The sequence below is a fragment of the Littorina saxatilis genome, linkage group LG15, assembly GCF_037325665.1.
Source record: "Littorina saxatilis isolate snail1 linkage group LG15, US_GU_Lsax_2.0, whole genome shotgun sequence".
Lineage (NCBI taxonomy): Eukaryota > Metazoa > Mollusca > Gastropoda > Littorinimorpha > Littorinidae > Littorina > Littorina saxatilis.
In genome coordinates, this window is record NC_090259.1 from 46957589 (window position 1) to 47025088 (window position 67500).

At 45.1% G+C, this 67500-nt stretch overlaps 2 protein-coding genes across 2 annotated transcripts in view; one reads left to right on the forward strand and one right to left on the reverse strand.

Moving 5' to 3' along the window:
* The window catches only part of LOC138949482 (E3 ubiquitin-protein ligase RBBP6-like), a 19441-nt gene extending 13081 nt beyond the window's left edge, over positions 1-6360 (reverse strand). Inside the window, exon 1 of the mRNA XM_070321313.1 lies at positions 6036-6360. The gene's annotated coding sequence lies outside the window, so the exon portion shown is untranslated. The remainder of the gene's footprint in view (positions 1-6035) is intronic.
* Positions 6361-49719: 43359 nt separating this feature from the next.
* Positions 49720-59725, forward strand: LOC138949487 (cell death abnormality protein 8-like). The gene is made up of 4 exons (XM_070321321.1): positions 49720-49792; positions 52372-52840; positions 53620-53837; positions 58161-59725. Exons 2-4 carry the CDS (start codon positions 52401-52403, stop codon positions 58763-58765), a joined length of 1263 nt encoding a protein of 420 aa, XP_070177422.1. The 5' UTR covers positions 49720-49792; positions 52372-52400; the 3' UTR covers positions 58766-59725.
* The last annotated feature ends 7775 nt before the right edge of the window (positions 59726-67500 follow it).

Sequence of the window (67500 nt, forward strand, 5' to 3'; positions counted from 1 at the left end):
AATCAAAGGGGAAAACAAGTCGCGCAAGGCGAAATTACTACATTTAGTCAAGCTGTCTTTCTTTCTTTTCTTTTCTTTATTTGGTGTTTAACGTCGTTTTCAACCACGAAGGAGTCAAGCTGTCGAACTCACGGAATGACTGTACTGAACGCACTGTATTTTTTTCACCAAGACAGTACAGCTTCGTCAATCCCCGCGAGAAGGAAATCGCTCACCTCCCACGTGCAAAACGCAGTGATATGCACACGCCAGAATAGCGCGGTAGCGTATTGTGCTAAGCAGGAAAGCGCGCTTTTCTGTATTCGTGTTAACTTTCTTAGCTTGTTTTGAATAAAACCTATCATATCTATATGTTTTTGGAATCAGGAAACGATAAAGAATAAGATGAAATCATTTTTGGATCGATATCTTAAATTTTAATCGTAAGACTAATTAATCTATTTTCGTTAATTGTGATCACATTTTAAGAGTAAACATGACATATATATATATTTTTAGATTCAGAATGTCATGAATAATACGATGCAATCAATTTTAAATTTGTTAACGAAAAATCGATTTTAATGACAACTTTAATGAGCAAACTCATTAATTAATTTGTAAGCCTCCAAGCTGAAATGCAATACCAAAGTCCGGGCGTCGTCGAAGATTACTTGACCAAAATTTCAACCAATTAGATCGTTATTGTAAAAACTGGGGACTAAGCATAAATATTGAAAAGACAAAAATAGTTGTTTTTTCGCGGGGGAAAATACGGAATATCCCAAATTTTGTATTGAATGGAGTACCTGTCCAAGTAGTTTGGTACTATGTGTACTTAGGTGTACTATTTAATTATAATAACAAATTTCATAATGCCATGAAACGTCAATGTTTGATTGGTAACCGTGCAATGTTCTCGTTAATTCGAAAATGTAGAAAACTAAATTTACCAATTGATGTGCAATTGGATCTTTTTGAGAAGTGTGTACATCCAATTTTGCTGTATGGTTGTGAGGTGTGGGGATATGATTCATTAGACATATTGTCAAGGTTTCAATTGCGATTTTTAAAAATGCTTCTTGATGTATATAAAACTACACCCACTTGTATGGTTTACGGAGAGCTTGGTCGTTACCCAATTAGAATTGAGGTACAATGTCAGTTACTGGTTTATTGGTATAAACTGATGAAAGAAATGAACGATGGTGCGAATAAGATGTCTTGTTTAATGTTAAAACTACATTTGAGGTTGTACCATGTACAAAACGTTAAATTGCCCTGGTTGTCGCATGTCAATACTATGTTAAATAAGTTGGGTCTATCATATTTATGGACAACTCAGAGTCTTGCCGTCTCAGGTTTTGAAAACGTTGTAAAACAAAGGCTAAGAGATCAATTCCTGCAGGAATGGAACACTGACGTGAATGCCAACAGCTTGTGTTTTAATTACAGAATATATAAAAAGGATTTTTGTCTGGAAAGGTATTTGCTTTGGTTGCCTAGAAAATTCCAAGTTAAATTAGCAAAATTTAGAACAAGCAATCATAAGTTGCCAATACATCAGCACAGATTTTTTAATGCTCCTAGAAATGAAAGATTGTGTGATATGTGCGATAAAAATGAATTAGGTGATGAGTTTTACTATTTGTTCATTTGTACCGACGAAAGTATAGTGTCTGAAAGAAGAAAATTAATTAGTGAATTGTAAATCTAAGTTAATACTAATGAAGCTAGCAAGATTTGTAGCCCATGTTATGATTTTAGTATGTTAGCGTTAAATCTAGTTTCTTAATTGGTATGTATATGTATGTAATACATGCTTTTGTTTTGTTTTGTGTTTTTACAAAAGATGCATGGCATAATGGTATTGCCAATTTATTTCGGCTGTATATTATCGTTGTCCGCTTAATGTATACATATTATCTGTCTGATTTCTTACCTGATTTTGTTAAACCTATTTTTCTTTTCTTTTTGTTTGTATGTATGGAAGTGTATATTGCCAATTTATTTTGGTTGTATATTATTGTTGTATTTGTCCGCTCAATTTGTATACATATATTAACTGTCTGATTTGTTACCTTTTTTGGTTAAAGTTATATCTTTGTTTCAAAGCCCTCTGGGCCCAAAACAATAAAATACTTGACTTGACTTGACTTGTCTCGATTCCCCCCTCTACGTTAAAACATTTAGTCAAAACTTGACTAAATGTAAAAACTCTCGAAAAAACGATCTGCGGATGCGCATTTTCTCAAAAAAAGGAAATCGGAAGAGGTAGAAGAAGCAAAAGTGCTCGTAAAAAAAGATGTGCGCATGTGCGAATCTAAAATGGCCGCGGAACTGTTAATCGGTGTATCATACATCCAAACAACAGCAAGTGTTTCTCCCCCTTGAAGGAAGAGGCTTCACGTACATTTTAGTCGCTTCTCGGAAACGTGCCTGCTGTAGAACAAACAGGTATTTAATTATTATCAGTGCCCCCGGGGGGCTCCCTTAAACTAAAGTTCATTCAAAATCCATAACAATACAAACAATTAACAGTATACAACTGGGACACGAACTCAAAGAAAGACTTATTTTACATGACGCAAACAATACAAAATTACAAAAGTATTCATGACAACATGACAATAATAAACCAGAAGAACAAATGCATGCATGTTAGTATTCCGGAGTTTTCCTGTACAAGAAAGACTTATTCTATGTGACGCAAACACTAGAAAAATACAAAATTATTCATGATAAGATGACAATTATAAACCAGAAGAACAAATGCATGCATGTTAGTGTTCCGGAGTTTTCCTGTACAAGAAAGACTTATTCTATGTGACGCAAACACTAGAAAAATACAAAAATATTCATGATAAGATGACAATTATAAACCAGAAGAACAAACGCATGCATGTTAGTGTTCCGGATTTTTCCTGTACAAGAAAGACTTATTCTATGTGACGCAAACACTAGAAAAATACAAAAATATTCATGATAAGATGACAATTATAAACCAGAAGAACAAACGCATGCATGTTAGTGTTCCGGATTTTTCCTGTACAAGAAAGACTTATTCTATGTGACGCAAACACTAGAAAAATACAAAAATATTCATGATAAGATGACAATTATAAACCAGAAGAACAAACGCATGCATGTTAGTGTTCCGGATTTTTCCTGTACAAGAAAGACTTATTCTATGTGACGCAAACACTAGAAAAATACAAAAATATTCATGATAAGATGACAATTATAAACCAGAAGAACAAACGCATGCATGTTAGTGTTCCGGATTTTTCCTGTACAAGAAAGACTTATTCTATGTGACGCAAACACTAGAAAAATACAAAATTATTCATGATAAGATGACAATTATAAACCAGAAGAACAAATGCATGCATGTTAGTGTTCCGGAGTTTTCCTGTACAAGAAAGACTTATTCTATGTGACGCAAACACTAGAAAAATACAAAAATATTCATGATAAGATGACAATTATAAACCAGAAGAACAAACGCATGCATGTTAGTGTTCCGGAGTTTTCCTGTACAAGAAAGACTTATTCTATGTGACGCAAACACTAGAAAAATACAAAAATATTCATGATAAGATGACAATTATAAACCAGAAGAACAAACGCATGCATGTTAGTGTTCCGGAGTTTTCCTGTACAAGAAAGACTTATTCTATGTGACGCAAACACTAGAAAAATACAAAAATATTCATGATAAGATGACAATTATAAACCAGAAGAACAAACGCATGCATGTTAGTGTTCCGGAGTTTTCCTGTACAAGAAAGACTTATTCTATGTGACGCAAACAATACAAAATTACAAAAGTATTCATGACAACATGACAATAATAAACCAGAAGAACAAATGCATGCATGTTAGTATTCCGGAGTTTTCCTGTACAAGACGCAATGAGGATGTTGCTTTTTGTGCTTGTTCATGTCCGGGTATGTTCTTGTTCTCTGTAAGGGTATGTTCTTGTTCTCTGTAAGGGTATGTTCTTGTTCTCTGTAAGGGTATGTTCTTGTTCTCTGTAAGGGTATGTTCTTGTTCTCTGTAAGGGTATGTTCTTGTTCTCTGTAAGGGTATGTTCTTGTTCTCTGTAAGGGTATGTTCTTGTTCTCTGTAAGGGTATGTTCTTGTTCTCTGTAAGGGTATGTTCTTGTTCTCTGTAAGGGTATGTTCTTGTTCTCTGTAAGGGTATGTTCTTGTTCTCTGTAAGGGTATGTTCTTGTTCTCTGTAAGGGTATGTTCTTGTTCTCTGTAAGGGTATGTTCTTGTTCTCTGTAAGGGTATGTTCTTGTTCTCTGTAAGGGTATGTTCTTGTTCTCTGTAAGGGTATGTTCTTGTTCTCTGTAAGGGTATGTTCTTGTTCTCTGTAAGGGTATGTTCTTGTTCTCTGTAAGGGTATGTTCTTGTTCTCTGTAAGGGTATGTTCTTGTTCTCTGTAAGGGTATGTTCTTGTTCTCTGTAAGGGTATGTTCTTGTTCTCTGTAAGGGTATGTTCTTGTTCTCTGTAAGGGTATGTTCTTGTTCTCTGTAAGGGTATGTTCTTGTTCTCTGTAAGGGTATGTTCTTGTTCTCTGTAAGGGTATGTTCTTGTTCTCTGTAAGGGTATGTTCTTGTTCTCTGTAAGGGTATGTTCTTGTTCTCTGTAAGGGTATGTTCTTGTTCTCTGTAAGGGTATGTTCTTGTTCTCTGTAAGGGTATGTTCTTGTTCTCTGTAAGGGTATGTTCTTGTTCTCTGTAAGGGTATGTTCTTGTTCTCTGTAAGGGTATGTTCTTGTTCTCTGTAAGGGTATGTTCTTGTTCTCTGTAAGGGTATGTTCTTGTTCTCTGTAAGGGTATGTTCTTGTTCTCTGTAAGGGTATGTTCTTGTTCTCTGTAAAGGTATGTTCTTGTTCTCTGTAAGGGTATGTTCTTGTTCTCTGTAAGGGTATGTTCTTGTTCTCTGTAAGGGTATGTTCTTGTTCTCTGTAAAGGTATGTTCTTGTTCTCTGTAAGGGTATGTTCTTGTTCTCTGTAAGGGTATGTTCTTGTTCTCTGTAAGGGTATGTTCTTGTTCTCTGTAAGGGTATGTTCTTGTTCTCTGTAAGGGTATGTTCTTGTTCTCTGTAAGGGTATGTTCTTGTTCTCTGTAAGGGTATGTTCTTGTTCTCTGTAAGGGTATGTTCTTGTTCTCTGTAAAGGCACAGTCAGAACTGAGATTACAGAACTATTTACAGAAGAAAGCACTGCGCCTTTTAAGACAAAAAATCAAGATAGGAAATTCTGACAATAATATTAGCTACCACCTGTCTGCACAATGCCCAGCTATCCTAAATCTTTTGTTGTGGTCTTTGTGTGTTTGTTCATTTGTTTCCTCGCTTTCTTTTTTTCTTAACCTTCTCTCTTTTTTCATAGTTTTTTTGTGTGTGACCACAAAACAGATCCATAAAGTTTCTTTTTCAGATCCATAAAGTTTCTTTTTGAATCCAAGTAAGTAAAAACGCTGGAGAGAGAGAGAGAGAGAGAGAGAGAGAGAGAGAGAGAGAGAGAGAGAGAGAGAGAGAGAGAGAGAGAGAGAGAGAGAGAGAGAGAGAGAGAGAGAGAGAGAGAGAGAGATCAAATCAAATCAAATTTTACGAGGGTTGTGGCACAAACATTACAATAATGAGAGAGATGAGATGGAACTTTATTTTCAAAGGATAGATGTTTAAGGCTACGCCTTTTCTTACAACCTGTCCTTAAATCTAATTCAAAATTTTAGAAGATGAGTGAGAGAGAGAGAGAGAGAGAGAGAGAGAGAGAGAGAGAGAGAGAGAGAGAGAGAGAGAGAGAGAGAGAGACAGACACACACACACAGACAGACAGACAGACAGACAGAGAGACAGACAGACAGAGACAGAGACACAGAGAGAGAGAGAGACAGACAGAGACAGAAAGACAGACAGACAGAAACAGAGATACAGAAACAGACAGACAGACAGACAGACAGACAGAAACAGATACAGAAACAGACAGACAGACAGACAGTAACAGAGAGACAGAGAGGGAGGGAGAAAGAGACTCACCTCACAAATCACGACTGAAGAACACTGCCAAAAATTAAAGTCCCACACCACAGTATTTACTACAGCAGCAACTCAAAAACCCAAATCCTATGTATTCGCCGCCGTAGAAAAGAGATAGAAATCGAACTCCCAAAACATCCTTCTCTCTCTCTCTCTCTTTGTCTTGCCCTCTCTGTCAATGCCAATATCAATAATAACCGTGGAACGGGTGGACTGTCCACTCGAATGACACCTCTGTGGTCAGCCAGCACTTAGCAGAGACCTGTCACACTCTGATGGCATTCACGCCCCTGTAAGCACCGGGCACGACATGTTGTTGTCTCCACAAACGTCTCATTGGTTTTCGCTGTGAGGTGAACGATAGGATAGAAGACGGAGACGTCGCGTTGTGTTTCACGCTGTCTCTGACACCGAGACGTGACGGTGAACCGAGACTCTCACGACGTCTATGGAAAGCGTACACGGAAGTTCCAACAAATTGTCATTGTTAGACTGTGTAGGCCAGGAGTGGTTTTCTAGGTCGGGTACCTCCATGTGTGTGTGTGTGTGTGTGTGTGTGTGTGTGTTTCTTTCTGTCTGTCTGTCTGTCTGTCTGTCTCTCTCTCTCTCTCTCTCTGTCTATCTCTCTCTCTGTCTCTCTCTCTCTCTCTCTCTCTCTCTCTCTCTCTGTCGGTCTCTCTGTCGGTCTCTCTGTCAGTCTGTCTGTCTCTCTGTCTGTCTCTCTGTCTCTCTGTCTCTCTGTCGGTCTCTCTGTCGGTCTCTCTGTTGGTCTGTCTGTCTGTCTGTCTGTCTGTCTGTCTGTCTCTCTGTCTGTCTCTCTGTCTGTCTCTCTGTATGTCTCTCTGTCTGTCTCTCTGTCTGTCGGTCTCTCTGTCGGTCTGTCTGTCTCGCTGTCTGTCTCTCTGTCTGTCTCTCTGTCTGTCTCTCTGTCTGTCGGTCTCTCTGTCGGTCTCTCTGTCGGTCTGTCTGTTGCTGCCTGTGTAAAGGGGTGTGTATAGGATTCGGTCCATGTGTTTGTTTGTTTGTTTGTGTTCGCATATAGATCTCAAGAATGAACGGACCGATCGTCACCAAACTTGGTGAACAGGTTCTATACATTCCTGAGACGGTCCTTACAAAAATAAGGACCAGTCAAACACACGGTTAGGGAGTTATTGGTGGATTAAAATTATACAAGGACTTATAGAGGGACATCTTAATGGTAAAAGGGAAATAACCATTCTCACTCAGTCACTGCCACCAACTGAGAAGGTTATTTCCCTTTGACGGGGGTGTTTTTCCTACCTCGGAGGAATTTCTTGTTTCCTTTGTCTTTACCGTTCATAGGCGCTGCCTGCAAGTACTGTTTCCATGGTTCCTGCAAAATAGCTCCAAGCCAATTAGAGGACATAAACATGAGTGTGCAGGGTCGGTGGTCAAACACAAACGGTGTGTCTTGTATATTTGAAACTTTACTTGCCATTTACATATTTATTATAAATGTTGATGGATGAATGATGATAGATTGTAGACGGATGCATGTTATTGATTAAAAGCCCCACAATGATGTGCTTGGCCAAAATCAAAAGAAAAAAAAAAAAAAAAAAAAAACCTCTGCCTGCCAAACAAAATTCTTTAAAAAAAAAAATTTAAACAAATTTTCATTCAGATCGGTCCAGTAGTTTACTCTGAATCGCTCTACACACACACACACACACACACACACACACACACACACACACACACACACACACACACACACACACACACACACACACACACACACACACATATACCACGACCCTCGTCTCGATTCCCCCTCTATGTTAAAACATTTAGTCAAAACTAGACTTAATGTAAAAAGCAGATCACTGCTTAATCTAATAACCTCGTTAAATAAAGAATTGTCATTGTCATTCTCATTGTTATTGTCTCCCCTCTGTCACGATCTAGTGACACAGACCAAGAAAGTGTCACTCAGTGGGGTGCCTTCTCTTGATCAAATTGCGACAGAAAGCGCCTGTGCGTGAGTCGGGGCTATACGGCAGAGTTTTGCTGACAGCGCAGAGCACGGATTTTGTGGCGCACGGATTTTTCGGGGGTGATTCTGCTTTGCGAGGCAGAATTGTGGATAGCTGAACTTGATATGTGACAAGGGTCAGTCACGTGTTATTGTCAAGGTTGTCTGTCTGAGACACCATAACTGGGCACTTGACACTCAGCGGCAGAAGAAGAAGGATCGATACAGCGGTTTCTAGAGTATGAGGGTCTTCACCGAATAGAATATTCGGGCACTCTAGAGGAACTTCAACGAGATATCACCTTCTCACCGCCACATGTTCGCTGAGGACGAGTCGTCAATTTTCCTTCGCCGTGCGATGGTCTTCGCATAAGTATTCAGCAAGGGTTTTTTGGATGTTGTTGTCACTGTTGACGAACAGAGGCCATTCCAGGGAGGAAGCGGGTTTTGCTTCCATGAGAGTGCTACATTCATAGGCTGTTTGAGGTAATAAATCATTATTTAACGCTGTTGACGAGTCTGTGTTTGTGGAATGAAATACTCTCTGTTGTTCTTTCCAGGTTAGCGCATAATTTGCTCTCTGTGACGCTAAAATACTAATCTGTATATGGTTTTTGCAGATAGGGAGAGAAGGACGGAAAACGGCTGTTTTGTTGTTAAAGTTCGTTGTGCAGGCCCACGTGCTCTATGAAATATGTAAAGGTGACGTGTTTGATGGTGGAGGGTAAAAGGTTGCGTGGCATGTTTAGTGCACCGATGCTTTTTGTTGCAGCCTCTCTACTTACTACTGTCTGCTGCGTTTTCCTACGCTACGTGACTGCTGTAACCGGGTCATCGCTGTTGCTGTTTTTCTGCTACTGCTGCTGGGATAACCGGAGAGGCCGTCACAGTCTGCAGGGGTCTTCCGGCAGGCAGTGACGTCACCTACAGGACCACCCTTTATTTCCAGCAGTGGAGTGAGGCGCCTGACTTCCCCACGATTCCCTGCTTCGTTCCACGCCAACCGGCACGCCAATCGACGAAGCAGTAGTGGGGAAGAACTATTTACGGGACGTCCACTCGTAGCAGAAAGCTAACCCAGCCAGCAAGACATTAGCGGCCGATAATCGGCCGAACACCCTTCAAAAAGTCGGGCCGGTGACGTCAAAACATACGACGCGGGTGTTGGCCCGACTAACTTTTGCAAAGAGGCAACGATGCGGCCGATAGGCGGCCGAACACCTGCACTATGGCGGCACGCATCCGGTCCGATGTTAATCGGCCCGATGACTTGTTTGACCTGCGGTCCGACACCTTATGCCGACATCGGGAAGATATCGATTTCAGCGGGAAGACATCGGGACGATGTCGGCATAAGGTGTCGGGCCGCAGGTCCAACAAGCCATCGGGCCGATTAACATCGGACCGGATGCGTGCCGCCATAGTACAGGTGTTCGGCCGCCTGTCGGCCGCCTCGTTGCCTCTTTGCAAAAGTTAGTCGGGCCAACACCCGCGTCGTATCTTTTGACGTCACCTGCCCGACTTTTTGAAGGGTGTTCGGCCGACTATCGGCCGCTAATGTCTTGCTGGCTGGGTGCAGCTACAGATACAGCAGTATGTACCACCACCACCCCCCCCCCCCCAAGTGTAACAGTGCAAAATTCACTTACAGCTACAGCTACAGCAGTATAACCCCCCCTCCCCCCAGTGTTACAGTGGAAAACAAACCTACAGATACAGCAGTGTGTACAACCCCCCCCCCCCCCCCCAGTGTAACAGTGCAAAACAAATCACCAGCTAGAGATACAGCAGTATGTAGAACCCCCCGCCCCTACCGCCCTCACTGTAACAGTACAAAACACACCTACAGCTACAGATACAGCCGTATACACCCCCCCCCCCCTCAGTATTACAGTATAAAACACACCTACAGCAACAGATTCAGCAGTATATACAACCCCCCAAGTGTAACAGTGCAAAAATTACTTACAGCTACAGCTACAGCAGTATGTACAACTCCCCTCCCCCTTAGTAACAGTGCAAAACACACCTACAGCTACAGCAGTATGTACAACCCCCAACCCCCCCCCCCCCCCCACCACTGTAACAGTACAAAACTCATTTACAGCTACAGATTCAGAATTATGTACATCCCCCTCCCCCCGCTGCCACCATTGTAACAGTACCAAACATACCTACAGCTTCAGATACAGCAGTATGTACAACACTCAACCGCCTTCCCCCGTGTAGAGTGCAAAACACACCTAGACCTACAGATACAGCAGTATGTACAACCCCCACCCCCCCCACCCCCTGTGTGCAAAACACACCTACAGCTACATAGCAGTATGTTCAACCCCCCCCCCCTCTCCCCGCCTACTGTAACAGTACATAACACACCTACAGCTACATCAGTGCCCCCCCCCCCCCCCCCAAGTGTAACAGTACAAAACACGCCTACAGCTACAGATAGATCAGTATGTACACCCCCCCCCCCCCCAAGTGTTACAATGCAATACCTACAGCTACAGATACATCAGTATGTACACCCCACCCCCCAAGTGTAACAGTGCAAACCACCCTTACAGCTACAGATTCAGCAGTATGTACTCCACCCCCACCCCCCCCCCCCCCCCCGTGTAACAGTGCAAAAATCACTAACAGCTACAGCAGTATACCCCCCCTCCCCGTACAGCTACAGCAGTATAAACAAGAAGGGCAAAGCCCATACGACTCACATGCTTGACCTTGACCTTTACATGACCTTGGCCTTCAGGGTCAAGGTCAAATAACTAAACCTAGCAATGACATCATACACTAAGAACTGCTTTACACATTTTTCCTACCAAAATACATGTGACCTTGACCCAAGGTCAAGGTCATCCAAGGTCATGCAACACAAAGCTGTTAATTCAAGACATAGGAAGTACAATGGTGCTTATTAGCGAGCTTTAGATTGACCAACGAAACTTAGTTCGTAGCGATCCCTTTCGTTTCCGGTTATGCAATCGGGAAATCCCTGCGAACTTTTCTTCGCGCCTGCGGTTCTGAGGCGGTAGCACCTTTAGAAGCAGACGAAATGTTTGTCGTGCTCATCCAAACCAATGGCTAAAACATTGGATAGTGTTCGTGTGTTGCACCACACTTTGAATTGTTGGGTGTGACGAAAACTCGTGGTGACGATTTTAAACCATGTTGGGTCACGCATGGTCCAATCTTACATGGTCCAATCTTACATGGTCCAACCTTACATGGTCCAACCTTACATGGTCCAATCTTACATGGTCCAATATTACATGGTCCAATAATATATATATGGACCATGTAAGATTGGACCATGTAAGGTTGGACCATGTAAGGTTGGACCATGTAAGATTGGACCATGTAAGGTTGGACCATGTAAGGTTGGAAAATGCAAGATTGGACCATGTAAGATTGGACCATGTATGGTTGGACCATGTAAGGTTGGACCATGTAAGATTGGACCAATCTTACATGGTCCAATATTACATGGTCCAACCTTACATGGTCCAATCTTACATGGTCCAATATTACATGGTCCAACCTTACATGGTCCAATCTTACATGGTCCAATCTTACATGGTCCAATCTTACATGGTCCAATAATATATATATGGACCATGTAAGATTGGACCATGTAAGATTGGACCATGTAAGATTGGACCATGTAATATTGGACCATGTAAGATTGGCCCATGTAAGGTTGGACCATGTAATATTGGACCATGTAAGATTGGACCATGTAAGATTGGACCATGCAAGGTTGGACCATGTAAGATTGGACCATGTAAGATTGGACCATGTAAGGTTGGACCATGTAAGATTGGACCATGTAAGGTTGACCATGTAAGGTTGGACCATGTAAGGTTGGACCATGCAAGATTGGACCATGCAAGATTGGACCATGCAAGATTGGACCATGTAAGATTGGACCATGTAAGGTTGGACCATGTAAGGTTAGACCATGTAACATTGGACCATGTAAGGTTGGACCATGTAAGGTTGGACCATGTAAGATTGGACCATGCAAGATTGGACCATGTAAGGTTGGACCATGTAAGATTGGACCATGTAAGATTGGACCATGCAGGTTTGGACCATGTAAGGTTGGACCATGTAAGATTGGACCATGTAAGATTGGTGTGCATCAGTGCAAAACACACCACCAGCTACAGATAGATCAGCCCAGCCAGCAAGACATTAGCGGCCGATAATCGGCCGAACACCCTTCAAAAAGTCGGGCCGGTGACGTCAAAACATACGACGCGGGTGTTGGCCCGACTAACTTTTGCAAAGAGGCAACGATGCGGCCGATAGGCGGCCGAACACCTGCACTATGGCGGCACGCATCCGGTCCGATGTTAATCGGCCCGATGACTTGTTTGACCTGCGGTCCGACACCTTATGCCGACATCGGGAAGATATCGATTTCAGCGGGAAGACATCGGGACGATGTCGGCATAAGGTGTCGGGCCGCAGGTCCAACAAGCCATCGGGCCGATTAACATCGGACCGGATGCGTGCCGCCATAGTACAGGTGTTCGGCCGCCTGTCGGCCGCCTCGTTGCCTCTTTGCAAAAGTTAGTCGGGCCAACACCCGCGTCGTATCTTTTGACGTCACCTGCCCGACTTTTTGAAGGGTGTTCGGCCGACTATCGGCCGCTAATGTCTTGCTGGCTGGGTGCAGCTACAGATACAGCAGTATGTACCACCACCACCCCCCCCCCCCCCCCCCAAGTGTAACAGTGCAAAATTCACTTACAGCTACAGCTACAGCAGTATAACCCCCCCTCCCCCCAGTGTTACAGTGGAAAACAAACCTACAGATACAGCAGTGTGTACAACCCCCCCCCCCCCCCCAGTGTAACAGTGCAAAACAAATCACCAGCTAGAGATACAGCAGTATGTAGAACCCCCCGCCCCTACCGCCCTCACTGTAACAGAACAAAACACACCTACAGCTACAGATACAGCCGTATACACCCCCCCCCCCCCCCCCTCAGTATTACAGTATAAAACACACCTACAGCAACAGATTCAGCAGTATATACAGCCCCCCAAGTGTAACAGTGCAAAAATTACTTACAGCTACAGCTACAGCAGTATGTACACCTCCCCTCCCCCTTAGTAACAGTGCAAAACACACCTACAGCTACAGCAGTATGTACAACCCCCAACCCCACCCCCCCCCCACCACTGTAACAGTACAAAACTCATTTACAGCTACAGATTCAGAATTATGTACATCCCCCTCCCCCCGCTGCCACCACTGTAACAGTACCAAACATACCTACAGCTTCAGATACAGCAGTATGTACAACACTCAACCGCCTTCCCCCGTGTAGAGTGCAAAACACACCTAGACCTACAGATACAGCAGTATGTACAACCCCCACCCCCCCACCCCCTGTGTGCAAAACACACCTACAGCTACATAGCAGTATGTTCAACCCCCCCCCTCTCCCCGCCTACTGTAACAGTACATAACACACCTACAGCTACATCAGTGCCCCCCCCCCCCCCAAGTGTAACAGTACAAAACACGCCTACAGCTACAGATAGATCAGTATGTACACCCCCCCCCCCCAAGTGTTACAATGCAATACCTACAGCTACAGATACATCAGTATGTACACCCCACCCCCCAAGTGTAACAGTGCAAACCACCCTTACAGCTACAGATTCAGCAGTATGTACTCCACCCCCCCCCCCCCCCCCCCCCCCCGTGTAACAGTGCAAAAATCACTAACAGCTACAGCAGTATACCCCCCCTCCCCGTACAGCTACAGCAGTATAAACAAGAAGGGCAAAGCCCATACGACTCACATGCTTGACCTTGACCTTTACATGACCTTGGCCTTCAGGGTCAAGGTCAAATAACTAAACCTAGCAATGACATCATACACTAAGAACTGCTTTACACATTTTTCCTACCAAAATACATGTGACCTTGACCCAAGGTCAAGGTCATCCAAGGTCATGCAACACAAAGCTGTTAATTCAAGACATAGGAAGTACAATGGTGCTTATTAGCGAGCTTTAGATTGACCAACGAAACTTAGTTCGTAGCGATCCCTTTCGTTTCCGGTTATGCAATCGGGAAATCCCTGCGAACTTTTCTTCGCGCCTGCGGTTCTGAGGCGGTAGCACCTTTAGAAGCAGACGAAATGTTTGTCGTGCTCATCCAAACCAATGGCTAAAACATTGGATAGTGTTCGTGTGTTGCACCACACTTTGAATTGTTGGGTGTGACGAAAACTCGTGGTGACGATTTTAAACCATGTTGGGTCACGCATGGTCCAATCTTACATGGTCCAATCTTACATGGTCCAACCTTACATGGTCCAACCTTACATGGTCCAATCTTACATGGTCCAATATTACATGGTCCAATAATATATATATGGACCATGTAAGATTGGACCATGTAAGGTTGGACCATGTAAGGTTGGACCATGTAAGATTGGACCATGTAAGGTTGGACCATGTAAGGTTGGAAAATGCAAGATTGGACCATGTAAGATTGGACCATGTATGGTTGGACCATGTAAGGTTGGACCATGTAAGATTGGACCAATCTTACATGGTCCAATATTACATGGTCCAACCTTACATGGTCCAATCTTACATGGTCCAATATTACATGGTCCAACCTTACATGGTCCAATCTTACATGGTCCAATATTACATGGTCCAACCTTACATGGTCCAATAATATATATATGGACCATGTAAGATTGGACCATGTAAGATTGGACCATGTAAGATTGGACCATGTAATATTGGACCATGTAAGATTGGCCCATGTAAGGTTGGACCATGTAATATTGGACCATGTAAGATTGGACCATGTAAGATTGGACCATGCAAGGTTGGACCATGTAAGATTGGACCATGTAAGATTGGACCATGTAAGGTTGGACCATGTAATATTGGACCATGTAAGGTTGACCATGTAAGGTTGGACCATGTAAGGTTGGACCATGCAAGATTGGACCATGCAAGATTGGACCATGCAAGATTGGACCATGTAAGATTGGACCATGTATGGTTGGACCATGTAAGGTTAGACCATGTAAGATTGGACCATGTAAGGTTGGACCATGTAAGGTTGGACCATGTAAGATTGGACCATGTAAGATTGGACCATGTAAGATTGGACCATGCAAGATTGGACCATGCAAGATTGGACCATGCAAGGTTGGACCATGTAAGATTGGACCATGTAAGATTGGTCCATGTAAGATTGGTGTGCATCAGTGCAAAACACACCACCAGCTACAGATAGATCAGTATGTACCCCCCCCCCCCCCCAAGTGTTACAATGCAATACACACACCTATACAGCTACAGATACATCAGTATACATACACCCCTCCCCCCAAGTGTAACAGTGCAAATCACACTTAAAGCTACAGATTCAGCAGTATCACCCCCCCCCCCCCCCCACTGTACAGGACAAAACACCTACATCTACATCTACAGATACAGCAGTATGTACTTCCCCCCCCCCCCCCCCCCCCACTGTATAACAGCAAAACTAACATTAAAGAAAAAAAGAAAAAAATCACTTACTCGCTGGATCCGTCGGTTGTCCTCGAGTTGACGTTAACAGCTTGAACACACCTGTAGGTTTCCATCCGTCCTTGGCTACACAATTTTAACTTGTCAACTATCACCGCCACCACGTGGCACTGGGACCAGCACTCAGATTGAGATCCCGAGGCGACATTCGTCTCGGATAACATATCATCAATGTGCTGTCCAACATTCGCAAGAATGTCTCTTCTTTCGATATTAACTTGAACTAAGAAAACAAATAAACTTCGCTCACGCGGGAAAGTAGCAGCTAGCCGGCCATGTTCACACTCAATCTTGTTTGTACCGTAAGGAAAGCTATTAGAGTATTTCAAGTATGATGGCGTATTTTTAAAATGTAAAACTCATGGTTTGAGCTCATGCTGTATTTGATTGCAAATATACAAACAAAACTTACAATTAATTATCCTACTCCTATGTGAAAAAGTCAACAAATATGAATAATTTAGTTTCGCATTTGCAGAGTCATGTCACGCCGTTCCCGACGCTTGAACAGGGGACGTAACAAATGCTAAAATAATGATAATAAATTCAAGTTGTTATCTCCCGTAACTCTGCATATTTTTATCGACAGCAACATTGCGTCGGGCCGATGTCGGGGTTTATTACGTACATTTGCCGAGTTTTACACCCATACCCAAAACGATATCGGCGCGACAACGGACGTCGACACACGACATTTGACGACGTCACCCGACTGAAATCGTCAGTCGGCCGACGAAAGCTTGCTAGCTGGGTAAGTGCACCGTGCTATTGCGCCTTTTTCCACCAAGTCATCCTTTTATATTTGTGATTTCTTTTGAGTGGTAACAACGTGAGGGTGTGATACCTGCTTTAACCAGCGCTCTTTGACAGACAGTCGTATTTTCTTATCTTTACACGGGATCAGCGTGTTACTATAATTTTCTATATTCTAACTGGCATTTTGTCAGTGACCATTGGTTTTTACGTTTTGTGGAACGTAAAAGAACATATTTTGAGTGAAGTCTCGAGGGAGGTGGCGAGTTTTTACATAAACAGGCGTCTGAAACTTATACTTTTGTTGTCTCTATTTAATTGTATGACTGCGAGAGTGGATCGTGGTGTGGTTAGTTAGTTAGTAGTAACTAACCGTTTCATAATCACCTTAAGTGATATATTGAAACGTGACACTCTCTCTCTCCCTCTCTCTCTCTCTCCCTCTCTCTCTCTCTCTCTCTCTCTCTCTTTCTCTGTGTCTCTGTGTCTGTCTGCCTGTCTGTCCGTCTGTCTCTCTCGGTCTCTCTGTCTCTCTCTCTCTGGCTCTCTCTCTCTCTGGCTCTCTCAATGGAGTGAAACAAAGAGACAAAGTGAAAGCCACACTCCCCCGACTCTGCGTGGTATAAAGAGCAACAAAGGAGCGACCAATCATCCACAGCACAATGACAGACATACGTCGTATATGTGACGCAGGTAGGGGAGTACACAGACTGATGTGTTTTCCACCCGTTTGAGCGCAAACAACTGCGACCTTCATGTCCGGACGTTAACGTCAACCTTCTTAACGTCGGCGGCAGAATTTCACAGTGCAGGCATGAGCCAGACGGTAGTTGATTTTAATCTTAGACTTCATTATATACTTGGCCAAAAAATATTGCGACACATTTTGCACCCAAATTAAAGCATTACTTACCGTGTCGGTAGAGGCGCTGGCTTTAAAACCGGTTGTTACTATCAGCGTGGGTTCAACCCCCAAGTTCGGCGCGGGATGTGTGTCCCAGAGTCAACTTTGTGCGGATTCTCCTCGGTGTCCGAACACCCCCGTGTGCACGCATGCGCACGATAAAGATCCCAGGGTCACAGCGAAAGCCTCAGGCCTTGGAAACACGAATACATGCATGCAAAAATATGAAGCTCGGGTGTCCGTTCGGCCAACAGCCAATAAATTAACCATTTCAGCACTGACCCAAGACGACCCAACCCGGTCCCTAGCCCATTTCAGGTCTCCTCTAGCAGCCGGCAGCCAGCTGTCTACATCCCCCCCCCCCCCCCCCTGCATTTTTATTTTTTATTTTCATACAAAGCCGGGTTTTCCCGTGTAACATGCCCCTAATGGCTTTGCCGTGAGGGCGTAAAACTTACATTTTCTCTTGTTGCGGTTGACCCTGCGCAGTACGACCTATGAGGTTTTTGGTGAACAATTTTGCCGTCACACCTCCCATAGGGTGACGTATTTCACAACTTCCTGTGTTACACAAACTCAGTGATAACCAATTTTGCCTTCACCCCTCCCATAGGGTGACGGATTTCACAACTTTCTACTGATGAACAACTGTTGCCTTCACCCCTCCCATAGGGTGACGGATGTCACAACTTCCTGTGTACACAAACTGATGACGTATTTCACAACAAAATGGCGCTGCCCATGGTCAACCTCGAAACTATCCGTATGAATGGGGGCCATAACAAGAAAGGAAGTTGATCCGAGATCAACAAGGCGCAAACCGGCACGGTTGGCCTAGTGGTAAGGCGTCCGCCCCGTGATCGGGAGGTCGTGGGTTCGAACCCCGGCCGGGCCATACCTAAGACTTTAAAATTGGCAATCTAGTGGCTGCTCCGCCTGGCGTCTTGCATTATGGGGTTTGGATTGGATTGGATAAGATTTACAGTCCAGTGAGGTTACCCTCATGGAAATTCGGGCTGCTTTCTCCCCGGGGAAAGCGAGCTGCCATACATACGGCGCTACCCATATTTTTTTCCCCTGCATGCGTGTATTCATGTTTCCTGAGACTTAATGCCGTGTGAGATGGAATTTGTTTTAACTTTATTCCAAGTCCCACGGGTATTTGATGGACATTTTTATCTATGCCTATACAATTTTGCCAGGAAAGACCCTTTTGTCAATCGTGGGATCTTTAACGTGCACACCCCAATGTAGTGTACACGAAGGGACCTCGGTTTTTCGTCTCATCCGAAAGACTAGCACTTGAACCCACCACCTAGGTTAGGAAAGGGGGGAGAAAATTGCGGCCTGACCCAGGCCTGAACACGCAACCTCTCGCTTCCGAGCGCAAGTGCGTTACCACTCGGCCACCCAGTCCCGATGTGCTTGGACTTGTTGGTCCGGTGTCAGAATAATGTGACTGGGTGAGACATGAAGCCTGTGCTGCGGCTTCTGTCTTGTGTGTGGCGCACGTTATATGTCAAAGCAGCACCGCCCTGATATGGCCCTTCGTGGTCGGCTGGGCGTTAAGCAAACAAACAAACAAACAAACAAGGCGCAATCATGTTGTTGAGCATTGTTTCCATGGGGAAAATATTCGCATATCGCATGTTGCCTGCAATAAATGATTTGCAAAAGGTAGTACATGTACATTGTATCTTCATGGTAAAAAGGATTGTAAGAGACATAGACAGGCAGAATGTTTGTAGGAAGGTGTTTGAGGAACCGAGGAGCATTTTGTTGAAATTGTGATCAAAGTGATAAATCATCGAAGCAGCACAGATGTCGACCTGATGTACATGTCATGAGAGTAGTTGCTAATTGATGTCGGTACTAGTATGTGAATGCACAAAAGTGTGTTTGTAGTCATGCATTAATCCTACCTGGAATGACTGAGGAAAATCGAAATGTGTGGTTTTTTTTTAGACAATAGAGTATAAGTACCCCTTAATAAACATTTTAAAGTCCGTTTTAACTTAGTAATTACATGGGTTCAGTTCCCAGTGCGTGTAGGCAAGACATGTACATCACCGGTACACGTAGCCTATTAGAAACAAAACTGCTCAATTCAATATGACTACAACGTTTGTTACTGCGGTAAGATCTGTCTCTCTTTGGCGCAATAATCCAACCTAAGCTTCCAGTTCCTTGAAACAGAACATACAATTTCGCCGTTGCTAACCCTTCGCCTTTTCATGATAGTTTACTTAATGATGCTGCGATTGTACAGACGGGGAACCTTTAGAAGCAAAGGAATTCGTCTTCAGCTCGATCGTTCTCTAAATTTCATTTACACGTACTTTGTCGCAACTCTACAACATGGTAGAAAACAAAAGTTACAACCGACACAAGGGAGCTTACCTCCCATGCGTTATACAGGGTGGCCACCAACACTTTCTGTCATTATACAGGGTGGCCACCAACACTTTCTGTCATTATACAGGGTGGCCACCAACACTTTCTGTCATTATACAGGGTGGCCACCAACATTTTCTGTCATTATACAGGGTGGCCACCAACACTTTCTGTCATTATACAGGGTGGCCACCAACACTTTCTGTCATTATACAGGGTGGCCACCAACACTTTCTGTCATTATACAGGGTGGCCACCAACACTTTCTGTCATTATACAGGGTGGCCACCAACACTTTCTGTCATTATACAGGGTGGCCACCAACACTTTCTGTCATTATACAGGGTGGCCACCAACACTTTCTGTCATTATACAGGGTGGCCACCAACACTTTCTGTCATTATACAGGGTGGCCACCAACACTTTCTGTCATTATACAGGGTGGCCACCAACACTTTCTGTCATTATACAGGGTGGCCACCAACACAAATGCCACTTTCTGTCATTATACAGGGTGGCCACCAACACAAATGCCACTTTCTGTCATTATACAGGGTGGCCACCAACACTTTCTGTCATTATACAGGGTGGCCACCAACACTTTCTGTCATTATACAGGGTGGCCACCAACACTTTCTGTCATTATACAGGGTGGCCACCAACACTTTCTGTCATTATACAGGGTGGCCACCAACATTTTCTGTCATTATACAGGGTGGCCACCAACACAAATGCCACTTTCTGTCATTATACAGGGTGGCCACCAACACTTTCTGTCATTATACAGGGTGGCCACCAACACTTTCTGTCATTATACAGGGTGGCCACCAACACAAATGCCACTTTCTGTCATTATACAGGGTGGCCACCAACACTTTCTGTCATTATACAGGGTGGCCACCAACACTTTCTGTCATTATACAGGGTGGCCACCAACACTTTCTGTCATTATACAGGGTGGCCACCAACACTTTCTGTCATTATACAGGGTGGCCACCAACACTTTCTGTCATTATACAGGGTGGCCACCAACACTTTCTGTCATTATACAGGGTGGCCACCAACACTTTCTGTCATTATACAGGGTGGCCACCAACACTTTCTGTCATTATACAGGGTGGCCACCAACACTTTCTGTCATTATACAGGGTGGCCACCAACACTTTCTGTCATTATACAGGGTGGCCACCAACACTTTCTGTCATTATACAGGGTGGCCACCAACACAAATGCCACTTTCTGTCATTATACAGGGTGGCCACCAACACAAATGCCACTTTCTGTCATTATACAGGGTGGCCACCAACACTTTCTGTCATTATACAGGGTGGCCACCAACACTTTCTGTCATTATACAGGGTGGCCACCAACACTTTCTGTCATTATACAGGGTGGCCACCAACACTTTCTGTCATTATACAGGGTGGCCACCAACACTTTCTGTCATTATACAGGGTGGCCACCAACACAAATGCCACTTTCTGTCATTATACAGGGTGGCCACCAACACAAATGCCACTTTCTGTCATTATACAGGGTGGCCACCAACACTTTCTGTCATTATACAGGGTGGCCACCAACACTTTCTGTCATTATACAGGGTGGCCACCAACACTTTCTGTCATTATACAGGGTGGCCACCAACACTTTCTGTCATTATACAGGGTGGCCACCAACACAAATGCCACTTTCTGTCATTATACAGGGTGGCCACCAACACAAATGCCACTTTCTGTCATTATACAGGGTGGCCACCAACACAAATGCCACTTTCTGTCATTATACAGGGTGGCCACCAACACTTTCTGTCATTATACAGGGTGGCCACCAACACTTTCTGTCATTATACAGGGTGGCCACCAACACTTTCTGTCATTATACAGGGTGGCCACCAACATTTTCTGTCATTATACAGGGTGGCCACCAACACTTTCTGTCATTATACAGGGTGGCCACCAACACTTTCTGTCATTATACAGGGTGGCCACCAACACTTTCTGTCATTATACAGGGTGGCCACCAACACTTTCTGTCATTATACAGGGTGGCCACCAACACAAATGCCACTTTCTGTCATTATACAGGGTGGCCACCAACACAAATGCCACTTTCTGTCATTATACAGGGTGGCCACCAACACAAATGCCACTTTCTGTCATTATACAGGGTGGCCACCAACACAAATGCCACTTTCTGTCATTATACAGGGTGGCCACCAACACAAATGCCACTTTCTGTCATTATACAGGGTGGCCACCAACACAAATGCCACTTTCTGTCATTATACAGGGTGGCCACCAAAACAAATGCCACTTTCTGTCATTCTGTGAGTGTGAGAAAGCCTGGATGAAATCGACAGTCCAGGCTGATTTGACAATCGCAGTTAAAAATGTAACATAAAATTGTTAAAAAGAACTTGAGAAATAAACATATACAAGGTATATGAACAGAAACTGTTAAAAACAAAACAAAATAAAACGAGCAACCACTGATTGATAATGAACATTATGTAAAGTAAATAATAAGGATGGGTATATATAAGTGCATCGTTTGTGCACGAGATCACATGTAAACTTCGCAGAAGGGGAATCAAAGGAGTGGGCAACAATCACGGCACACAAACACTCTCTTTTCTATCCTGTTAAATACTACATACGACCACACATAATCAAGGTTGTCAGTGTTTCAAGGTTTTATAGTCGTGATTGGATCCTTAAGGTTGATAGCTAACACAATAAACAACTAACCCAAACCAATAAAATGGAAATGCATGCAGACACAGCCAACAATGAACAAAAAAACTAAACAACATGAATCAAAACAAAGAAGGGTAAATCACGTGAAGGATGACCTACTCAGCCATACCTCTGTTTTCCTCTCTACCGCCTCTTCACCTCACGGCTTTACAACAATCACCCACCCTACTCAGCCATACCTCTGTTTTCCTCTCTACCGCCTCTTCACCTCACGGCTTTACAACAATCACCCACCAGCCATACCTCTGTTTCCCTCTCTACCGCCCCTTCACCTCACGGCTTTACAACAATCACCCACCAGCCATACCTCTGTTTTCCTCTCTACCGCCCCTTCACCTCACGGCTTTACAACAATCACCCACCAGCCATACCTCTGTTTCCCTCTCTACCGCCCCTTCACCTCACGGCTTTACAACAATCACCCACCAGCCATACCTCTGTTTCCCTCTCTACCGCCCCTTCACCTCACGGCTTTACAACAATCACCCACCAGCCATACCTCTGTTTTCCTCTCTACCGCCCCTTCACCTCACGGCTTTACAACAATCACCCACCAGCCATACCTCTGTTTCCCTCTCTACCGCCCCTTCACCTCACGGCTTTACAACAATCACCCACCAGCCATACCTCTGTTTCCCTCTCTACCGCCCCTTCACCTCACGGCTTTACAACAATCACCCACCAGCCATACCTCTGTTTCCCTCTCTACCGCCCCTTCACCTCACGGCTTTACAACAATCACCCACCAGCCATACCTCTGTTTCCCTCTCTACCGCCCCTTCACCTCACGGCTTTACAACAATCACCCACCAGCCATACCTCTGTTTCCCTCTCTACCGCCCCTTCACCTCACGGCTTTACAACAATCACCCACCAGCCATACCTCTGTTTCCCTCTCTACCGCCCCTTCACCTCACGGCTTTACAACAATCACCCACCAGCCATACCTCTGTTTCCCTCTCTACCGCCCCTTCACCGCACGGCTTTACAACAATCACCCACCAGCCATACCTCTGTTTCCCTCTCTACCGCCCCTTCACCTCACGGCTTTACAACAATCACCCACCAGCCATACCTCTGTTTCCCTCTCTACCGCCCCTTCACCTCACGGCTTTACAACAATCACCCACCAGCTATACCTCTGTTTCCCTCTCTACCGCCCCTTCACCTCACGGCTTTACAACAATCACCCACCAGCCATACCTCTGTTTCCCTCTCTACCGCCCCTTCACCTCAAGGCTTCACAACAATCACCCACCCTACTTTCCCGGCATGTGTGACCAGCCGACAGCGCGGCTTCCGTGTTATGTATCGCAGAGAGAGAGAGAGAGAGAGAGAGAGAGAGAGAGAGAGAGAGAGAGAGAGACAGACACAGAGACAGACACAGAGAGACAGAGAGAAAGAGATAGACAGAGAGACATATATAGACAGAGAGAGAGACAGGCAGAGAGAGAGAGAGACAGAGACAGACTGAGAGACAGAGAGAGAGAGACAGAGAGAGAGAGACAGAGAGACACAAACAGGGAGACACAGACAGAGAAAGAGACAGAGAGGGAGACAGACAGACAGACAGACAGACAGACAGATACAGGGACACAGAGATACACACGCGCTTCCAAACACACACACACACACACACACACACACACACACACACACACGCACACACACACACACACACACAGAGACAGAGAAAGAAACAGAGACCGAGACACAGTGAGAGACACAGAGAGACACAGACAGAGAGAGACACAGACAGAGAGAGACACAGACAGACAGATACAGACAGACAGACACAGAGAGACAGACACAGAGAGACAGAGAAAGACAAGAGAGCGCCTGAGATCGAGAGAGAGACATAGCGAGAGAAAGAGATAGAGAACGAACGAACGAACGAACGAACGAACGAACTTTATTGCTCAAGGAGAGAGACAGATAGACAGACAGACACTTTGGCAGAGCGAGAGACTGAGAGACCTGGGGTGAGAAAATTGAATTGAACTTTATTTAACAAGGATTAAGAATCTATCCTTGGGACGCACAGAGAGACATAGCGAGAGAAAGACATAGAGAACGAAAGACGAACGAACGAACGAACGACCTTTATTACTCAAGGAGAGAGACAGATAGACAGACAGACACTTATAGGCAGATCGAGAGACTGAAAGACTTGGGGTGTATGTGACAGACAGTGTGTGTAGTGTTACACCGCATTATATCTATTTATTACCAATTCAGTGCCCCATATGGATTTTTGACCAATCAGGACGAATTCTAGGTGACCCTCTAAATGTTATAACGTTCAGGCAGGGACCCTTTTTACATTTAGTCAAGTTTTGACTAAATGTTTTAACGTAGAGGGGGGAATCGAGACGAGGGTCGTGGTGTATGTGTGTGTGTGTGTCTGTGTGTGTGTGTGTGTGTGTGTGTGTAGAGCGATTCAGAGAAAACTACTGGACCGATCTTCATGAAACTTGACATGAGAGATCCTGAGTATGGTATCTCCAGACATGTTTTTCATTTTTTTGATAAATGTCTTTGATGACGTCATATCCGGCTTTTCGTGAAAGTTGAGGCGGCACTGTCACGCTCTCATTTTCAACCAAATTGGTTGAAATTTTGGTCAAGTAATCTTCGACGAAGCCCGGACTTTGGTATTGCATTTCAGCTTGGAGGCTTACAAATTAATTAATGAGTTTGCTCATTAAAGTTGTCATTAAAATCGAGTTTTCGCAAACAGATTAAAAATTGATTGCATCGTATTCTTCATCACATTCTGAAGCTAAAAATATATACATATGTCATGTTTACTCTTAAAATGTGATCACAATTAACGAAAAAAGATTAATTAATCTTACGATTAAAATTTAAGAAATCGATCCAAAAATGATTTAATCTTATTCTTTATCATTTCCTGATTCCAAAAACATATAGATATGATAGGTTGTATTCAAAACAAGTTCAGAAAGACAACAAGAATACAGAAAAGCGCGCTTTCCTGCTTAGCACAATACGCTACCGCGCTAATCTGGCGTGTCAATATCACTACGTTTTGCACGTGGGAGGTGAACGATTTCCTTCACGCGGGGATTGACGAAGCTGTACTGTCTTGGTGAAAAAATACAGTGCGTTCAGTTTCATACCGTGAGTTCGACAGCTTGACTAAATGTAGTAATTTCGCTATACGCGACTTGTTTTTTTAACAGAAGAAAACAAGTCGCGTAAGACGAAAATACAACATTTAGTCAAGTAGCTGTTGAACTCACAGAATGAAACTGAACGCAATGCAACGCAGCAAGACCGTATACTCGTAGCATCGTCAGTCCACCGCTCATGGCAAAGGCAGTGAAATTGACAAGAAGAGCGGGGTAGTAGTTGCGTTGAGAAGGATAGCACGCTTTTCTGTACCTCTCTTCGTTTTAACTTTCTGAGCGTGTTTTTAATCCAAACATATCATATCTATATGTTTTTGGAATCAGGAACCGACAAGGAATAATAATAATAATAATAATAATAATAAATAACTTTTCTATAGCGCGAGTCCCATCAATTGGCTCCAGGCGCTTTACAAATTCATTATAGAATAAACTAGCACAAACCAACAAGCATACAAAGCATACATTTAACTGAGACGTAACACCAAGATCCCAAGCACTAAGCAAAACTTAGCGTACAGTGTTAAAAGTAAACACACACACACACACACACACACACACACACACACACACACACACACACACGCACGCGCACACACAAAGATACCATTGACAAATAGACCATAAAGCACATACAGGGTAGAGAGTTCCAAAACAGAATAGAGTTGTGGAGAGTCTACTCAGGCTAAGCAAAGGCTTTACGAAACAGGTATGTTTTGAGTTGTGTTTTGAAGGAGGAAAGGCTGCTGGAGTCACGGATAGAACTTGGAAGCGAGTTCCAGACGGTCGGAATCTGGTACCTAAAGGTTCTTTCACCAAAGGTCTTGGTCCTGGTTTTGGGGATGCGAAGGAGTTTTTCAGAGGAGGATCTGAGAGAACGGGATGGCTCGTAGATACTGAGGGAATGGGACAAATAGGGGGGAAGTGATTTCTCAAAACAGCGGTACCCTAACAGAGCCAGCTTGTACTCGATTCTATACTTCATAGGAAGCCAGTGAAGGGTGGTAAGTAGGGGAGTGACATGGTCTTTCTTAGACTTCTGCAGAATGAGCCTTGCAGCACTGTTCTGGACTCTCTGTAAGCGATCAAGTTCTTCAGTGGGGAGGCCGGCAAGCAATGAGTTGCAGTAGTCAAGTCGACTCAGGATCAGAGAGGAGACAAGTTGAACAGTGGCTTGGAGTGTCAGGAATGATCTGACAGAGGAAATCTTGCGCAACTCAAAAAAGGCACATTTACAAACAAAACTAATGTGTTTTTGCATTGTCAGAGCAGAGTCCAGGTACACGCCTAGGTCCTTAACAGCGGTTTGGGAGACAATCTGAGTGTCGCCTATTGTCAGGGAAGTACAGTCAATCTGATTTAAAGCATGCCTTGAGCCTGACAGCATCACCTCAGTTTTTGAGTCATTCAGCTTAAGTTTATTGTCTATCATCCAGTCTTTAACTGACTCAATGCAGCGCTCAGTGTTTTTAACCACTTTTGGAAAATCACTGGGGGGAGCAGAATCCTCTATTTGGGTGTCGTCGGCATACTTGTGGTGTTCGCAGCCATGCCTCGAGATGACGTCAGATAGGTCCTGTGTGTATAGTGTAAACAGAACCGGGCCTAGAACAGAGCCCTGAGGTACACCGTGCTTCAGGGGAACAGGGGATGATTCTTTTTGGCCTATTTGTACTCTTTGAAAGCGTTCAGAGAGATATGACACGTGATGAAAGTGTTTTTAAATTGATTTCGAAAATTTAATTTTGATCATAATTTTTATATTTTTAATTTTCAGAGCTTGTTTTTAATCCAAATATAACATATTTATATGTTTTTGGAATCAGAAAATGATGGAGAATAAGATGAACGTAAATTTGGATCGTTTTATAAAAACAATTTTTTTTTTACAATTTTCAGATTTTTAATGACCAAAGTCATTAATTAATTTTTAAGCCACCAAGCTGAAATGCAATACCGAAGTCCGGGCTTTGTCGGAGATTACTTGACAAAAATTTCAACCAATTTGGTTGAAAAATGAGAGCGTGACAGTGCCGCCTCAACTTTCACGAAAAGCCGGATATGACGTCATCAAAGACATTTATAAACAAGAAGGGCAAAGCCCATACGACTCACATGCTTTACACATTTTTCCTACCAAAATACATGTGACCTTGACCCAAGGTCAAGGTCATCCAAGGTCATGCAACACAAAGCTGTTAATTCAAGACATAGGAAGTACAATGGTGCTTATTGGCTCTTTCTACCATGAGATATGGTCACTTTTAGTGGTTCACTACCTTATTTTGGTCACATTTCATAAGGGTCAAAGTGACCTTGACCTTGATCATATGTGACCGAATGTGTCTCATGATGAAAGCATAACATGTGCCCCACATAATTTTTAAGTTTGAAACAGTTATCTTCCATAGTTCAGGGTCAAGGTCACTTCAAAATATGTATACAATCCAAATTTGAAGAGCTCCTGTGACCTTGACCTTGAAGCAAGGTAAACCAAACTGGTATCAAAAGATGGGGCTTACTTTGCCCTATATATCATATATAGGTGAGGTATTGAATCTCAAAAACTTCAGAGAAAATGGGAAAAATATGAAAAATAGCTGTTTTTTAGGCAACATTTATGGCCCCTGCGACCTTGACCTTGAAGCAAGGTCAAGATGCTATGTATGTTTTTTGGGGCCTTGTCATCATACACCATCTTGCCAAATTTGGTACTGATAGACTGAATAGTGTCCAAGAAATATCCAACGTTAAAGTTTTCCGGACGGACGGACGGCCGGACGTCCGGACGGACGGACGGACGGACGGACGGACGACTCGGGTGAGTACATAGACTCACTTTTGCTTCGCATGTGAGTCAAAAATGAAAAAAACGTCTCACTTGAAATCTAAATGATCAAAGTTCGGAAAAATCAAGTGAAATTGCGCCACTCGCTTTACATCAAATGTATCTTTACGTCATTTCCCATCCGTCTGGAGTCGGTTCTCTCTAAATCTGTCGCTCTCTGTTCAACGAGAAAAAGCGAAGCAACCGAAACGCATGTTCAACATGGTTTATCTTGTGAGATTGTTGTGTGTCAAAGGCATTTGACCTGTGAACTGATATTTATCACGTCAGGTGTGTTACTCTGATCACGAGAATTCTTTGACTGACAGGCATAATCAGGTAGAAGCGCTCAAGTTCTGTTCTGTCTAATTTGCGGGGTTGCTTCGAAATTTCTTTTGGTCGAATTAAACGGTCATAAAGCCGTTATTTTTTTTTTTTTTTTTTTTTCTTGGTCCTTACACCTGTTCCTTGTTCCGGTATTCTCTCACGCCGCCCCGTCCCTGCATTCGCTGCTCCATCCACATCTGAATTTTCGTTCCGCTGCCAGACCTGTCGATTTTACAGACGCTCCAGGGAGGGATGTCGGGTCGTTGCAGTAGGCTACCCTCGGAAGTTGACACTGCACTTCTGCTGAGTCACTTCGACGGTGTTCAGTAGTGGGTCTGTCCCGAGCTAACGGACTCAGCCCACTACCTACTATGCCCCCTACTAACGACATTGACTGCTAAGTCGCGGAGCCAGACTAAGTGAGCGTCCCCTCCAGAGAGCAGACCGCCACCACGTCCCTCCGTCGACCCCCCAGAACGTCACACGTTGAAGACTGACAGCAGAACTACTATTCAGGGAAGGATCGAACAGGAACACTGAGACCAAGGTCACCATGAGAGCTCCGGGCATGAAGGGCCACAAGAGCAAGGACATTTTATAATTTTGGATGATTAATGAGATGAGGATGATTATAATGATGATGCTATGGATTTCCAATTTGGTTTGAGACTACGTGACAGGGCAGCACTCTACGCTTACTGTCATAATATATCCTGGCATCAACCAGGCCCGAGAACTGCCGCACCTGCGGTGTTGGTCAGGTATACAAAACCTGAGCACCCTCAAAGTCGCATTCGTTAAGTGAATGACACTCGGCTGTGTGATCCCAGCCTTCCCATAGGAACCATAGCACTTCCACTCTGGGTAGGAGCCGACCGTAGCCCGAAAAACCCACATGACCTGATGGGATTCGAACCCACGACAACAACTCAAACGTTGTATGAATATCTCCTCATTTCATGAGAAAAGGCAAATACTACCGTATTTAATGACCAACGATTTGATATCAATCAATCTTTGGAGCAAAGACTTCCCGCGAGTTCGGCCTTTCTTACGCTGTGTCGACATCGATTTACGAAGGTTTATCGTTGACAGAATCAATAACTTCATCAGCATACACTCAAACACCCAGCTGATGTGAACATACCTGGGCGCACAGTATCATTGTTTGAAACCACACTTCGTTATCCGCTCTGTCAATAGTTGATATTTTCAATCCTGGTGAATTTTGGTCAGCTTTGTTCGACTTCTTTATTGTTTTGGTTTTTGATAAATCTATCACGACTTGCAGTAGGGTTTGGGACTTCGCGCATGGTGGCCGCCATTATTAGTCTCGGCTTTCCTCTTTGTTGCGGGATACCACATTTCCGATGTTTTATCGACAAGAATTAAAGAAGTGTCGTCACAACCGCGTCAAATGTACCATTACGTCATGTTTTTCAGCAAAGGGACGTACTTGTTCTTGTTCACGTCATCTCCAACTTTCGACCCACGTTCTCCTTTCGGCTGACCGAAACTTGCGCAGTGACGTTTCCCCATAACTTCGTCATCAGTCCTTTTGGAACTCGAACCAAAAAATCGAAAGAAAGACAATGTCGACTGAAGTCGTACAGTGAGGTCAAAACTAGATGATGAATAATAACACCACGGAATCGACGGCACTTAAAGTCCTCGCGATTGATCCCAGCGTCACTCGCTTTTCCGATCACTTCATCGAGATGCTAATGATCATGTACATCCCTCTGGTCGCTATCGGCGTGATTGGAAACTGTCTCATTCTGCTCACTTTTTCTCTTTTCCGCAAACTTCGAACTATTTCCAACGCGTTCGTGGTTGTGCTCTCCATAGCTGATGCCAACGTGGCCGTTTTCGTTGGTCTGGCAACGACTTTGACTATGAGCGAATTTGGCAAGCTCAGCAGTGATGTGAAAAACAATGGTTTATGGTGTCAATTTACTTCCAACTTGAGGTTGACTTGTATCATGAGTTCCACTCTGTCAACGATGCTCATTTGTTTTCACAGGTAAATAACATCGACACACACACACACACACACACACACACACACACACACACACACACACACACACACACACACACACACACACACACACACACACACACACACACACACACACACACACACACACACACACACACACACACACACACACACACACACACACACACACACACACACACACACACACACACACACACACACACACACACACACACACTCACACACACACACACACACACATGCACACTCACACTCACATTTTTTGTATGAGGGAATCCTCGTGTAACGATATGAACTAGTCTAATCAGTAGGGTAAAGGGGGGTAATTTTGACACCATAAAACCCATATGCTGTGTCTGGCGCATATAAGTCAGTAAGCAAAAACGATGGGGTTATATCTCAAGATTGGGTTTAGACATACACATATGCAATTGAAATAAAGGTTATTATGTGTTTTGTCAACACACAGACTTGTTTCTTGAAATGTACGAACATTTTAAATGTGCCGACTAGTCGGGTAAATTGAACAAGGCAATGTTCAAATTAGCCCAACTCATTTGCACAGGTATTTAACCCAAGCCGACTATCTTTCATTGCTGCCAGAGCTTTTTTCGTGTCTTCTTCAGACCATTTTTCCTGACTGAAACACCAAAGAGTAGAGAAACATCAAAGCCAAAAAAAGTTAGACATTTTTTAACATTCAGCTAAAATATTCTAAAAGTTCTCACCTGCCACCCGTTAAAAGTCGGTGCGCGTTTTTTTGTTTTTTTGTTATGCAAACGTCATTGACAATCACCAGTAACGGAAAAAAACAGTGACATACAAAAGTTGTTGCACGAACAATTCAAATATTCGCCTTGATCAATTTACCAGCCCTGTTCTATTTATCCCGCCCCCCCCCCCCCCCCCCCCCCCTTGCCCTTACCCTTACTCAACTCCTTTGCGTCGCGGTAGCGTGTTTCGATGGAACTGGGGGACGAAGACGCCCCACATATTGACGCCATGACTGTACAACGAGAGTACGTGAGAGTTATGGACGCCATGACTGTACAACGAGAGTAGGCTACGTGAGAGTTATAGACGCCATGACTGTACAACGAGAGTACGTGAGAGTTATAGACGCCATGACTGTACAACAAGAGTACGTGAGAGTTATAGACGCCATGACTGTACAACGAGAGTACGTGAGAGTTATAGACGCCATGACTGTACAACGAGAGTACGTGAGAGTTATAGACGCCATGACTGTACAACGAGAGTACGTGAGAGTTATAGACGCCATGACTGTACAACGAGAGTACGTGAGAGTTATAGACGCCATGACTGTACAACGAGAGTACGTGAGAGTTATGGACGCCATGACTGTACAACGAGAGTACGTGAGAGTTATAGACGCCATGACTGTACAACGAGAGTATGTGAGAGTTATAGACGCCATGACTGTACAACGAGAGTACGTGAGAGTTATAGACGCCATGACTGTACAACGAGAGTACGTGAGAGTTATAGACGCCATGACTGTACAACGAGAGTACGTGAGAGTTATAGACGCTATGACTGTAAAACGAGAGTATGTGAGAGTTATGGACGCCATGACTGTACAACGAGTCGTCGTCGGCTTCTGTGGCGCACCCGCCAACCACCAACCCAGGCGGGTTATCCAGATCCAGATCCAGAGAGTACGTGAGAGTTATAGACGCCATGACTGTACAACGAGAGTACGTGAGAGTTATAGACGCCATGACTGTACAACGAGAGTACGTGAGAGTTATAGACGCTATGACTGTAAAACGAGAGTATGTGAGAGTTATGGACGCCATGACTGTACAACGAGAGTACGTGAGAGTTATAGACGCCATGACTGTACAACGAGAGTACGTGAGAGTTATAGACGCCATGACCGTACAACGAGAGTACGTGAGAGTTATAGACGCCATGACTGTACAACGAGAGTAGGCTACGTGAGAGTTATAGACGCCATGACTGTACAACGAGAGTACGTGAGAATTATAGACGCCATGACTGTACAACGAGAGTACGTGAGAGTTATAGACGCCATGACTGTAAAACGAGAGTATGTGAGAGTTATGGACGCCATGACTGTACAACGAGTCGTCGTCGGCTTCTGTGGCGCACCCGCCAACCACCAACCCAGGCGGGTTATCCAGATCCAGATCCAGAGAGTACGTGAGAGTTATAGACGCCATGACTGTACAACGAGAGTACGTGAGAGTTATAGACGCCATGACTGTACAACGAGAGTACGTGAGAGTTATAGACGCCATGACTGTACAACGAGAGTACGTGAGAGTTATGGACGCCATGACTGTACAACGAGAGTACGTGAGAGTTATAGACGCCATGACTGTACAACGAGAGTACGTGAGAGTTATAGACGCCATGACCGTACAACGAGAGTACGTGAGAGTTATAGACGCCATGACTGTACAACGAGAGTAGGCTACGTGAGAGTTATAGACGCCATGACTGTACAACGAGAGTACGTGAGAATTATAGACGCCATGACTGTACAACGAGAGTACGTGAGAGTTATAGACGCCATGACTGTACAACGAGAGTACGTGAGAGTTATAGACGCCATGACTGTACAACGAGAGTACGTGAGAGTTGTGCGGAACAAGTGACCTGGCACCGAAGGTAAAGCCGAACATCCATCTCTAAGGTTCAAAGCCTTGTTATAGTAGGAGGCCAAGAGGTAAATTTAGCGTTGCCAGCGACACCGAATGCTGTCCCACGGGTGGGGAACTGTTCCGCACCATTTTGGTTGGGAGCGACGTGTTCCAGTTGAGGATAGTCGCTATTTTTCACTTGCTCTGGATTGTGCTCAAAGGTAGGTTGGTCAGCCAGACCCATCTCACAATATCTGGCGCATCACGTCACAGAATGGCTGGACTTCCTTGAAATAATTTAGAAATGATGTCCGGGGATCTAAATTGTCAACAAGCTTGCTCTATGTGACGAAAATGCCTGTTTTTGACACATGTTGGTGTTTTTGTCGTAAGTCAAGTTGTGTAGACCACAGAGATTGTCATGGGGCGTAAGTCAAGTTGTGTAGACCACAGAGATTGTCATGGGGCGTATGTGAAGTTGTGTATACCACAGAGATTGTCATGGGGGGTAAATCAATTTGTGTAGACCACAGAGATTGTCATGGGGCGTAAGTCAAGTTGTGTAGACCACAGAGATTGTCATGGGGCGTATGTGAAGTTGTGTATACCACAGAGATTGTCATGGGGGGTAAATCAATTTGTGTAGACCACAGAGATTGTCATGGGGCGTAAGTCAAGTTGTGTAGACCACAGAGATTGTCATGGGCCGTAAGACCAACGCTGAATCGAAAACGTCGCTCCCAACGAATATGATGCGGAACAGTTCCCCACCCGTGTGTCCAGACATGCAAAAAAACAGAGCTACATCTGTCGCGGACGCATACCAGCCAATGTTGGCCTTTGAAACCAAACTAAGCATTGAAATGAACGAGCGACTTTCATCCTCAAAAGCTTGTTCTGTTTTCAGATACATACGCCTGGCTCGGAGCAACGAAACTTATTGTAAATACTTTGGCCGGAGATGGAAGGTTTATGGCTGGTGCGCGTCCCCTTTTGCTGTGGGCTGTCTCGTCAGTTTGCACTTTGACGCCATGTTTTACTGGCCGCTGGCAGCCTGTATGGACGACCTCTTCCGTCATTCTCTCAACCTCTGCATCTATGTCATTGCCTACGTCACCACGAACTCTCTCTACTACTTCACCTTCAGACGGGTACGTGACCAAACTGTGTGTGTGTGTGTGTGTGTGTGTGTGTGTGTGTGTGTGTGTGTGTGTGTATGTGCGTGCGCGCGTGTGCGGGCGTGCAAGCGTGTGTGTGTGTGCGCGCGCGCGCGTGTGCGTGCGTGTAAGTGTGTGTATGTGCGTGCGCGCGTGTGCGTGCGCGCGTATGTCTGTGTGCGCGCGCGCGTTTGTGTGTGTGTGTGTGTGTGTGTGTGTTTCTGTGTGTATGCGCGTGCGTGCGTGCGTGCGTTCGTGTGTGTGTGTGTGTGTGTGTGTGTGTGTGTGTGTACGTGTGTGTGTGTGTGTGTGTGTACGTGCGTGCGTGCGCGTGCGTGCGTGCGTGCGTTCGTGTGTGTGTGTGTGTGTGTGCGTTCGTGTGTAAGTGTGTGTGCGTGCGTGCGTGCGTGTGCGTGTGAGCGCGCGATACGAAAAGGATTGAATTGCCCTGCAGGCGAGAAGTGACCAGTGGGGAAATCCAAAAATACAGTGTGTGCCCGTGGATTGCGGAGGGCGTGGTTGTCGTGAAGGGAAGGGCGGAGAGAGATGGAGGGTGAGGAGCATGCGTTGCACAACCTAGAGCCCCGAATCATCCTCTACCTCGCCTGTGGAGAAGCGCTATATAAATGTTCCATTCTTATTATTGACAGTTGCGAGGCGCGCAGAGGAAGGCTATGATTTTCTCATCGGTCAGCAGGCGTCAAGCACTGCAAGAAAAGACGCGGACGATGAACGTCAGTCTGCTGTGTAGTCTGGTCAACATCCACCTCTACCTCCCCTTCCTCTTCCTCTCAACCGTCGTCACTTTCCCTAACCACTCTCTCGGCGGTGTCACGGCCTTCCACATGACCGTGGCCCTGTCGCAGTGGCTGTGTCTGCTGGGCTGCGCGGCGAACTGCGTGGTGTACGGGTTGCTCAACACCAACTACAGGAGATACCTGTGGCGCGCCCTGTGTTGCCTCGGCTCTGAGGGGAACGAGGGCCGCAAGGAGAGGTCAGTGTCCGGCGCCTGGGTGTCAGTGACAAGCATGATGTCCGTCAGAGTGTCCACTCTCAAGAGGCGCATCTCGAAACACTCCCCCTTTCAGCAGAAAGGGGACGCGGGGCAGAGGACAGCGAGGCTCTACGTCCGAAGGGAGGAGACCTCAGATACCTCCAGCTTCCTGGTGGAAGCAGCGGTCAGTCCCGTCCGGCCCCAGCTGCCCTCGCATTCGCTGCCCAAGCTGGCGTCCTCTCCGCGGCTGATGCTGACTCGCTCCGCAGGCCCCACCCTGACGTCCGGCACACCCGGCGTGTCACGGTCCCCGACAGGGTCCCTGGACGTGTATAACCCCATCTGGCACGTCAGCCCCAGCCTCGACTCCTTGCTCCGCCCCGTGGCGATCGTGCACCGCACGCGCCCCTCCCTCTCCTTCCCGCGCAACAAGGAGGCCAGCCTGCATCAAGAGGCGCCCACACTGAGTGGCAACAGCTTCAACCCAGTGGAACAAAGGTCACGGGACTCGCTGGAATCCCTCACCGGCTTCGACACGGGGTCCGTGGACGATGACTTCGATCTAGAGGACTCGCTCTTCCTCTTCCCCGAGCGCTTCGTCAGCGTCCCGGAGCTGGTCGCCAGCCAGGACGTGGAGGACTTCTACAGGCAGAGCTCGGACAGGGGCCCGACACCCAGCGGGTCCTTCCTGAAGAACAGCAGGACCACGCTCACCTCCACCCCGCCCAACCTCCGGTTCAGGGACGTCACGTCGCTCAGTTCCGCGCCACGCTCTTTGGAGAGGAAGAAGGAGGAGGAAGGAGAAGACGGGAAGGGAGGCTGGGAGGAAGAGGGCACAGTGAGTCTGACGAACATGTTGACGCTACGCGGGCTGCGTGAGGCCCAAGGGCAAGCACCAGTCTCCCACCGGGCCGTGTCCTGCAGGGCGGGCTCGCTGAGCGACTTTGAGTCCTCGGCCTTCTCCCACAACTTCTCCGACTCCACCTTTGCTGAAAGCTCGCAGGCACTCCCGCCACTCCCGCCACGAGCGCACCGGTCCAAGTCCAAGTTCCAAGCTCTCAGAAATCTGAGGCCCGCGCTGGCCTCAGTGCAACGCACCAAACCGAAACGGAAAGAAGAAACGCTGGGATTGGCACAACGCTCCAAACAAACCGCTAAGCCTGGCCAACGGCTTGAGACAGTACCCGCCGCAGCGCAGAAAGTGGGGCCAATTAGGTCAGCTTCGAGGATGGTGACCGGACGGTTGCGGAATGTCATGGTGACAGGACAACAAAGCTCTAGCAGCACACAGCGATCCGTAGAAAAGTTCGCTCAGTTAGGCAGAGAAATTAAGTCAGCTTCGAGGCAAGTGACAAAGCGGTTGCGGAATGTCACCGCGATAGGACCACGAAGCTCTAACAGCAAACAACGATCCTTGGATGCGCTGGAACAGACGAAAGCAGCGAGGGAACATACGAGCTCTGTTGACAAAGACATTCAAACACGTGAGTCCGCTCAGAAAGCAACAGAGAGCACCAAACCCACGCTGAAGGACACCGCATTACCGGAATCCACACTAAAGACGAGTCACGTTAAAAAAGCTGTACAAAAAGACACAAAATTACCGGAATCCACACAAAAGACAAATCACCTTCAAAAGGCTGCACAAAAAGACACATAATTACCAGAATCCACGCTAAAATTAAATCACTTTCAGAAAGCTGTACAAAAAGACACAGAATTACCGGAATCCACACAAAAACACAAATCACGTTCAGAAAGCTGTACAAAAAGACACAGAATTACCGGAATCCACGCAAAACGTAAGAAAAGTGACGAACTCTATCCAAAACGAAAATGCGACGGCAACTTCGCAGACAGAAAGGCAGAACCGAATACCGGTGCAAGATGACACAATCAAATCCACCCAAAAAAGACGATTTTCAGCAGAAAAGTCACGGCGCTTGAGTCATGTGATTTGAGGACAACAAGATTCCAACAACCACACAATGTGCAGGCGAAGAAAAAGCGGAGGGAGAGAGAGAGACAGGGACAGACAGACAGACAGACAGACAGACAGACAGACAGACAGACAGAGAGACAGACAGACTGACAGACAGATAGACTGATAGACAGACAGACAGACAGACTGATAGACAGACAGACAGACAGACTGATAGACAGACAGACAGACAGACAGACAGACAGACAGACAGACAGGGAGACAGACTGACAGACAGAGAGACAGATAGACAGACAGCCAGACAGATAGACCGATAGACAGACAGACAGATAGACTGATAGACAGATAGACTGATAGACAGACAGACAGACAGACAGGCAGACAGACAGACAGACAGGCAGACAGACAGACAGACAGACAGACAGACAGACAGATAGACTGATAGACAGACAGACAGATAGACTGATAGACAGATAGACTGATAGACAGACAGACAGACAGACAGACAGACAGACAGACAGACAGACAGTGAGGCAGGCAGACAGACAGACATACAGACAGACAGACAGACAGATAGACTGATAGACAGACAGACAGACAGACAGACAGACAGACAGACAGACAGACAGACAGACAGATAGACTGATAGACAGACAGACAGAGAGACAGATAGACTGATAGACAGACAGACAGATAGACTGATAGACAGATAGACTGATAGACAGACAGACAGACAGACAGGCAGACAGACAGACAGACAGACAGACAGACAGGCAGACAGACAGACAGACAGACAGATAGACTGATAGACAGACAGACAGATAGACTGATAGACAGATAGACTGATAGACAGACAGACAGACAGACAGGCAGACAGACAGACAGACAGACAGACAGACAGACAGACAGACAGACAGACAGACAGACAGACTGATAGACTGATAGACAGACAGACAGACAGACAGACAGACAGACAGACAGACAGACAGATAGACTGATAGACAGACAGACAGAGAGACAGATAGACTGATAGACAGACAGACAGATAGACTGATAGACAGACAGAGATAGAGACTAGACAGCGAGAAAGGGAAAGCGATGGAGGGAGAGAGAGAGACAGGGACAGACAGGGACAGACAGACAGACAGATAGACTGATAGACAGACAGACAGACAGACAGATAGACTGATAGACAGACAGAGATAGAGACTAGACAGCGAGAAAGGGAAAGCGATGGAGGGAGAGAGAGAGACAGGGACAGACAGACAGACAGACAGACAGACAGATAGATAGACTGATAGACAGACAGAGATAGAGACTAGACAGAGAGAAAGGGAAAGCGATGGAGGGAGAGAGAGAGACAGGGACAGACAGACAGACAGACAGACAGACAGACAGACAGATAGACTGATAGACAGACAGAGATAGAGACTAGACAGAGAGAAAGGGAAAGCGATGGAGGAAGAGAGAGAGACAGGGACAGACAGACAGACAGACAGACAGATAGACAGATAGACTGATAGACAGACAGACAGACAGACAGATAGACTGATAGACAGACAGAGATAGAGACTAGACAGAGAGAAAGGGAAAGAGATGGAGGGAGAGAGAGAGACAGGGACAGACAGACAGACAGATAGACTGATAGACAGACAGAGATAGAGACAGAGAGAAAGGGAAAGAGATGGAGGGAGAGAGAGAGACAGGGACAGACAGACAGACAGACAGATAGACTGATAGACAGACAGACAGACAGACAGATAGACTGATAGACAGACAAAGATAGAGACTAGACAGAGAGAAAGGGAAAGCGATGGAGGGAGAGAGAGAGACAGGGACAGACAGACAGACAGACAAATAGACAGAGAGAAAGGGAGAGCGATGGTGGCAGAGGGAGAGAGAGAGAGAGGGGGGGGGGCGTAACTCATGCTTGTTCTTGTGGGCCTGAGGAAGGACATACGCTTTGTTTTGAAAAAGACTTAGTTCGGGGTGGGGTGGAGTAGGGTAAGAGGGGGGGGGGGGGCTGCTTGCATGAGTGAGTGAGAGAGACTGTACTTAATTCTAGAAAAAGTACAGAAAATACATGAATACATGAATTAAGAGCTATTTGCAAATGAATTAAAAGAGAACATTGATTCTTTGCTTGTGTGTGTGGGTGTGTGTGTGTGTTTCAGTGTGTGTTTGTGTGCGTGCGTGCGTGCGTGCGTGCGTGCGTGCGTGCGTGCGTGTGTGTGTGTGTGTGTGTTTGTGTAATTAAAAGTAAACGGGTTGAACACCTATTGCAACAAAAAAACCATCACACATACGCACACACACACACACACACACACACACACACACACACACACACACACACACATAAATAAACACACATACACACACATACTCAAACACGTCTCTCTCTCTCTATATATATATAACTTTTGAGTAGATTGTTTTTAAATATTTGCCTACATATATATATATATATATCTTTCTCTCTCTCTTCCCCCTCCTCTCTCTTTCTCTCTCTTCCCCCCCCCCCCCCTCTCACTCTCTCTCCCTCTCTCTCTCCCTCTCTCTCTCTCCCTCTCTCTCTCTCCCTCTCTCTCTCTCTCTCTCCCTCTCTCTCTCTCTCTCTCTCCCTCTCCCTCTCTCTCTCTCTCTCTCTCTCTCTCTCTCTCTCTCTCTCTCTCTCTCTCTCTCTCTCTCACACACACAATCACTCATGCGCACAATCTACCTGTAGATCCGTACACCAGTGTGTGATGGTATCAGCCACTCTATCAATTCACAATCCATATCGAACACGTATATCCCCTGGGGTCAATATTTGCTCGCTACTTCAGCGAACAATTGCCACTTTCCTGTAGTTTCCAGTCTGCTTTCAGCTGCCAGAGAATTCTTGTCAGCTCTGTTGTGTCGCCAAGTGGGTGGGAGGGTGGTGTGGGGGGGGGGGGGGGGGGGTTGAAGCGAAATACCGTTTAATTGAAGAGGGGATTATTTGAATGTAAACGTGGAAGCTGTCCCCTTACCCCTGCCCGACATCCACCCCCACCCCCACCCCCACCCACTTCCATTCTTCCTCTGCAGGAAAGTATTGACATTAAAGGCACAGTCCATCCCCGGAAAATAGTTCGGCTTACCATCAATCTCACGCACACACACACACACACACACACAAACGTCTATAGATCCCCCCTCTCTCTCTCCCTCTCTCTCTCTCTCTCTCTCTCTCTCTCTCCCTCTCTCTTTCTGTCTCTCTCTCGCTCTCTCTCTTTCTCTCTCGCTCTCTCTCTCTCTCTCTCTCTCTCTCTCTCTCTAGCTATCTCTCTCTCTCTTCCCCCTCTCTCTCTCTCCCCCCCCCTCTCTCTCTCTCTCTCTCTCTCTGATAAGAGCACCCCCCCTACTTAGACACATACTAACAATCACAAGCCCGGGTGAGCACTCAGCAAAGTGGGATTTTTTGTAATGAGCTCATTTCTCAAAAGCCACAGATTACAATCTGCAAAATTAATTCATCCAAAGAATCCCAAGTGCGCACAATCAATCAATTAAGTAGATGTGTACTGCCGGGCAGTACATACCCCAAGCGAAGTCGTCCATCTGTGTGTACATGATTCTCTCTCTCTCTCTCTCTCTCTCTCTCTCTCTCTCTCTCTCTCTCTCTCTCTCTCTCTCTCTCTGTCTTAAAATGTGTCATCGATGACGTGTTTTCATACTTGCTAATGCGGCAGGCTAATCATGACGTCAAATTGAAACTTCTTGAAGTCTCTCAGAAAGGGACATGAAAACCATGTGGGGGTTACTGGTTTGGGCTGAAAAAAAACCCAACTCCACCTAAAATTCAAGCGCCTATGGGGCTGAATTATGCAGCATAAATTGTGAAACATCAGGATATCTCACACTTTCAATTCTGCCATCATGTCAAATCTGACAACAAACCTACCCACAAAATGTCATAAATATCGGTGTAGAATTGAGACTTAACGGTTTTTAACTGCCAAAAATAAGTTTTTTTGACTGGAATAGTTTGTCTTGAAATTCAGTTTGGGACAACGGAGCCACCCACTAAATTTCAAAAAGATAGGTGAAAATTTAAATGTAACGGTTTTCAACTGCCAAAATTATGTTTTTCTTCTGGAAAAGTATGGAGTGAAAATCAGTTGGGGACAACGAACCTACCCACAAAATTTCATAAATATCGATGAAGAATTGAGATTTAACGGTTTTTAACTGCCAAAAATAAGGTTTTTTGTCTGGAAAAGTATGTCTTAAAATTCAGTTTGGGACAACGGACCCACCCACTAAATTTCATAAAGATAGGTGAAGAATTGAAATTTACCGTTTTTTAACTGCCAAAATTATGTCTTTCTTCTGGAAAAGTATAGAGTGAAAATCAGTTGGGGACAACGAACCTACCCACAAAATTTCATAAATATCGGTGAAGAATTGAATTTTAACGGTTTTTAACTGCCAAAATTATGTTTTTCTTCTGGAAAAGTATGGAGTGAAAATAAGTTGGGGACAACAAACCTACCTTTAAAATTTCATAAGAATCAGTGAAGAAATAGGATTTAACGATTTTTTAACGGCCTTTAAATCATTGGTGATGTCATCATAACCCAGTCGTTGTAGTTGTCGTCGTAGTTGTTGGTGTTGTTGTTGTCATGTTCGTTGTCGTGATTGTTGTTGTTCTCGTGTTGTTGTTTTTGTTGTTGTTGTTGTTGTTGTTGTTGTTGTTGTTGTTGTTGTTGTCGTCGTCGTCGTCGATGTCATTTGTTGTTGTTGTTGTTATCGTCATCGTCGTCGTCATCGTCGTCGTTGTCAGAGGTTATTTCTAAAGATTTCATTGATAGTCTTTGTTCTCGTCACCAAGACTTGCTAAGAACAAGCTTGGAACAGCAAGAGTTCCAAGAACAAGATTAGAACAACTCATTACATCATTACCAGTACGTCATTTGTATTTAGAACACACTTTAGAAAAAAACTCTTCAGCTACAAACCAGTCACCCTCACATGGCGGAGGTGTTTGTCTAAACCACTTACTGAAATGTTTTGAGGTTTAATGACCATACACATGTTGAACCGGTGAGTGTCTTCCGCTGCTTAATTCGCAAATAACTATTTTATTAAAGTCCGCTTGAAACGCTCAAAGATGAAATTCCATGTTAAAAAGTGACAAAAGTTTCACATTTTCCCGTTGTAACAGCTTCCGATGATATTATATGAAAATTCTGATCCTCTGAGAGGATTCCCCGAAACAAAATCAGTTTGTACGCCTAATTTTAATAGAATTGTCCAAACAGTGTCGCTAATATTGTGCTAAAAGATGAATTCTAGAACAATGTCCAGACAGACACCACTTGGCCAAAAAATTTTCAGTGCTGGGAGATGAAAAAAAAAACTACCTCGCTACGCGCGGGCTTCGCCCGCGCTCCGCTTGGATCAATATGAGGCTTATATCGCACGTATTCCGTGGGTACAGTTCTAAGCGCAGGGATTTTTTTTATTTTTTATTTTTTCTATGCAATTTATATCGCGCAGATATTCAAGGCGCAGGGATTTATTTATGCCGTGTGAGATGGAATTTTTTTACACAATACATCACGCATTCACATCGGCCAGCAGATCGCAGCCATTTCGGCGCATATCCTACTTTTCACGGCCAATTATTCCAAGTTACACGGGTATTTTGGTGGACATTTTTATCTATGCCTATACAATTTTGACAGGAAAGACCCTTTTGTCAATCGTGGGATCTTTAACGTGCACACCCCATTGTAGTGTACACGAAGGGACCTCAGGTTTTCGTCTCATCCGAAAGACTAGCACTTGAACCCACCACCTATGTTAGGAAAGGGGGGAGAAAATTGCTAACGCCCTGACCCAGGGTCGAACTCGCAACCTCTCGCTTCCGAGCAAGTGCGTTACCACTCGGCCACCCAGTCCACAAGAATCAATGAAGGTGATGCATCTTGGTATGTGACCAAGTGGAGGGATAAGCTTTCTTCTTTGTCGATGGCCTTAACACTTGAAGTCCAGCTCTGGATATGAAGCTGGTGGTCTTTTGAAGAGCCTCCACAGGTCCTTGCACCTTCTCGTGGAGGTTCATCGGCCTGGTCCAAATCTCTCTCCCCAGGGGCTGGAGATGTCTGCAGTCCTGCAGGATGTGGGCTGCATCTTGTTCTGCCTCTCCACAGGGACAGAGGGATAGTCCTATCCCTTGTTCTGCCTCTCCACAGGGACAGAGGGATAGTCTTATCCTTTGTTCTGCCTCTCCACAGGGACAGAGGGGTAGTCCTATCCCTTGTTCTGCCTCTCCACAGGGACAGAGGGGTTCTGCCTCTCCACAGGGACAGAGGGGTAGTCCTATCCCTTGTTCTGCCTCTCCACAGGGACAGAGGGGTAGTCCTATCCCTTGTTCTGCCTCTCCACAGGGACAGAGGGGTAGTCCTATCCCTTGTTCTGCCTCTCCACAGGGACAGAGGGGTACTCCTATCCCTTGTTCTGCCTCTCCACAGGGACAGAGGGGTAGTCCTATCCCTTGTTCTGCCTCTCCACAGGGACAGAGGGGTACTCCTATCCCTTGTTCTGCCTCTCCACAGGGACAGAGGGGTAGTCCTATCCCTTGTTCTGCCTCTCCACAGGGACAGAGGGGTAGTCCTATCCCTTGTTCTGCCTCTCCACAGGGACAGAGGGGTAGTCCTATCCCTTGTTCTGCCTCTCCACAGGGACAGAGGGGTAGTCCTATCCCTTGTTCTGCCTCTCCACAGGGACAGAGGGGTAGTCCTATCCCTTGTTCTGCCTCTCCACAGGGACAGAGGGATAGTCCTATCCCTTGTTCTGCCTCTCCACAGGGACAGAGGGGTAGTCCTATCCCTTGTTCTGCCTCTCCACAGGGACAGAGGGGTAGTCCTATCCCTTGTTCTGCCTCTCCACAGGGACAGAGGGGTACTCCTATCCCTTGTTCTGCCTCTCCACAGGGACAGAGGGGTAGTCCTATCCCTTGTTCTGCCTCTCCACAGGGACAGAGGGGTAGTCCTATCCCTTGTTCTGCCTCTCCACAGGGACAGAGGGGTAGTCCTATCCCTTGTTCTGCCTCTCCACAGGGACAGAGGGGTAGTCCTATCCCTTGTTCTGCCTCTCCACAGGGACAGAGGGGTAGTCTTATCCCTTGTTCTGCCTCTCCACAGGGACAGAGGGGTAGTCCTATATCTTGTTCTGCCTCTCCACAGGGACAGAGGGGTAGTCCCATATCTTGTTCTGCCTCTCCACAGGGACAGAGGGGTAGTCTTATCCCTTGTTCTGCCTCTCCACAGGGACAGAGGGGTACTCCTATCCCTTGTTCTGCCTCTCCACAGGGACAGAGGGGTACTCCTATCCCTTGTTCTGCCTCTCCACAGGGACAGAGGGGTACTCCTATCCCTTGTTCTGCCTCTCCACAGGGACAGAGGGGTACTCCTATCCCTTGTTCTGCCTCTCCACAGGGACAGAGGGGTAGTCCTATATCTTGTTCTGCCTCTCCACAGGGACAGAGGGGTAGTCTTATCCCTTGTTCTGCCTCTCCACAGGGACAGAGGGGTAGTCCTATCCCTTGTTCTGCCTCTCCACAGGGACAGAGGGGTAGTCCTATATCTTGTTCTGCCTCTCCACAGGGACAGAGGGGTAGTCTTATCCCTTGTTCTGCCTCTCCACAGGGACAGAGGGGTAGTCCTATCCCTTGTTCTGCCTCTCCACAGGGACAGAGGGGTAGTCCTATCCCTTGTTCTGCCTCTCCACAGGGACAGAGGGGTAGTCCTATCCCTTGTTCTGCCTCTCCACAGGGACAGAGGGGTAGTCCTATATCTTGTTCTGCCTCTCCACAGGGACAGAGGGGTAGTCCTATCCCTTGTTCTGCCTCTCCACAGGGACAGAGGGGTAGTCCTATATCTTGTTCTGCCTCTCCACAGGGACAGAGGGGTAGTCCTATCCCTTGTTCTGCCTCTCCACAGGGACAGAGGGGTAGTCCTATCCCTTGTTCTGCCTCTCCACAGGGACAGAGGGGTAGTCCTATCCCTTGTTCTGCCTCTCCACAGGGACAGAGGGGTAGTCCTATCCCTTGTTCTGCCTCTCCACAGGGACAGAGGGGTAGTCCTATCCCTTGTTCTGCCTCTCCACAGGGACAGAGGGGTAGTCCTATCCCTTGTTCTGCCTCTCCACAGGGACAGAGGGGTAGTCCTATCCCTTGTTCTGCCTCTCCACAGGGACAGAGGGGTAGTCCTATCCCTTGTTCTGCCTCTCCACAGGGACAGAGGGGTAGTCCTATCCCTTGTTCTGCCTCTCCACAGGGACAGAGGGGTAGTCCTATCCCTTGTTCTGCCTCTCCACAGGGACAGAGGGGTAGTCCTATCCCTTGTTCTGCCTCTCCACAGGGACAGAGGGGTAGTCCTATCCCTTGTTCTGCCTCTCCACAGGGACAGAGGGATAGTCCTATCCCTTGTTCTGCCTCTCCACAGGGACAGAGGGGTAGTCCTATCCCTTGTTCTGCCTCTCCACAGGGACAGAGGGGTAGTCCTATCCCTTGTTCTGCCTCTCCACAGGGACAGAGGGGTAGTCCTATCCCTTGTTCTGCCTCTCCACAGGGACAGAGGGGTAGTCCTATATCTTGTTCTGCCTCTCCACAGGGACAGAGGGGTAGTCTTATCCCTTGTTCTGCCTCTCCACAGGGACAGAGGGGTAGTCCTATATCTTGTTCTGCCTCTCCACAGGGACAGAGGGGTAGTCTTATCCCTTGTTCTGCCTCTCCACAGGGACAGAGGGGTAGTCCTATCCCTTGTTCTGCCTCTCCACAGGGACAGAGGGGTAGTCCTATCCCTTGTTCTGCCTCTCCACAGGGACAGAGGGATAGTCCTATCCCTTGTTCTGCCTCTCCACAGGGACAGAGGGGTAGTCTTATCCCTTGTTCTGCCTCTCCACAGGGACAGAGGGGTAGTCCTATATCTTGTTCTGCCTCTCCACAGGGACAGAGGGGTAGTCTTATCCCTTGTTCTGCCTCTCCACAGGGACAGAGGGGTAGTCCTATCCCTTGTTCTGCCTCTCCACAGGGACAGAGGGGTACTCCTATCCCTTGTTCTGCCTCTCCACAGGGACAGAGGGGTACTCCTATCCCTTGTTCTGCCTCTCCACAGGGACAGAGGGGTACTCCTATCCCTTGTTCTGCCTCTCCACAGGGACAGAGGGGTAGTCCTATATCTTGTTCTGCCTCTCCACAGGGACAGAGGGGTAGTCCTATATCTTGTTCTGCCTCTCCACAGGGACAGAGGGGTAGTCCTATCCCTTGTTCTGCCTCTCCACAGGGACAGAGGGGTAGTCTTATCCCTTGTTCTGCCTCTCCACAGGGACAGAGGGGTAGTCCTATCCCTTGTTCTGCCTCTCCACAGGGACAGAGGGGTAGTCCTATATCTTGTTCTGCCTCTCCACAGGGACAGAGGGGTAGTCCTATCCCTTGTTCTGCCTCTCCACAGGGACAGAGGGGTAGTCCTATCCCTTGTTCTGCCTCTCCACAGGGACAGAGGGGTAGTCCTATCCCTTGTTCTGCCTCTCCACAGGGACAGAGGGGTAGTCCTATCCCTTGTTCTGCCTCTCCACAGGGACAGAGGGGTAGTCCTATCCCTTGTTCTGCCTCTCCACAGGGACAGAGGGGTACTCCTATCCCTTGTTCTGCCTCTCCACAGGGACAGAGGGGTAGTCCTATATCTTGTTCTGCCTCTCCACAGGGACAGAGGGGTAGTCCTATCCCTTGTTCTGCCTCTTCACAGGGACAGAGGGGTAGTCCTATCCCTTGTTCTGCCTCTCCACAGGGACAGAGGGGTAGTCCTATCCCTTGTTCTGCCTCTCCACAGGGACAGAGGGGTAGTCCTATCCCTTGTTCTGCCTCTCCACAGGGACAGAGGGGTAGTCCTATCCCTTGTTCTGCCTCTCCACAGGGACAGAGGGGTAGTCCTATCCCTTGTTCTGCCTCTCCACAGGGACAGAGGGGTAGTCCTATCCCTTGTTCTGCCTCTCCACAGGGACAGAGGGGTAGTCCTATCCCTTGTTCTGCCTCTCCACAGGGACAGAGGGGTAGTCCTATCCTGGCCGCATCTGAGATGGTGAGTGGAACGGCTTCGCGGGACGGACTGTGACGTCAGAGGGACATGTATGACGGCTTACTTCTGCCAGAACTACATAATTGTAATTATCACGTGAAAATGACTCGTTTTCAGTTTTGGCTCGCTTCCTGAACTGAAACTGAAAATTAGTAATTTTCACGTGAAAATGTGTAATTAACACGTGAAAACGCTAACTGGCAGTGTTAATTAGTTATTTTCACGTCATAATGGTAACCCCAGATTTTCAGTGGCACTAGTAAGCCGTCGTAGACACGGCTGACAGAGATCTCCGTCTCAATTGACAGCAAGAGATACACCGTTTGCTTCAGTCATTGAATGATTAGAAGAGGAAGAGTGGAAGTGGAGGGGGTGTGTGTGTGAGGGCGGGGGTGGATGTCGGGAAGGAGTAGGGGACAGGTTCCACGTTTACTTTCAAATAATCCCCTCTTCAATTAAACATTTTTTGGGCTTTACGCCTGTCTTTAAAACCAGGCTTTGGTCGTTCAAACATTCACATTTAAAACCTGTGTGTGGACGGCACATTTCTCGTGCACGCTGTCTTTATGGTCGCTTCCAACTACCTTATTTCGGCCGTGACAGCAGTACAACTTTCTCGCATTTGTGACCTACTTTACTGGTCAGAATCACTCAAGTGAACGGGTTTCGTCAAGAAACCCAATCAAGAAAAACAAAGAAAATAAAACCACAACAATAGGCTGTTAATGCGACCACTGTGTGTGCGCCATTCGCTCACTATGCGCAACAACACGGCGGCGGGCACGAGGCAGAAATCACTTAGATAGAATAAAGGCACTCCAGAAACCACTCTGCTGTGTTTGTACAAGTGTGACAGTCCTGTGTACAAATACTCATACTCATGCTAGAAAGGGATTGGAACGCGATACTATGCCCAAAAGACGTGTGTGTTTGCGTTTGTGCTTATATGGGGGAATCCTCCAAAGAGAAGTTCCAGCGAAAGAATGAGAACACACGCAACGACCCTGCTTTTTACACTAAAGATTAGGGTTGTTTTGAGACTTGAAGGGGGTGGGGGGTGGGGGGTGGGCCGGGTGTAAGCGTATTTCTCTCCCTCTCTGTACAGTGTCTCTGTATCATCTCTCTCTCTGTCTGTCTGTCTGTCTGTCTGTCTGTCTGTCTGCTGTATGTCTGACTGTCTCTGTAGCCTATGTCTGTCACTGGGCGGATTAGGGGGGGGGGGGAGTTACAGGGGTTCCCGGCTGTCCAAAAGAAAAAGATTTAATACTAACTTTAAAAGAAATAATGAGTGGCTGCTGACACCTGTTGATCATGTTTAAAATCAAGGATAAGCCATAAATTGTTCATAAAATAGCTCAAACTCTTCAGCTTCTGGACCCCCCAACGGGGCTTTGCCCCTGTACCCCACAAGGGATCTACCCGGCCTGGACCCCAGGTTGTAACCCCCCCCCCCCCCCCCCCTCAGTGGCTTAACTGCTCCGCCCCTGGTCAGTCTGTCTGTCTGTCTGTCTGTTTGTTTGTCAGTCTCTGTGGTTTTTTGCTGTCTCTGTGTAGCTCTCTGTCTGCTTCTATAAAATCATTAACATCAGCCTATCATCATCATCACCATCATCATCACCACCATCATCATCACTGATCATCACCATCCGACTGATCATCACCCGGCCGTCATCATCATCAACATCATCATTATCGTCATCATCATCGTCATCATCATCATCTTCTTTTTTCTTCTTCTTCTTTGTCTTCGTCATCAGATCTATCACAAGCATTATCGAGTCATTGGAGATATAAACGTCGTCAACGTTGGTATTAGGCTACTTACGGTGAGTGTTACCGACAGCCATGTCTAAATCGTTGTTAGGCCTATGTTCTTTTAGCATTGCTTCCATCAACATTTGGTAGGTTTTGCTTGCATGCTGTTTGCCTTTTAATGTTCAAGTTGATTGTTTGCTTGTGTTTCCATGGCTCCTTTTTGTTAAATAGCCAAAGCAGCACGCGCAACTGTCCGTGTTGCGTTTGATAACAAGGAACTTGGAGGAATGGTCTAAGGGAAGTCACTGCTATACACCTACAGTGACCTGTTCGTCGGAGTTATCTACCTTAGACGCGGGACAGACAATCTTCTTCTTCGACACGAAAGCGCTCATCTCAAAGGCTTGGCTTCGTCTGTCGTCATTTTTCACTTATCCAACAAATCACAGTAAGTTGCGAAGAACACTGTATAATTTATGTTCCATGTTTGAAGAAGCTTTGTCTTTTACACCATGGATTTTGCTTTGACTGCATGATGATAACTGACAATGACATGCAACCGTGGTTGCTAAACGGAAGAAGACTGATTGCTGTGTAAAACCACAGGCGGAAGGTATTCTAGATAGATGAAAGTAGTGGTCCAGTGAACGATACCTTCCGCCTGTGGTAAAACCACGACGTACCGTGTATCTCATCTCTGTTGCCAGACACAGACACAGGCCCACACTGGAAACACTGACAGAGACAATAATGCTTACTCGACAGTCTCTGCTGGTACAGTGGAACCTCCCATTTACGACTTTGAAAAAAACATGAAAATAAGGTCTTGAAAAGGGGGTGTCTTAAAATGGGGGTTTGAGTTTTTGGGGCGGTCATGAACTTGGTTGCAGTGAACGTCATGTTTACACACAAACATACACACTGTTGGGAGTGTTGCAGTTTATTGTCATATCAACACACACATTACAGCAGAACAACTTAAACTCAAATTTAATTCACACAAAATGTACTAATGGCGGAATGCTCCCTTCCCGCTGAGTGAAGCACATTTGACATTGTGGCGTGTTAACCAACCAGTGAAATCCGAATGTCCTAACTCGATGGAAAGCATAACGACTTTTCTCCTGAATCATCTTTCCGCTCACCGGAATGTTTCATCGCCTTGCATCGCTAAACTAGTCCCATACACGATCGTTGAGGTCTTCGTACAGGCACCTCTCTTTGCGTACTTTCGGTTCACTATTCTTCTTGCCATCTCGATAACTCCGAGTCCTTAATTTATCCTTGACGATACACAGGATTTCCTTTTTCCCCCGACTCCTAAAGAAGTCGCGATTGCTATCGAGTCGCTCTTTAACTTTAGCTCTCTACTCAAGAGGTAGCGCTTTTCTCTTTCTTTCGCGAATCTTCGCTTGTCAACAAGTCGTCGGAAAACTAACACGATAGTGTACAGAGGAAAACCGGATGTATTAGGATAGATCTCGCGCGTGCAAGATTTTTATTTTATTTTTTTGTCTCGGGATAGTTGGACAAGCGAGAGCTGCCATGTTGTCTTTTCGTCTGCTCGAAAACTGCGCAAAAGTCGTAAATCATCCCAAAAAGCTTGGTCGTAAGTCGCGTTTTGGGGTGAGTCGTCCACTGCGGGTTCATTATATAGTAAAATGCATCCGTGGTGGCAAAATCGGTCGTAAAAAGTGAGTATTCGTAAAAAGGGGGGGTCGGTAAGGGGGAGTGCCACTGTAATTTCATTTTAAAATTGAAGGATACCGTTTTAAGTCAAATAACCTTACAAGTACCGGTACATGGATATTGTGCTGCAACTGAAGCAAATTCGTGATTGAAATTCATGATTTTGATTGAAAATGTGCTATGTCTTACAACTTTTATGTTCAAGGGAAGTAACTACTCGATCTTTGTGTTGCGTGCAGTATCGTCAATAAGGTCATTGGCGCATTTCCGGAAATGAGCTGCGCTGTTTTGGAATTCCGACAATGCCTAGTATATGCCTACCATTTTGTGAATGAAGAATTTCAGCTGCATTTTAGTGTTATGTGCCCCACGTTTTTGAAAAAATTGAAATCCTTAGCTTTATCAAAATGGACACTGGTTTGTGTATTGACTGTACAAATAGTAGTGCACAGTTAAAGTTAATTCTTAAAACTTTTTATGGATGGATGGATGGTTGGATGGTTTTTTTTTTGGGGGGGACATAATTGTTGTAAGTTCTATTTACTTGTATTTTATTTTGTTTTACCATTGTAAATCGTGCTGCACGGAAACGCCATGTAAATGTTATTATTATTATAGTATTGTTGTTATCAGTGCTGCTTAACCTTCGCCCGACCGGGTTATCGACTACACACGGAAGACATCGTGGGGCCGTGCGGACCCATGCTTTTCAAAGAAGGAAAAATATGTATACCCTTCTGTAGACCCATGCTTTCCAAAGAAGCAAAAACGTGCATCCCCTTCCCTAGACGCCGTGGTTAAATTTCCGCGAGAAGTGATTAAATTAAATTATTAATTTAATTATTACCGTGCGGACTAAAGCTTCTCAAAAAAGGAAAAATGTGAATACCCTTCTGTAAACGTCATGGGACCGTGTGGACCCACATTGTTATGTATTGATTCCGCTCCACGCGACTTGCTTATTAACTCCAAAATTAAAGAGATCGTAGAAAATGATGTTTAGAGCCAATACCTGAAGGTTTGTGACTTCTCTCCTTAGTTTTATGTAAGTTCCTTCAGTTAGAGAAACATGGGTCCGCACGGCCCCACGATGTCTTCCGTGTGTAGTCTAAGTTTGACCTTTGTTTTTTTACTTGCTTCTCACTGAAATTTAATGATCTTTTAGGACATAAGAGCTTTTTAGGTGTCAGAGGCATTCATTAAAAAATACCAACTGGTTTAAGAGATATGCAATTAAACACCCTTCTGGGTCCACACGGACCCACGGCGACCGGCGAAGGTTAAACATTCAACAGATTATATTAATATCTGATTTTATTTTGTGTTTCTTTTGTTCAGGTCATCAGGTGCTCCCCCGAAAGCGGAGTATGGAGACAGACGGCTTACTGACACAGATGTCAGAAAGGGACAGCACCAGCTTACCGTGGCATTACAAGTTGGGGAGATGTCTGGTCTCATGTCTACCTCACTCTGTGTCCCTGCGTGGACTGTTCCGACCTGACACGGAAGGAAACGGGGACGCAGCGTTCCAGTGGTACAGTTTACTTCTTGTGACAGGGGGGATGGTTTGGTTTATCTTCGATTTTGTTTCGGACATTCTGCTGGCAAAGTCGTTCAAGGAAAGAGGCGGTGACTTTGAATTCGCATTCCTTGCCACTGTTGTCATCCTGTTTTTGTCCTCCGTCCTTGGAACGAGCCTGTCGGTGTATTTTTGCCGTCAGGAGAGCAAGCAAGAGGACGACTCCGACGGTTCAAGGGAACGGTACTTCGCCGTCGCAGCGGTCCTTCAACTGTGGCACATCACCCGGTAAATGCTTCATAATTACTTCATTTAGTCTGATTGACCCCCAAACTCTCTTTGAAAACTAAAGAAACAAGATATCGAAGACCAAAGACTGAAAAAGATATCAGTCACATTATACCGATGTGGCTATGCATCACGTGACTTTCAGCGAGATCGGTGAAACGCTACAGGGAATGCACCCCCCCCCCCCCCCCCCCTGCCTTTTGAAGACTGCCTACCTTTTAATACCCAGACATTCTGTTGATAACCTCTGTTAAATTACTCCCAAATAGCCTGTACATTTAGACATCATTTTCTCAAATGTTTGGAGTCTTAAAAGGGGGGTTCTACTGTACTGCGATAAAAGGGTGGGGGGAATTCTGTGGCTACTGACAGCAAGAGCTTGATTTTCTTGGTCTGTAGAAAGTAGGCAATAGAGATACTTGTATTTTACATATATATATATATATATATATATATATATATATATATTGCAAAAATGATGTGCCATGCTCAAAGGCAATAAGTTTTGCAGGTAAAAAGGGGGGTATAATATAAGTTAAGTATAAAGTATCAATGTTGGTGGAAACTGGAAAACCTTTATCCTAATATATAATATAGTATAAATTTATGTGGCATCTCTCTCTCTCTCTCTCTCTCTCTCTCTCTCTCTCTCTCTCTCTCTCTCTCTCTCTCTCTCTCTCTCTCTCTCTCTCTCTCTCTCTCTCTCTCTCTCTCTCTCTCTCTCTTGTTTGCCTCTTTATGTTGTTACTAATATCAGTTTTTATTGTTTGCCTTTTCAGAAGTATGGAGCTGATGTACTATGGGTGTAAGAGTCGCTCGACTGGCATCAGCGATGCAGAGAGAACGGAGTACACGGAGAAATTGAAACGCCGGGAAAAACACCACTCGTACCTGGGCTACGTGGAGTCGATAGTGGAGTCTCTTCCCCAGCTACTCCTGCAGTTCTATGTGCTGACGGCTCTACACGCTGACTGGGAAGAACGGGGCCCGAGACAAAGTTGGTCTTATTGCCTATAGATGTTCTTTTCCTTGTACAGTGGAACCCCCGTTTTAAGACCCCCCAATTTAAGACTCCCTCCTTTTTAAGACCTTGTTTCCTAAGACTTTCTGCTCACATCCTCTGTAAAATTACCCCCATTTCAAGACTTCCTCCTTTTTAAGACCTTGTTTTCTCAGATTTGTGGAGGCCTTAAAAGGGGGGTTCCACTGTCCCGTCAAACCTGCTGGGGCATCACCACCTCTCAACAAGGACCACCTGCCCATTACGACTACAGTGGAACCCCTCTTTTCAGACTCCTCAATTTAACACTTCCTCCTTTTTGACTCACATGCGAAGCAAAAGTGAGTCTATGTACTCACCCGAGTCGTCCGTCCGTCCGTCCGTCCGTCCGGACGTCCGTCCGTCCGTCCGGAAAACTTTAACGTTGGATATTTCTTGGACACTATTCAGTCTATCAGTACCAAATTTGGCAAGATGGTGTATGATGACAAGGCCCCAAAAAACATACATAGCATCTTGACCTTGCTTCAAGGTCAAGGTCGCAGGGGCCATAAATGTTGTCTAAAAAACAGCTATTTTTCACATTTTCTCTGAAGTTTTTGAGATTGAATACCTCACCTATATATGATATATAGGGCAAAGCAAGCCCCATCTTTTGATACCAGTTTGGTTTACCTTGCTTCAAGGTCAAGGTCACAGGAGCTCTTCAAAGTTGGATTGTATACATATTTTGAAGTGACCTTGACCCTGAACTATGGAAGATAACTGTTTCAAACTTAAAAATTATGTGGGGCACATGTTATGCTTTCATCATGAGACACATTTGGTCACATATGATCAAGGTCAAGGTCACTTTGACCCTTATGAAATGTGACCAAAATAAGGTAGTGAACCACTAAAAGTGACCATATCTCATGGTAGAAAGAGCCAATAAGCACCATTGTACTTCCTATGTCTTGAATTAACAGCTTTGTGTTGCATGACCTTGGATGACCTTGACCTTGGGTCAAGGTCACATGTATTTTGGTAGGAAAAATGTGTAAAGCAGTTCTTAGTGTATGATGTCATTGCTAGGTTTAGGTCAAGCATGTGAGTCGTATGGGCTTTGCCCTTCTTGTTAAGACCTTGCTGTTTACATTTAGTCAAGTTTTGACTAAATGTTTTAACATAGAGGGGGAATCGAGACGAGGGTGGTGGTGTATGTGTGTCTGTGCGTGTGTGTGTGTGTAGAGCGATTCAGAGTAAACTACTGGACCGATCTTTATGAAATTTTACAGGAGAGTTCCTGGGTATGATATCCCCAGTCGGTTTTTTTCTTTTTTTTGATAAATGTCTTTTATGACGTCATATCCGGCATTTTGTAAAAGTTGAGGCGGCACTGTCACACCCTCATTTTTCAATCAAATTGATTGAAATTTTGGCCAAGCAATCTTCGACGAAGGCCGGACTTCGATATTGCATTTCAGCAGGCTTAAAAATTAATTAATGACTTTGGTCATTAAAAATCTAAAAATTGTAATTAAAAGTATTTTTTTATAAAATGATCCAAAATTACGTTTATCGTATTCTTCATCATTTTCTGATTCCAAAAACATATAAATATGTTATATTCGGATTAAAAACAAGCTCTGAAAATTAAAAATATAAAAATTATGATTAAAATGATTATAAATTTCCGAAATCGATTTAAAAACAATTTCATCTTATACCTTGTCCGTTCCTGATTCCAAAAACATATAGATATGATATGTTTGGATTAAAAACACGTTCAGAGAGTTAAAAAGAATAGAGATATAGAAAAGCGTGCTATCCTCCTCAGCGCAACCACTACCGCGCTTTTCTGGATTGTTGATTTCACTGCCTTTTCCACGAGCGGTGGACAGACGATGCTATGAGTGTACGGTCATTGTGAAAAAATGCAATGAGTTCAGTTTCATTCTGTGAGTTCGACTGAGCTTGACTAAATGTTGTATTTTCGCCTTACGCGACTTGTTCAGATTTTCTGTTCATAATTTCTGAAAATGTACCTCCATTTTAAAACTCCCTTCATTTTAAGACCAGATTTTTGAAGGTCTTAAAAGGGGGGTTCCACGGTACCTGAAAGAATCCCTGAAGATATTTTCCATTACTATTTCAATCAATCAATCAATCAATATGAGGCTTATATCGCGCGTATTCCGTGGGTACAGTTCTAAGCGCAGGGATTTATTTTTATTTTTATTTTCATTTTATTTTTTATGCAATTTATATCGCGCACATATTCAAGGCGCAGGGATTTATTTATGCCGTGTGAGATGGAATTTTTTTACACAATACATCACGCATTCACATCGGCCAGCAGATCGCAGCCATTTCGGCGCATATCCTACTTTTCACGGCCTATTATTCCAAGTCACACGGGTATTTTGGTGGACATTTTTATCTATGCCTATACAATTTTGCCAGGAAAGACCCTTTTGTCAATTGTGGGATCTTTAACGTGCACACCCCAATGTAGTGTACACGAAGGGACCTCGGTTTTTCGTCTCATCCGAAAGACTAGCACTTGAACCCACCACCTAGGTTAGGAAAGGGGGGAGAAAATTGCTAACGCCCTGACCCAGGGTCGAACTCACAACCTCTCGCTTCCGAGCGCAAGTGCGTTACCACTCGGCCAGCCAGTAGTGACCAGTTTTGGTCGGTCCTTTGAGTGATGGTTGTAGACCGGTTCCACTGTAATACTTCTGACTCTGAGTAAGATCATTTCTAATTCTTCAATTGGCATGGACTTGTTGAGACAAAATTTAAATCGTTTTTTCAGCCAGATTGAAGTCTCTGCTCATAGATGAATTCCGAAAATAACTTTGTCGAGTTTGTATTGGTTGTGGAAGAGTGAATACCCTTGCTTTTAGTGAGACAAACATGTGCTCCTACACTTTCCCTCGTGAAATGACATTATAGGCCAGTTACTAGCAAGGGTGTGTGACTGAAACTCGTAGACAGAATCACGTGCGGATTATTTTATCTCACTAAAAGCAAGGGTATTCACTCTTTGACAACCCAGAGAAACTGGAGAGTCTTATTTCTGCAAAAGGGATATAAGTCGACCAAAAGCGGGTGCATTCCCTGCAGGTGTTTTTCCTGAATACAGGGAATGCACAGGTAGAGAACAGTGGCAAGTGCGTATTAAAAATGAGAGTACAGCATGAATTATTAGCAATAGTCTTGTGGCAATGAGCAATAGTTTGTCAATTATTTCAAGAATTTTCAAATGAGGCTGGTGGGAAGTATTGTTGGGACGCGTTTGTATCTGTGGGATATTCTTAGGATTGGATAACTAAATTCAAGCAGGTTGGTTGGAAGACTCCCTCCATTTTAAGACTCCCTCCATTTTAAAACTCCCTCCATTTTCAGACCTGATTTTCTCAGATTTGTGGAGGTCTTAACCTCAAAAAGTGAGTGTATAACTATTAGCATTTACTTTTTGACTCACATGCGAAGCAAAAGTGAGTCTATGTACTCACCCGAGTCGTCCGTCCGTCCGTCCGTCCGGACGTCCGTCCGTCCGTCCGGACGTCCGTCCGTCCGTCCGGACGTCCGTCCGGAAAACTTTAACGTTGGATATTTCTTGGACACTATTCAGTCTATCAGTACCAAATGTGGCAAGATGGTGTATGATGACAAGGCCCCAAAAAACATACATAGCATCTTGACCTTGCTTCAAGGTCAAGGTCGCAGGGGCCATAAATGTTGCCTAAAAAACAGCTATTTTTCACATTTTTCCCATTTTCTCTGAAGTTTTTGAGATTCAATACCTCACCTATTTATGATATATAGGGCAAAGTAAGCCCCATCTTTTGATACCAGTTTGGTTTACCTTGCTTCAAGGTCAAGGTCACAGGAGCTCTTCAAAGTTGGATTGTATACATATTTTGAAGTGACCTTGACCCTGAACTATGGAAGATAACTGTTTCAAACTTAAAAATTATGTGGGGCACATGTTATGCTTTCATCATGAGACACATTTGGTCACATATGATCAAGGTCAAGGTCACTTTGACCCTTTTGAAATGTGACCAAAATAAGGTAGTGAACCACTAAAAGTGACCATATCTCATGGTAGAAAGAGCCAATAAGCACCATTGTACTTCCTATGTCTTGAATTAACAGCTTTGTGTTGCATGACCTTGGTTGACCTTGGGTCAAGGTCACATGTATTTTGGTAGGAAAAATGTGTAAAGCATGTGAGTCGTATGGGCTTTGCCCTTCTTGTTTGTGTGTTTGTTTTTTGACCAGGAGTATACCTTGCCTTATTCGTCTCCACTCTTTTTTTTCTTGCAGGATGGTTTCTCTTGTTCAAAGTGTCGTCAGCCTGGCTTGGCATTTCCTGGGCAATGACGTCAATTCGAGTACAAGTATTACCTGTGAAGAACACTGATGATGGCAAGCCTATGACTTTCCCACAGAAACTGGTGTGCCTGCCTTGGAGAGCCCTCGAGTTAGGAATCTCTCTTTGTTTCCTCATTCTCTACCTGTGCACAGATTTGCGAAACGGCGGTAAAGTTATCATGGGATTTTTGTTTCTACGAACTTTTGTCATGTACATTTATTTGGCGCGTTGTGTTAAGATGGACAGGAAGCGAGGACGCTGCTTGAACATTGTTCTGGCCTTCTTTCTCAATTTTTCTTTCATTGGTTTTCATGGAGGTCTCACAAGAGGCAAAGTTGTTGTGTTTTACCTGCTCTTCTACCTGACTCTGGCACCCCTTTTATTCCTAGATCAAGTTGCTCATATACATATATTGACTTATAAAGATGCACCGCTTCTGTATCATCTCCTTGATATATTTCTTTTCATTCATTTGCTTTATGTTCTTCAATTGGTGCTCCGATATCTGTGCCCCACGTGCTGTCGAGCAATCAGTCAACATTTTAAGAACCCGTGATGCCGGAAGCCTGACGGTAAAGGTCCTGGTTCTTCTTCTTCTTCTTCAGCGTTCCAGAATTGTCTGGTTATGTGTGAGCTCGTTTGCCCATTTGGGTTCCCCACACTATACTCTGAGAGCATAGTCAGCTCACTCCGCTTTCTTTGAGTAGGCATGCTGGGTATTTTCGTGTTTCCATTTACCCACCGAACTCCAACATGGATTACAGGATCTTTACGTGCGCACTTGGTCTTGTGCTTGCGTGTACACACGAAGGGGGTTAAGTCACTAAGCAGGTCTGCACATAAGTTGACCCGGGAGATCAAAAAAATCTCCACTCTTAACCCACCAGGCGGCAGCGACCGGGATTCGAACTCACGACCTCCCGATTAGAAGGCCAACGTCTTACAACCACGCCACTGCGCCCGTCCTGGTTCAAGTCAATGCTGTGTCGGTTCTGATAAAGGGATAAAGCTATCAACAACGATGAGGTGGCTGAGCGGTGAGCCTGGAAACAAGACAAGGGATACACAGACCTGGGAACCCATACGATTTCGCCGTAATTTGTACGCATGATTGTCGAGAATACGCTCAGTACGGTCAGTGGGAAAAAAATACGACGAGAAAAATTCCTAGACTACTTTTCTTCACAGGCCCATCCTGAAGCCGATCCAGTATTTTGGCACATGATTACGTCGCTATATTAGCCGCCGTCGAAAAAAATATAATCGGTTCGTGTCAATCAATCAAAACAACCAGGCAAACGAAAGTACGGTATTTGGCGAAATCGGCTCCGAGAATAAACAAGTGAAACAAAGAAGAAAAGTGAAAAAGTTTGAAGAAAAATATCACACACACACAATTTGTAACCAACACACACATGTAGTCCCGCCCGGAAAAAGCTTTTTTGGGATGATTTACAACTTTTGCGCACATTTCGAGCAGACGAAAACACAACATGGCGGCTCTCGCTCCTCCAACTATCGCGAGACACATAAAAACGAAATCTCGCGCGCGCGCGAGATCCTGATACATCCGGTGTTTTTCTGTACGCTTGTCACGACGACTTGTTGACAAACGAAGATTCGCGAAAGAAAGAGAAAAGCGCCGAGTCTTGAGTAGAGAGCTAATAAAGTACCGGTAATCGCTAATCGAGCGAAATGAAAATCCGCGGCGACTTCCATTAGGTGAATTACTATTCAAGTTTAGGTAACGTTTTAGCCGCATCTTTTTATAAGCCGCAATGAGATTTTTTTTTAAAAGTCGCGGCTTGTAGTCCCGTCAAATACGGTACAGTTTGTGTCAGTAAAAATTGGAAAAAACCATTTGTTTTAAATGTATAGGTAAACTTAATTAACGGTGTGACGGACGCGCATGAGGCATGTTTTAATCATGGATGTGCAAACGCTGTGTGGATTACGTTCATTTTTTTGAAAATACACCAAGTTTGTTTGAGAATACTCAAAGTGCAAAACAGGGGTTCCCAGGTCTGGATACAGTACAACCCCCACTTTAAGACTTCCTCCTTTCTCAGATGTTCTCTTCATAGCCTCTATAAGTTTACCTCTTTTTTAAAACGCCCTCCTTTTCAAGACCTGCTTTTCACAGATTTGTGGAGGTTTTAACAGGGGGGTTCCACTGTACAGGAAACTTTAGTGTCTCTTAACCCCCTCTAGTCATGTGTCGTTTAATTCGGTACTGCCATTTACACATCCATCCTTTGAGTGTGTACAAGTGACACTAGCCCTTCATCAGAAACCAGTTCAGTTGTTTTGCATCTATAGGCCTCCTCCAAACTCAAAAAACTAATTGACTGATGCTATGTTTTTCTCTGAATTTCATGACCTTGTTGACCATTGTAACACTTTGTCTGGAACTCCTGTTTTGCTTGGTGATATCAATGTTCATTTTGATGACTGCAACCACCCTTCCACTGTCAAGATGTTAGATATTTTAGATGTTTTTCAATTCACACAGTCAGTCAGTCATCCAACGCACAAGAAGAATCACATACTGGATTGGGTTATGCATAGGCCTGATGATCATATTGTTCAATCTGTGTCTGTTACACATGTCTTAGCCTCGGATCATTTTTGTGTTTTGTTTGATCTGATGACCCAGTGTCCTCCTCCTCCACCCATGTTTAAGTCTGTCCGCTGTCTCCGTACGATGGATAAAGACGCTTTTAGGGACGAGCTGCAGAACGCGCTGCCCCCCTCCCCCTCCGCTGCCCAACTTGATGCCACACTTCGTGCTGCTCTTGACGTTCATGCCCCCGTTTCACGTCGCCGTGTCCGTCCGTCCAAGTCCGCACCGTGGTATTCCAATATCTGTGTCGAACTGCGTGATGCCAAATGTGACCGTAGGCGTGCTGAGCGCAGGTATCTTGAGACTGGTCTTACTGTCCATAAACAAATATTTCAAGGAGCAAAGGACATTGTAACTAAGTTAGTACACGCAGCAAAGACAACCTTCCTCCAAACCCAGATTATTGCTTGCGATTCAAGCAAAAAACTGTTCGATATTTGCTGCCCGTTGACCGGCCGCAGTAAGGTATCCCCACTTCCCACTGTTTTCCCCGCTAGTCAGCTGCCAGATGTATTCAGTGATTATTTTATCAAGAAGGTTTCTGATATTCGTTCTGAACTTGATCAGATGAGTGCACATTCAGTCATGTTGATGTTCCCACTGATTGTTCTTTTCCATCATTTCAGCCAATCAGTGAAAAAGACCTTAAATCCATTATTCTGAAGTCCAAACCAACAACTTGTCCACTTGATGCCATACCCCCACCACTGCTTTTTGAGAATCTTGATGTGTTGTTGCCAACTCTTACTCAAATTGTCAATGATAGCCTGTTATCTGGTGTTTTTCCATCATTGTTCAAAACTGCACTTGTCAAACCACTTCTCAAAAAACCTAGTCTTGATGTCAATATTTTGAAGAATTATCGTCCTGTATCTAATTTATCATTCTTGTCCAAAGTTTTTGAAAAGGTAGTTTTGAAGCAGCTGTTGTCATATTTGAACACCCATGATTTGATCTCGCACTCTCAGTCCGCTTATCGCCCTTCTCACTGTACTGAAACAGCCCTACTTAAAGTAATCAGTGACATTCTGTCTGCTCTGGATGGTGGTGATGTGTCAGTGCTTACCCTACTTGACCTTTCTGCAGCGTTCGACACGATTGACCATGTCACGCTTCTCCATAGACTTCAGACTCTGTACGGCATATCCGGTCCACCGCTTGCATGGCTTGAGTCCTATCTCATTGGCAGGACTCAGGCTGTGCTTGTCGATGGCCAGATGTCTGCTCCAGCCCCACTTTCTTTCGGCGTTCCTCAAGGTTCAGTACTCGGTCCCATCCTTTTCATCATGTACACTAAGCCCCTCTCCACACTGATTCAAAACCATTCTGTTTTAAATCAGTCTTTTGCTGATGACACCCAGCTGTATAAACCCAGTCCCCCTGCAGAGACACATTCCGCCATCCAGACCATTCAGACATGCATCACTGATGTTAAATCTTGGATGGTCGATAACAAACTCAAGCTGAATGATGATAAGACTGAAGAACACTACATTTCCCTCTCCCCAACCTGTTTCTGTTCAAATAGGCAATACCGACATTCTTTTCTCACCATCAGCTAGAAACCTTGGATTCACCGTTTCATCTGACATGACCCTTAACAAACATATATCTTTAGTCTGTAGAGCAGCTTATTTTGAGCTTCGTAAGATCGGCACCATTCGCCACACACTCTCCTCTCAAACAACTAACACTCTTGTCTGTGCCTTTGTTCTTTCTAAACTTGACTACTGCAACTCTCTTCTCTCTGGCTGTCCTCTGTACCTCCTGCATAAACTACAAAAAGTCCAAAACTCGGCAGCACGCCTCATTCTCAGAGCACGAAAACGAGATCACGCAACACCACTTCTTCACACACTGCACTGGTTACCTATTCAAGCCCGCATTGACTACAAACTGTCCACCCTCTGCTTTAACTTCTTTTCTGGCTCGTCTCCTGCTTACTTCTCTGAACTCCTCACCGTCTATTCTCCAGCAAGACAACTCCGTGCCTCTTCTGACTGTCGCATCCTTACCATTCCACACACCAAAACCAAAACATACGGACAACGCACTTTTACTTTCTGCGCACCCACACAATGGAATTCTCTCCCCTTTCACATCCGCCACTCTCAGTCACCCCAAGCATTCAAACGAGCACTTAAAACGCACCTCTTCAAGAAATACAACCCCTGATTTTGTTTTCTCAGTCCATCAGTAGGCTACATGTAGTGTATTTGTTGTTTTAGTGATAATGTATATAAACATCTGGGACTGTTTTCAGCATTGTTGATAACATGTTCTGTTTGATTAAGGGTATTCAGCTGGTATTTCCTTGTTTTTTACTACCTATTTTATTCATGTTTTTATTACTTAGTTAGTGGAAGAATCTTTTGTAATGTATGTTTGATGGTGTATGCTTTTAATTAAGCGTTGTTGACTATGAATGTAGATGTAAATGCTTGTATAACTGTGTTTTAATTTTAAATGTGTCACGTCAAGCGCAAAGAGCATAATTGTAAAGTTATGATGTTGCGCTATATAAATGCTCATTTATTATTATTTAAGTTATTGAGACATCCCAGTGCACTAAGGGATTTATAGAGCAAATCGAGAAAATTCATTATTGAACGAAGCGCATAGCGCTGAGTTCAATAATTATTTTCGAGATTTGCTCTATAAATCCCTTAGTGCACTGGGATTGTTTCAATAACGATATTGTCAGTACCGCCATAGAAAAAAGAAGATTCCAAACGCACATTTTGCAATGCGCATTTGAATAGGCATAACTGTGTGGTCAGGTCGTGCACAGTAAAGATCTACTTTTGTGTGGGGTGTCTCAAGTGTGTCGTGCTTTCGTCACACGCATTTTAATTTCTGTTGGTAAATACCAGTGTAGCGTTAATCTGAACAGTGATGATCTTTCAGAGAGACCTCATTTGAACTCGGAGAAAGGCTCTTCATTATTTGCGATTCGAAACCTCCAGTCGAGCTTCGACGGATTGACTATGCGGAGTGACTCCCCTTGAATTGACTCAAAGCGGGACTCGACGGTTCGCACATTTTCAAAACAAATGTGGCATATTTCTCGTGTTGTATCTTCACTCATCGGGGAGTCTGATACTAAATATGAACGGTAAGAATGCTCTGAACCCTACACGTATTATATCCCCATCGTTTTTTCGTTCACATTTGCCCAACATGTTAATTTGCTGAGCGGGGTTAATGTCGTCTGCTAGGCTACCTGCCAACCTGGGCAATGGAACGACTGCAGTCTGCACTGAGTCTTACGGTACGCATGAGGCAGGCTGCTAATAAATCTTATATATGGTAAGAACGTTCTGAACCTTACACGTTTTCGATTACGATTGTTCTTGCTTTGAAATAATAATTCTGAAACCATTCATTTACTGAACTGATGTAGTCGTATTTCTGTGTTGTCTGCTACAGAGTCGATCGAGTCAGTCTTCCAAACTGGTCTAGCTGGTACGTTATCGGAATAACACTTGTGTTTTCTGTTAGCCGCTGGGAATTGTATACTAACTCATCATTTGGTAATGTGGATGATAAGCTACATGCCACTAACACGGCATATGAGAAGAATCTATGCAAGTCGGCGAAAATTAGATGAAACACAGCGGCTTCTATTTTTTTAGATCACTGGCACTGGCACAGGCACATGCAATCTGTCAGAAAAAAACCCACTTCTGCTTTAATTGAGAAGCAGGGAATTTATGGTCATTTGGCATTGTGGAGAATATAAGCTACATGTCATTAATTAATTCTGAGGATGAGAGCACAGTCTTGCTTCGGCAAAGGGCTCAAGAATACGCTCTGTGGAAAAGTTAGCGCACTCCAAGAGTGCACTAACAGTTTTAGCGCATCGCCATTAGCCAATCATGTGACACCAGTACTCACTGACAATTATTATTATTATTATTATTATTTTCACAATGTTATGTTCGATACATTGACAGTTTTTGAGTCGGTAGCTCAGTTGGTAGAGCACTGGACTTGAAGGTCGCAGGTTCGAATTCGGGCCGGGGCGGACACGGGTCAGCTTTATGTGCAGACCCAGAGACGGAAGCCATGCCCCACTCCCGTGTCACCACAATGGCATGTAAAAGACCTTGGTCATTCTGCCATAAGTGCAGGTGGCTGAATACACCTAAACACCTAAACACACAGACACCTGAGTAACGCGACTCCGTTGCTCTCCACTGGGAGTAAGCGACCCGAATTTCCCAGCGATGGGACAATGACATAATGAAAATGGAAAAAAAATGATTACACTTTTTGGTTGGGCTCATTACACCTTGTAATTTATGGGGTGGGCAGGTCAGGTGTTACCCCTATAAAGTTGTGATATTATGGCTTATGATGACGATGATGATCGATGTCGATGGACATATAGAATAGTGACAAAGGTGGGTTTGATGTTGACGGTTTATTGACTCATAAGCACGACGCCATGATGAAAGCAAAAGTAAGGGACACCGAGTTGTTTCCCTTGCATATGAACCGAAAGTAGAACATTACAACCCCGACTTGAGATCAAGGGATTATGAAGGGGGAGACAGGTGGAAGAAGAGCGGTGTCAGAAAGACAAGTTGAGAGAACACTGTGCCCCCTCTCATCCCCAGTCTCCGTGACACTGACATGTCACATGACAGTGACATGACAGTGACACTGACTCTACATTGTATCACCAACACCAGTGGTGATGAAGATAATACTGACTCGAGAAAATGAGGTGTATTATCCGAGGGTAATAGAATATGCAATCTCATACTTTTTTTGGAGAGACAGGAGGGTGGTGGGGGGAGCAAATCGATCGTTTGTACAGATAAAAATAAAACTGTCCAGATCAAATAAACTCGTATTTGTTTTGTGTGTGCGTGTGTGTGTGTGTGGTTTTGTGTATATGTGAGTGTGTACTCTCTCTCTCTCTCTCTCTCTCTCTCTCTCTCTCTCTCTCTCTCTCTCTCTCTCTCTCTCTCTCTCTCTCACTCACTCACTCACTCGTATTTGTTTTGTGTGTGCGTGTGTGTGTGTGATTTTGTGTATATGTGAGTGTGTACTCTCTCTCTCTCTCTCTCTCTCTCTCTCTCTCTCTCTCTCTCTCTCTCTCTCTCTCTCTCTCTCTCTCTCTCAAACCCACAGCAGACGCTAGTAAGCCCCCCCACACACACACACTTAATCACACACACACACTTACATACACACACACACACTTACATACACACACACTTATATACCTCGTATATACACACTTACACACACACACTTACATACACACACACACTTACACTTATATACCTCGTATATATACACACTTACACACACACACACTTACATACACACACACACACTTACATACACACACACTTACATACACACACACACTTACATATGAGCACACACACTCACATACACACACACTCACTTACACACACACACACACACTTACACACACACACTTACATACACACACACACAAGAGACTGAACACAACTTACTCTTTGCTTTATTACATACCTATAAATGTCCATGGGTTGATGAACTTGTGAAAGTATTGTTTAGAAAACAAAATTAATTACCTAACCATTCGTGTGTGTTTTTTTATTCGTGATTTTCTTGGGTTTCGGTGTGTTAATGAATAGTGAATCTGAAATGTGTACACAGTCCCGTTTTAGTTTCATTTTCCCGAATTTAACTCGGCGGCAAACTCTTTTATTCCACAAAATATAGCACTAAAGCACACTCATCGCTTGAACTTGGGCTGCCTGGCGCAAAATAAAGGCTGTCGCTCATGTGCCAGTGCTAGTGCTAAAACCCCAGTCACACATAGACGCCGCTTCTTCTACGATGGAAAAGTGTCCGAGAGCGTGGCCAATCGTGGGCGAAACGTGGGAGGATCTCCATGAGCGTGGCCACGCCGGGTTTGGCCGGGGTGGGATCTGCTAGGTCTGGAAGATGCACGCTCTCCCTATTACGCTTATTTTGAACTGCACAAAACAAGCGTAGCGCAGTGCAGTCGTAATGTAGGTATTTTTTTTAAATTGCCATGTGCTGGATTTTGACGGCGATATGCCCCGATTTGATCACTTTTTCAGATCGGAGTGATCGGCATGGTCTTCGTAAGGACGTAGAGCTGTGTGACGGGGGCCTAAGAAAAGTAACTTGCCAAACATTCCTATCAACATAATCCTGCCTTTCTGTTTCGCACCGTGCAAACCTTTCCTCTCTTCATTCTACACAGGGGTTGTCGTTCGCTGGGCTATTCTCTGCTAGAGTTATTTCCCGTGTGCCGTACAGAATTGTGGCTGGCATGTCGGTAACTGGATAGATAGTTGCTGCTTCCACCTGATCCTTTGGACAAAAGACTGTGATGACTTTGTCAGACCACCAGTGAGTCGCACTTACATGCCGGGGATGGGGGACGGGTTGTGGGGGGTAACTTAAAGGAATACTCGTTACGCTCCCCCCCCCCCCCCCCCCCCCCCCCCCCCCCCCTCGCCCGCCATAATGTCTTATGTGTTTTGAAAGCGGGATTTTCTGATTCGGTTGTCTTTCCCCGGAAGCCACAAATCAGTCAGCCAATCAGCTCAGAGAATGTTTTAATGGATGGACATATTTTCTCAGAGCTGATTGGCAGTCGAACTTGTGGCTTGTCCGCTCACATCATT

Bases quoted from the DNA above. Each gene is read 5' to 3' on its own strand.
- LOC138949487 (XM_070321321.1), top strand. From the start codon at position 52,401: ATGGAGACAGACGGCTTACTGACACAGATGTCAGAAAGGGACAGCACC. The intron at 52,841-53,619 runs GTAAATGCTTCA...TTGCCTTTTCAG, and splicing joins CAACTGTGGCACATCACCCG to AAGTATGGAGCTGATGTACT. The intron at 53,838-58,160 runs GTTGGTCTTATT...TTTTTCTTGCAG, and splicing joins AGAACGGGGCCCGAGACAAA to GATGGTTTCTCTTGTTCAAA.